We start from the raw sequence: 72089 nt of genomic DNA, 5'->3' as shown, positions 1-72089 counted from the left end.
CATACAACTAAGCTTCAAAAGGGGTCCTATGCAAGTGCTTTTAAATTATATCCCTTGGAAGCTTCAACATAGAACTCAGTATCATCATACAGAGGACCACCCAAAAATAAACCATCTGATCCTGTCAAAGTTTGAAGAACCAAGTCACCCATTTTTAGAAGACCATTGCTACGGTCATTCTATGAAATTATTTTAATGTCAACACCTGGGATTTCTGGCAGCACTAACCTTGAATGTACTTTCCTGGGCACCCCACAAAAGAAGGAATAGTATGTTGGTACCCATCAGTTTTAACAACAACGTGCCGATTTCTTGGATAAAACAAGACCTTTTCAAAACTATTTTTCTCACTAGCATTCCTTTTATCTCTCATAACAAAGACCATTTCATCTTCAAGATTTTCCCAGTGAGTGTATTGATATACAACAACGTTGCTTGGTCCATCAGCACTTGAAATAAGTTTGACATTATTGATCATATCTATAAATGCACCCTCGTTTTGCCATATGTCTACAATAATGCTTTGAGACAACTCATTTGCTTTGGGATAAGAACTTGAATCAACATGTATTTCACCACTCAGTAGATATTTTTCACCAATCGAATATATAGGCTTATGGTTCAATACATTGAATTATAATGAAGACATTCCAAAGAAAATGCATGAGTTCAAGAAATGAAGCATGTGCACATGAGAAACTTCTAAGCAAATTTGCTACCATCCTTTCTCAATCAACAAATTCATTGGTTCTTTGTTTGGTTGTACAATGTAAGAAGCCATAGGATGAGTAGACATAATACGCAGCCAATAGCATTTTTGGATACTACCTCTAAATGATTAGAAACACCAACATTGACATAAAAAACCTTTCCCTCCAAACACTAGTCACCATCCCAATCTAACAAATCAGATGAAGGTCGATGTTTTATCTCAAGACGCAATGCACCGGGTAGGACTTTCTCAAATATGAAGTCAATGCTCTCATTTGTTAAACTTGAAGAGTTAAGCTTCTCTAAACCCAGAGTTCAATAGCCAGAGGAGTAAGTGATATAGAAACCAAGGAGTCAAATCCTTCCTTGCATATCACCGATCCACGGATATCAACAAGGGCCTTTATAAATTCAATGTCAAACATTGATCTAGTTTTGTCACATCAATATGTGATGGTGAAAATTGAAGACCAGAATCACATTCTGTTGTTGTGGTCAGTGGGGATATTCGATATTAACATGGTTGAACCTCGAAGCAGAAGTTTCCCATATCATCAATCCTCTTTAGTTGAGGCTTAACATTGTTTGGCCCATGTGTCAAGCCAACTTGACGCTTGCCATAATATCCATTTATCACTAATTTTAGGGAACCACAAATATTATAATGTGTTGCTTCTATCTTTGGGATTGAAGCCATGTTTGGCACAACCATGAAATTCCCAAACTTCTATATTCGAAGTGATCCTTCTCAGCCTTAATTGTGTAAGGTGTTGATGTTGCATGATCAAGTTTGTAATATCCCTCAACATCTGTTGTAGCTCTTTCTCATCAATCAATGAACATCTTAACACCTTCAAAACGGAATCCTTCAGAAGTCACCATAAGTCCTCCAACTGAGAAACCTATGACCTGAAATGGCTGAGACATATTAACGTGACTGTGCTCAACAAGAACCTCTATAGATGGAAGTAAAACATCAAATATTGTATTCTCACCCTTGTAGAATGGGAACAACCTTTATTTTCCACTTGGAATAAAATTAAAAGCAAATTTCCCATATGCATCAGATATTGCATGACAAAGCGCTTGATTTTTCCAAGGACCTTCTTTCAGGGCACTTCACCTCATGGACATCATATGAATAAAGGTATACATGAACACCTAAAGATGTCATCTACTACCAGATTTCCAAAGCCCAACTCCATCTCTCAAGAGCCTCTTTGGACAATTGTTAAGAGAACATGAGAATCACGTATTTGAAAGAGAATATTATAGAAAATATACTCTATAAACCTCAATCATTGTACCTCATGCATAACGCCATCCTAGTTAGGATCGACATTAGGTATGACCTTGTATCGTCTTCCTCTGTTTAAGAAATGGCTCACAGAGCCCGCTCTTTCTACTTCTTCACATTTGATTTCATGGAGGGCTACTATGTCCTCTAGACACTCATCCTTAAGGAATCTCCAAACTTATTTTGCGTATCAAACAAAGGAAAAGAGAGAAAAATATCATGGCCTTTCCTTTTTGAAAACAAATGTAGTGGGATTTGATATGACTTGATATTTGTATATTGCTCGAGGATTGATGAAGTTTATGTATTCATGATGAGAGGAAACTAGCCTATATTTCATTGGAGTAATATTTGTAAATGTGTAACTGCCTCCCTATGACATAAACACAACATTAATGAGATCATTGATGGTGGAAATGAGTTCAATATTCACATTGGTACGACCTCGATTTATATCTAGAAAACTTTTTGCTCCAACAACCTCCATCACTCTCCCAGAAATAGCGAACCCAGTGAAGTGAAAATTGATGTCTTCATGGCCATTGCTACCATTGTGATCCATTGATACATATTCACCCATTTAATATATATTCACCAAGTCAGGGAATATGAATATTTCCAATGTAATTTTTCCACTCAACAATCTTAACATCAAATTTGAAACTGTCTCTTTCATCTTCACATAAAATCTGAAACTGTCTCATTCATCTTGAGAGAGCTCTTGAAAAAATTCTTGAGAATTGTATCGAATTTGTACAAATATATTAAAAAATTTATTAATGTATGCTGCTTGATTATCAATCAAAATGTTTAAAACAATACAGCACCAACAAATTAGTATTTCATCTCCATTACACATAATTCACCTTCCTTAGTAGAATGCATATGGCTCGTAGATATTTTCCAAGTGCTTCAATTGTTGTAACATATATTTTGTAGATGATCTTGATAACCCCACTATTTGCAATATGACTATCAGTTTGCAATGATTCATTTTATGTAAAAAAAAAAATTATAATTATGGTGAATCGATATCTCTTTAGATTAAATAATGAATCTACTCCTTAAACAAAGATTATATGTAGAGATTATATGCAAAGTATAATTTACATGAGTAAAATTTTTCATCTTTTCCAATTCCATTTATAATTATCAAAATTTCAAGTAAGAAACACAAAGTATGGTTACAACTTACGTTGTTGTTTGGTGAACTAACTGTTGTGTCCAAAGCGTGCCCATAATTATCTATAGTATTAACCTAGGTCAATTTCTTCAACAATTTTACTAGGTTTCCGTTTTGCGATCAATGTAGGGATTACATTTAAAATGTTCAAATATTATTTTTTAAAATTCTTCAATTGTTTGGGATTTACCACTGAAGAAGCAACCTGATAAACCTTTACGGCATGCTTTCTTGCATGTTTGGCCATGGCTACTAAAGTTGCATTCGCAACCATGTCTGTTGATATCTGCAATTTGAATTCAACAAAAAAATAGCACATTTAAGAGAAAAATGATAATGGTTTTTTAGGCCAAAGTTTTGAGGACATATATAGAAGATCTGATCTCCCAAGAGAAATAAATAATGTAGAGAATCTCCATAAAAATCAAATAAACATGATTTAAATATTTAAAAAATGCCAAATCTAAGTTTGGAACCATCCACTGTCATGTTCTAGATATAGATGGAAAACGTAATCTAATAAAAAAAAGAATTAATATGTAAATACTTCAAAAATCTAAAATTAATTACAAAATGTTTTTTCACACTTTGTTAAGAGTTACTCACCAGATCTAGCATAGTATCTAGATCGGCCAAGAAGCAAGAAGCAAGATAGTTGACCTTTTCCATAGTGCGTAATGATTGGAGCAATCATTCTGCAAGTTGAATATTTGATTTAATCGAGCATCGGATCCGAAGTTTTCCTCAACTTTTTCAAAGACCGAATTTTGATGAAACCTTGACATCCATTGATCCATGGGCAACGGTTAGACAAGTAACCAACATCTGAAGCACCCACCATGTCTCCATTACAAGGAACTTCGAATCTAAAAGCCTACTAGTTTTTTTCCAGGTTTCAGCAGCTCAGTGCATCTCTCTTTCTCTAGTTCCCAACTAGTTGTTGCTAGTTCAATGCCCATAGAATTTGAAATCACTCTAATGGTTGAGATGCCAATTTCAGGGGAACCAAACACATGTATCCACTGAAAATCCAGTCGCACGATCTGGATCAATTTTATCCTCCCAAAGATTTAGATAGGTGTTACCTTGGTAGAAACTTTATATAGGTGTTACCCTGCTAAAAACAGTGCCAGATGTAAAGCAATGACTTTACATTGCCAACTATCAAGGAAAGATGATCTATAACCCCTACGGTTTAGGAAAAAATCACCCAAAACCCCAAATTTAAGGAAGTTTAAATTATTAAATTATTTGTAATTCAAAGTTTAAATAAAATATCCCGGATGCAGGTGATTAAAGGTGCTAGTACAGCACAGCACATGTGGGTTGGCAAGTGGCGCGACCACATGGACACCCACGCTTCCACCCAAAAGCTCTCCGCCGACATTAATGGCATTTTAATGCTTTGTGCGAGCCAAGGAAACCTCATTCTGGTTCATAAGATGGCAAATTCGGACCGACTTTCCCCTGTTCCGCCTCCTCTGAATTGCATTTGTCTCCCTGCTGTTGAAGAGCTGAGCTCACGCACGTCAATGGGGAGATGATGCCAAATCCTTTACTGTATTAAGATGGTAGTTGATGCCCACTTCTCGCAGAGTCTACTTTGCTGCTTTCAAACTGCCGCTTCAACCTTAAATCCAGGATCTGAACCACAAATTACCGGTCCTCCTGCTTCCACTAGCCATTAAATCCCTGGCACTGCTCCTTCTCGTCCTCGTCAGCCCAATTTCGACTAGGTGAACATGCCTCGACTGTGTCACAAGATGCGTTGCAAAAGAGGCAGTAGCAGAGGAAGAGAAATTCGCCCCCCCTCATTTTCCCTCTCTGACTCAACCCCTTCGGACTCTTCCTCCCCCTCGACAACTGCTCATTTCTCGGGTCATTATCCTGCCACTCGCAGTGGTAGGAAGTGTGCTCATCCAGTTGGTTTTTGGAGTAGTGAAGAGGCTCCCCAGCCTCCTGCTACTTTTATCCCGACTCTGCAATCTAGTCACTCTGCCTAATTCTAGTTTCGTTACACACTGGAGCGCCCGTGCATTATAGCAACCATTTTAGTAACTTTTAGAGAGGAGCCTCAAAGCTCTAAAGTCTCAACTCGTAACATTCAGGAGAGGACCAACACCAGCAGAAGAAAAGCCCCTGGCAACAGCTCAGGGATGTGCAAAAGCCATGAAGAAGCTCCAGACCACTTAGGCACAGCTCAGGGAGGCAATATTCCAGGCAGCTTCAAGAATGTGGATGCAACGATGAGAGATCAACAGGACGAGGAAGATGACATGGAAGCGTATAGGTTTCTGATTGTGGAAGAACCTCCTCCACCTAATGACACCTAGCTGGCCAAAGTTTTCTTCAGGTTTTGAGTTCCTGATTACCAACCTTAGGGGTCTCTTCTATTGTTTCTTTTATGAAAATGTTGTCAATTTTGATGTTTTGTTCAACAAACTCTTCCACTCTGGCGTTACAGGTTGTTACCCCTGCGTGGGAAGCAAACAATTCTAGTTTTGGACTGGTTTCCCCAGTGCGGACAGTCATTTACAGATATGGGTTGATAAACATGGCATAGTCTGAGACTTTATCTGCAGAGGCTGGTGCCTCCTTGTACCATTTTTTGTTACATTAATATAATTAATCATATTTAGAATAAATAAATAAATAAATAAAATAATTAAAAATCTCTTTACTCTCTTTGAAAATAGAAAGCAACTTTTCATTCAAATAGTATTATTTTAACTTTCAATTAATTGAAATTTATTTTATTTTAATTAATATAAAATTGTTTTTGGTTATTATATATGTATTTTTCAAAGTTATTTGTAATTTTAGATTAAAAATAAAATAATTATTGCGCTCATGAGGTAGATCTTGCATAAAAACGTAAACATGTAAACTTAAATGTAAATGTACACATAAACGTAAATGTAAACATTAATATTTAACATTTAACATTGTTAATCTAATGTATGTCAGCCCTATTTAAAAATCAGTCTAATTATTATTATGTATAAACACAACATAAATTTAAAATATAAAGAGGTTTTGAATAGTAAAAAAAAAGAGCTATGGTAAATAAATAGAAATATAAATAAATCAGAAGTATGGTAAATAAATAAGACTTTTTTTTATATTTACTCCAAAGGTATGGTAAATAAAAAAAAAAAATTAAATAAACTAGAGGTATGGTAAATAAATAAAACCTCTTTTTATATTTACTCCATTAACCTCTTTATATTTATGAAAACTAAAAATAAAATAAAAATTAATTAGGTGGATAACACATAAGTATTAATACCATGGGCCAATTACCATATTTATAAAAGAGGTATGATAAATAAATAAATAAATATAAAAGAGGTATAAAGATTTATGGTAAATAAATAAAAACATATCAAATAAGATTAGAAATCAACATTTAATTATATACCAAGCCTATCGGCCAAATACCATTGTAAATAAAAGAAATATAATACATAAAAATAAATAAAAATAAACAACAGGTATGGTAAAAAATAAAACCTCCTTTTATATTTTCTCCATAGACCTCTTTACACTTACTAACACTCAAAAAATAGGTTTTATTTAGGTGAAGCCTGTGGGAAAAATACCATGGGCCAAATTATTATTAATACCATGCAAAAAATACTATTAACCATAATATTAATATTAAAAGATTATTATTAATATTATTATTAAATCTAATATTCATATTAATATATCATAATATTGATATTATTAAATATAATAACTTTGTTTTAATCCAATATTAAATTTGTTATATTATAATATATATTAATATATCATGATATATATTAACTCTATATATATGGGAGGTAAGAACAAAGACATAAAGTTATAGAGGTGGAGAGATAGAGGGAGTGACAAGGGACAGATGGAGATAAACTGAAGGATACGGGAGAGGAGGAATAAAAAGAGAGAGAGTAGAGAAGGGTAAAAGAGGGAGAGGGAGACACAAATATGGAGGGGGAAGAGAGAGGAGAGTGGGAGGGAGATAGTGAGAGGATTGGAGGGCAGAGAGAGAGAGAGAGACGGGGGAAGAGAGATAAACATAGGAGAGAAAGGGCGAGAGAGGAAAGATGAGAGAGAGGAGGAGAGAGGGATGGATAGAGATATGGAGTTGGAGGGGGAGAGAGGGAGGGAAGAAGAAAGACATAGAGAGTGAGAAATCGAGAGAGAGAGGGACTGAAAAGGGAGAGATGGAGAGAAAGAGTGTATGTTTAGGGGAGAGATAAAAAGACAAATAAGGAGAGATACAGAGAAGGGGGGGGGAGAAGGAGACATAAGGAGAGAGGGAGGGATATAGTAACATAGTTAGAGAGAGAGAGAGAGAGAGAGAGAGAGAGAGAGAGAGAGAGAGAGAGGTAGAGAGAGATAGAGAGAGTGGGAGAGTGGGAGAGAGGAAGAATGAGAGATAATACTTGAGAGAGAGAAGGAGAGTGATTGGGTAAGAGAGAGGATTAGAGGGAAAAGAGAGAGAGAGAGAGAGAGAGAGAGAGAGAGAGAGAGAGAGTGATGGGGGAAGAAAGAGGGAGGTAGGAGAGAAAGAGAAAAAGAAGAAGTACGAGAGAGAATATTTGAGAAAGAGGATGAGAGAGGGAGGGAGAGAGGAGGAGAGAGGGATGGATAGGGAGATGTAGTTGGAAGGGGAGAGAGGGAGGGAATAATAAATACATAGAGAGTGAGAAGTGGAGAGAGAGAGGGAGTAACGATGGAGAGATGGAGAGAATGAGGGAGAGAAGGAGAGAGGGAGGGATATAGTAACAGAGTTGGAGGTTGAAGAGTTAGAGAGAGAGAGAGAGAGGAAGGAAGAGAGAGAGGATGTGAGAGAGTGGAGTGAGGGAGGGAAATAGAGATGGAGTTGGAGGGGGAGAGAGAGAGAGATAGGTAAGAAGAAAGAAATATAGGGAGAAAGGTGGAGAGAAAGAGAGAGAGGGAGTGATAAAGAGGATGGAGAAAGGGAGAGAGGAAAGAAGTAGGGAAGAGAGATAGAAGTGGGTGAGAGGGAGAGAAGGGGAAGAGAAAGAGAGAGATAGGAGGAGGGAGGGATAGGTAGATAGATTGAAGAAATAGAGTGTATTTTTTAGCGGTGATATAGATAGGAAAATGGAGATAGAGATATAGATGGAAGGTGAAGAGAGGAAATAAGAGAGGGAGGGAGGGACAAACAAATTGATAGATATGAAGTGAAATAGCATATGTGTTTGGTAGGTTGAGATAGAGTGGAAAATAAGGAGAAATGGAAGGAGATATAGATATATATGGGGGTGGGGGGGAGAGGGAAGAATATTTCTTGCACTAGATACATTGATTTCAGTGTAAATGGTGATTTTTAATCCAATTTGATTTCTTGCACTAGATGCATTGATTTTAGTGTAGATGTTGATTTCTAATGATATTTGATTGCTTTCACTAGATGCATTAATTTCAATATAGATGATTTCTAATCCTATTTGATTGCTTGCACTAAATGCATTGGTTTTAATGCAGATGGTGATTTCTATTCCTATTTGATTGCTTGCATTAGATGAATTGATTTCAATGTAGATGTCGATTTCTAATAATGTTTGATTGCTTGCACTAGATGCATTGATTTTACTGTAGATGATGATTTATAATCTTATTTGATTGCTTGCACTAAATTAATTGATTTCAATGTATATGGTTATTTCTAATCCTATTTGATTGCTTGCATTAGATGCATTGATTTCAATGTAGATGTTGCTTTATAATCCTATTTGCTTACTTGCACTAGGTGCATTAATTTTAGTGTAGATGTTGGTTTATAATCCAATTTTCTTACATGCACTAAATGAATTGATTTGAGTGTAAATGTTGATTTCTAATCTTATTTGATTTCTTTCATTAGATGCAGTAATTTTAGTGTAAATTTTGTTTTCTAATCTTATTTAATTGCTTGCATTAGATTCATTAATTTCAGTGTAAATGTTGATTTCTGTTTTGATGTGATTGGATGTACGACGGTACAATAATTTCAAAGTGATTGGATTAACATTGTGCATTGATTTCAATGTAAGCACAAAAAATTATTGACAATGTACATTGATTTTTATGTTATTGTAATTCAACCTATTAATATTGGAGAGAAAGAGAGACAAGGAATGATGTTTACTACAATAGATTGAGCTAAAGATTTAAATGGTTTACCGTTTAACATGTCATTTTCATATAATTGATAAGAAAATATGACAATCAATATGAAAAGATGACAAAAGTAAAAACAGTGACAATAAGAATTATAGAAGAAAATAGTTTTAGATTAACCACAATGAAGACTATTTGTAATTGTATGTATTCTTATTATTCACATTTTCTATCATTCAACACTATTACATTGTCCCTTTACATTCAAAATTTATATTTCATCATTTTTCATCATTAAAGTTACTATCATAACAACAAACTGAGGCATCTAAGCAAATTTAAAATTAAAATATACAGATTGATCTAAGACATATTATCATATTTAAAATGATTATATTAATATTAGATGAATTTATGTATTATTGATAAAATTAATCATATGTTCATTAGATTTTCTTTAGCCACACATGACTGAAACCAACCTAGATCCATCTTAACTTTGGATCTATCAAGCACCGAGAGGGAACAAATATCTCGAGGTACAAACCTTTCCTCAAGTTTTTCTCTCAAAAAAGAGGTTTTTACCTCAAGATATGTAATCCCTCTCGTCGCTTGATAGATCCAGAGTTAAGATGGAACTAGGTTGTCTTTATTTTAAAATTGAGGAAATTACAAATATTTTTGAAAGTAACTTTTCATCAAAATAATAATTCTTTACTTTCAATTACATAAATTGATATAAAATTAGCTTGAATCTATCTTAATCTTAGATCTTAATTTTGGATTTACCAAGATCAAATCTCTTTTCACTTTAAAAAAGGTTTGTATATGAAGAGATTTTATGCCTCTGAAACTTCGTAAATTAGGAGTAATATGATTGAATTATTAATTATTTTGATAATTATTAATTTTATATTTCACTTTACTTATTTTTGTTTTTAAAATTTGCCCCAACTTTATTTTTCTTAACATTTTTCACATTAAATTTTATTTTATGGAGTTTCCTCAAATTAGATGTTAAAATTGATTTTCAAATAAAATAAACTGGCTATATTTTTAATATTAAAAGTTATTTTTAATTTTCCTAATGGTGTAGATTAGTTGATGATAGAATGGGTTGTTAAGGCATTTCTTATGATGTTATTGGTTTAAACTTCGATTAGCTCAGTGTGCCATGTGCGAGGCAGTGTAGTTACACTTGGAGGCGATTGTGGTAGTGGATAGAATTGATCCTTAAGTACAAACATTTTATAGTTGTCTATTCTCTCATATAAACAAAGATAACAATAATAATAATAATAATCTCATTTCTTTAATTTTATTGAATTAATTATTTATAAAAATTAGATTTTATTAAAAGCACATGATTTTATTTGAAGTAGTTTAGGTGATGGAAATAAAGGAAACTAATTTTCTTGTAAGGATTTTCTAAATTGTATCTCCACTCAAACACTCTCATAGCAAAAAAAAAAGTCTTGACCCCACCCATCAAACAAGCCACCCAATGTCGCCTTGGTGGCCTTCTCTCACTCTTTAGACTACAAGAAGGATATTCTTATGTAGGGAGGGATCCTTAAATATCGAGCTAAGCTAGGTCATTGAGTAATGAAAGGAAGTTCCTTAACGAAGACTAGTGATTTGACACTACTCACTCTCAAAGTAAAAGGCCAAGGATAAGTGTGTGAATAGTCAAACAAACCATGAATTATTAACAAATTTTGAATGATTTTAATTACACAACTATGATTATTCATGCAACCAAATTATACTTGAAAAATAGAAGATAAAGCTTGCTCAATTAACCATATAGCATGAGATGCTAGTGAATCATTTATATAATGGCACATAAAAATAGAAAATGAATCATAAATTGTCTATACAAGTAATGCATTAGATCTGTTATCACCAGAAACTATAGTCCATGTATATGATAATTGTCCATAAATTTTGAAGAGTCTTGTGGTCTTGTAAATAGCTTTGTTAACTTGTGTCAATTTCAAATTTTGAAAATGCAAGAGTTATGAATGAAATTCGTGTAAAGGCAAGGGCATTGGTCATCTTTCATCATAGTTAGTTATGTCATGTCTTGTCAAAAGTACTTGCGCAGTTTCGCAGCGCGGGTGTCATGTCTTAGGTACTTGCGCAGTTTCGCAGCGCGGGTATGATTGGTCAAGTCTGTTGCTCAAATCTGTTTGCGCGTTTTCGTAGCGGCTTGTTTGTCAGCGATTTCGTAGCGCATTCCCTTAAATTTGAACTGCCCGCGCTACGAAATCGGGGTTTCGGGTTTTTATGCAGCGTTTTTCCTTAACTGTCTAATCCGAGAGGTGATGAGTCACGTGTCCGGTCATGATTGTTTCCTCACACCATTTGTCTGTCATGATTAGCCATTACTTTGCCATCAGGTTTGATCTCATTGAGTTAGGTGTCAGTTTGGGGGACGTTATAGAAAGTGGTCGTGTCATAATATGTTTTTCATAACAAATGAATGTCCTCTGCTTGATGAAAGCTTGAGCTTTATCCTAAATAGACTTCTGCAAGCGAGCCTGATTTATACAGCGTAAAATCTGTTATTGTGCTGCAAACCATTGTCATTCCCTCGTGAAGAATTGTGCTAAGAAATATGGAGAAAAAAGAGCATCGTTCAGGGAGATGTGTGAGAACAGAACCGGAGGGATTAGATGTAACCCTCAGGGATGAGGAAATAGCAAAGGCATTCAGAGCTACTGGTTGTTGGCGGTTTTGTGAAAAGCTCAAAGGTGGACATGCAGAAGTTACCAAGGCATTTGCAGTGAATTTTACGAGATTAAATTCAAAAGTGGCCATGCTGGAGTTCCCGGTTTCACCTGAAGTTATTTCTAAAGTCACAGAAATCCCAAGAGGTGGTCAAGAGTGGTTCAAGAATTTCAAGTTTGATATGGGTCCGTGTAAGGAGTTCTTAAAGGCACCATATGTGAATGAAGATCTCTCCAGAGCTGTCCCAAGGAGTTATCTTAAGGAGAATTATGCTACATTATTGTCATGCATTCAGAAGTATTTGACGTGTGAAGGCCGATACAACAAAGTTTACTCATATCATTTCAAGCTGTTGCTACACTTTACTGGTAAGAGCTCCATAGACATACCCTTTTACTTATTCAGGAGTATTTCTAAGATGTGTGATAAAATTCAGTTGAAGAAGGAAGCCTATGAAACTTCTCTTTTCCATCATGGTCTGGTTAAATTACTGGTGTTGGATAGCCTACATAAAATTGGTAAGGACTGGGACTCGTTTGTATTCATGGCCGGTTTCCCTAGTAAAACGGGCCTAACTCCTTTACCTGTAAGAGAAAAAGAAGATAGGAGTGAGGGTACTACTTTGGCTGAGTTAAGAAAAGAAATAACAGACCATAGCAAGTCCAAAGCTAAAACAAAGAAGCCAGAGAGGTCTGCAACAGTCAAAGACACACCTGAAGCTAAAACAAAGAAGACTCCTAAGTTAGCAGTTGAAAAAGCTCCTGAAGCATCAATAATCAAACTTCAAAGTCATCCAAAGTATCTGAAAAGGAAGCTTCTAAGTTATCTCTTAAAGAAACACCAGAATCATCTAAACAGAAGACTCACAAAGGAAAAGATGAATTTGAGTCTAGTAAAGTGGAAAGGGTTTCAAGAGTAAGAACTAGAGGACAGCTAAATAAAGAAAAGGGAAAGTTAGCTCCTGTGGAAGAAAGTCCTGTGTCTAGGGGTAGTTTAAATGATTTGTTGGAAGCTATTGAATTAGAACAAGAGCACCCAATTCAAGTTGAACCCCTTGAAATTGAACAAGATCAATTGGTATCGCCAATGCATATTGATTTAACACTGTCTTCTCCTGAAAGTTCAAAGAAGTCAAAGGCTTCTAAAAAATTAAAGTTTGAAGAACCAGGGGTAGAGTATGCTTTTAAACCCCGTAGACCAATGACTAGGAGGCAAATGAAGGAAGCAGAAAAGGTTCAAAAAGAGAAAGTCTCTTCAGACTTGCCTAGGACAGAGGCACTTGAAATTTTCTCTGAAATGGTCCAAGTAGCTAAAAACAAGAGTAAGGACAAAAAGGTGGTTATAAGTCAAAGTGGCAATGTGATTGCCATCAAAAAACAAGCTGGAGTAAGTAAGGAGATACCTCAGGTCTCAAATGTTTTTAAAGAGAAGGCAGTAAGGTATACCAATTATAGGAAAGTTGTGATGAAAGGTAAAGCAAGAATGATCAGTCAAGCTAGTTCGGTGTCTGATGCCTATGTATGGACAGTACCAGCTTTAAAACAAGCAAAAACTATGAAACAAGTGAATATAAGTCTGAAAGCAGAGAATAAGAAGTTGAAGAAGGAGGTCATCAGTCTGAGAGAAAAGCTAGACAGGCTAGCTAAATGATTCAAGAAGGATTGTGTATTCTCAAATTTTGATATATTTTGGGTCATTATCTTGTCAAAAGTTTTTGAGACTTTTTGTGTCTTTTTGCTTGTATGGAATGACTGAAGAATTATAAATTTGAAGTGATACTGTTTTGAGGTTCATAAAATTGATTTTAATGACCTACAGCAGTTTCGTAGCGCGCTACGAAACTGCTGTAGATGACTGGTTATGATTAAAGCTTGAAATGGAATGCTGAGGTCAGCATATATTTTAACAAATGGTCAAATACTAAGCCTGGGGAGTATAGAAGATCAGTCAGATATTTTGTTAAAGAGGCCAAGGGTAAATATTAAAAAAAAAGGGCGAAGTTTTGTTTTTTGCTAAAAAGTCACTTTATCTCCGAGAATTTAGGGTTTGGATAGAGCTGCTGAGGTGTAAGATAATACACTTGTCTAGCTCTGGGATGGCTGGTTCATGAATTCTTTTCAATCAGACGAGGTTATCCAAGGTGTAAGAGGCTCAAATATGGATCATTAATATGTGGACACCGAGGGGGGCAACAACCAAGAATATAGGCTTCATTTTCTTTTCGGTTGTTTGAATCATCTCTGCATCAAGAATCCGAAGCTGTATATACATTGAACATGCTTCTAGTTTGGATATGGTTGTTATGGCAATGATACAGGTGGTGAGCTTTGAAGAACATAGCAGGGTATACAAGGAAGGAGACTTAAAGGGCCAGTATGATGGAATCCCCTGTTTTCGTACCATCATAACTTTTGTAATTAATCAGTTGGTTTATGTCATAGTTAAGGTCATTTATGTAAAAAACACGAGCTCCCTTCATGCTGGTTGAGGAGCCTCGTACAGTAGTTTTTGATAGGCTATATATAGGAAGAATTGATATGTAAAAAAGGTTGGATACTTAATAGAAAAAGTGTGTTGTTTTGGGCCACTGTAAGACCTTTTTGACAGTAATAGTAAAAACAGAGTTATACTTTTCTCAAGATTCTCGAAGTGTTATCATGGTCAAATGAAGTAATGATGGTTTATGTTTTATGTTATTTTATGGTTTTGTTGTATGCAATCACTCAGAACTCATGATTATATGCTCTGATTTCCTGTGTATACAGCCGACTATATGTGGTGGAATTTGTTTGACTTGTGATGTTTAGAGCCTTGATTTCTATGAGATCACTGTGTTTTTTCTTGTTCACTGGATATTATAGACTCCATAGCCCAATGGGATTCATTTTGGTGTGTTTCCAACCATTTATGTTTTCATAAAAAGACAAAGAGTTAACCCTCTAGTGTGTGAAGAATTTCATTAAGAGTTTTGAGAGAGCCCTCTCTGATCAAAGAGGCTGATCTTTGGTCTAAAGATAGGTTGAAATAGTTACATGAGATCATGCTTAGTTGCAACCCTCTGTGATGGTTTTGTGATAACAAGATCATTCATTCATTGTATTCATGAGCATTGGAGATTGAGAGTTCATTATAATCATCAAAAGACCATTCCACAATTAAGAGATCATACACCAACAATATTAACTATGTTTGGGACAACAAAGAGTTACGTGTTTGCGATGATAAATAAAGGAAATATTCAAACTTGTTGTTGTTACTAAGGACAATGAAGACAACAAAGTTGAATGTGGACTACTTACACATTTGTAACATTCAAATGTCATCCATTTATCATCATGCAAGTTGCATGAAGGAAATTTGGTAGTGATACTAAGTGAACATTCTTTGATCAAAGTTCATACCCTCTCCTTAGCATTACCACTTTGCAAGACGAAGAAGAAATGTGAAATATATGTGCAACCAACTAAATAAGTTGGAAAGGTTGTTGCAACATATATAGGTGGTCATGTCATGTTTCAAAATGAGGTGTTGGCCCAATCCCCTTTTCGATAATTTGTCAACCTTTGAATTTCATTCCCTGTGAATGTGATCAAATTATATGACCCTAAAGATTCTAATAAGCTCCATAATTTTAATCATCCTTTGATCCAATAAAGAAGTGTACAATGAAGTATAACCTTTCACCCAATCTAAAACAACCTTTGAATCCCCTATGACTTGTATGTTTAGATTGTTGAAGTGACGCAATTAAAATGACTAACATAAACAACTAATTCAATTATTGTAGTTTTTGTTAGGTAGTCATATTTTTTTTCCTAGACTAAATTAGTCATTTATGTTAGTCATTTTTAATAGTATTACTTATTAGCTAGTCGTATATTTTAACTAGTGACTAAAATAGTCATTTATGATAGTCATTTTTAGTTGGGTCTCTTAATATTACTAATTTTTGGTAGTATTTCACTTAGAAAAGTTGTGGTGACTAACTTTTTTAGTCACCTAGTCACTAATTTCACCATTGTCTACTAGTGATTAGTCTCAATCTTGTACTATGGGTTATAGGCCCACTGCACCCTTTTACTACACCTCTAATCCATCCATGCATGGTCAATAAATAATTTCTTTTGTGCATTTTTGTGCTTTTACTTGTGTGCTAGCGAAAAAGAATTTCAAGTTTCCGTTGATTTCCCATCAAGAAAATCTTAGAAAAGCATTAAATGACTGGGGATGACAAATTGGAACATATAAATTCACCACCACTTCTCACACAATTCAACTCCAATGTTCACAGAAAAGTGAAGTATGGACCAAAGAGTCTTGCAAATTATTGTGAAGCATGTTCTAGAAGTAGAGATCATAGAATTAGGAGATGGCGCCTACAAAATCCGTCTGTCGTATTGCTTCAAAGAAATGGTTGTGTATTGAGAGCTAAGAAGAGATCTGAAAGAGTCCCCAACCAAGCCCATCTATTCAACCTGTCATTCAGAGAATACAAAGTTCAAATATTTTGAAAACAACTCCTCCAAGGTATAAATGCCTAGCCTGCAACAATCTCTTCACTTTTGGAGGAAAACAATACTACAAAAACCATAATGCAACTAATGTTCAAGACCATCAGAAGGAGAAAAAAATCAACTCCAAATATCATGATTAGCACAGTCTGGTTTCAAGAAAAAAAATCAAATGGAAGGAGGTCGATTGCAACAGCAGCAACAACAGAGCTGGTGACAAAGACTACTCAGTGCAAAATGTGGAAACACTGAACCTAGTTGATTTCATAGATTATTTCAAGCAAGATGCACATGATTTTGTTCAAACACAATTGGAACTATCCCAGAAACCTTACTGGGCGAAAAACATTACAATGGTGATGATGAGGGAGAGATGATATCTTGTGGATTGAGTAAAGTTGTGCCTCAACAATGTATGAAAGAAAAAGAAGGTGATCTTCAAGATGAGAAGAATTATTTTGAACTACAATTATGGTTTTAGCCAAATTATTGATCTGGGTTTTGAAGGATCTCAATTCTCACTCGGACGGATATATTCTAGTGTCACAGAAATTATAGTTTCATTAACTTGGTGCAAAGTTCCCATATAAATAATACACTGCCCTATTGATATTCTTATCATTTTTCCTTTGATTATTCTATCATAGAAAGTGTCGGCTAGGATTGAATGTTGATTTTGGTTTTTGTTTGCTTCAGAATCAATAGAATTCATAAATTTTAATGACTCTTATCCTTGCATATTAATTCCTTATGGTTTATGTTCACCCATTTTTATGTTGTTATATATTTGAGGAATATTTTGATATTTGGGAAATAGAGGGAGGTGAAACAATTGGGTTTGCTATTGTTTGTTCCTGTGATTATATTCATCGGATTCCGAAAATATTCATGAAACTTGTGTAAAATTAACTCCAAATCTTATATTTTATTTATGAATTAATTTAAAAGATATCCACCCATTAAAATGTAAAACTGCCTTTTTGGACATAGACGTGGAGAAGAGAACTTCCTTTACAGTACATCAACCAGTTGCTCACACAAACAACTTTAAAATAAAATATAGTATATGATATGCATTTCAAAACAAATGGTTAATTAATTAGATAATATGAAACATGCATCCACCCAACCTTATTTATTCCCCATAATCCTTTTCTTTGAATGTGCATTGCCCGAAGACTTCTACTTCCCCTTGAAGATGCCACATTTTCACAATTTTTCCAGTGGTGATTAAGCATAATCTCTAGGTCTCAAACATTCTCTCTATCCTTCTAGCTAGAAATCTGGACATAATCTAGAAATGAAAAAGAAAATCCTCACTTTCTTTTACTAGATATCAACATAGATCCATTTTAAATATAGATCTAATCAACAAAATCCAATTTTTTTACTTGCAATTTTTTTTTATAAGTGGACATTATTTAAATGTTTTTTATAGTTATTTTTTATTTTTTTTAGATTAAAAAAAAATCGCCAAAATGAACAAAATTTATTTCAACTTTGATGAGTTGTATTGGATTGTAGAATGAGTGTCTAGGCTCAATAATTTACCCTTAATGTTATAAATATTAGTGAAATAATACTCATAATGGATGATTGTTTGCACCATGTTTACCATATTACTAGGTTGGCCAATAATTTCATATTGAACAATATCCTTCCTTTTGTTCCTCCACTAGACGTGTTTCTCACCTACATCATCAGGGTTTTCCATTTCCATGTGATTCATTAAAGGAATCTCACGAGTCTCGTGTGAAATTCTATCTATGCCTTTTAGTTTATGCCTTAAAATATTGTATTTTATTGAAAAATGCAGAGGGAAATGGTCACTTTGTTGCGTTAAGGGGATTTCTTGGCGACATCGTGCATCATTTTCTTACGTTCCATGAACATTAAATACATCACATACAAGGTTCCAAAGCTTGCATTTGCAACTGCATTTTCATTACCAACTTCACAATTTAGTTTTGTCTCAATATACTCATGCAACAACATGTCTCGTCCTTATGTAAGCTGGATTTGAGTTCTCTCTTTGTGGGTTGTACTAGCTTATAATTTTTAGCAACTCCGGGTTCATTATTTTCCAAGTGATACTTAGAAAAGATAAGATAAAGTAAGATATCTCTGTTGTGTCACCACTACAGTGTAAAGCCTCTTACAGTGATGCTAACAATGGCTTTGGAAATTGTTAGAAGATAATTCTTCCATGTATACTTTAGAATTAGTTACAGATTTATAAGTGGATGTTGAGATAATATCTCAACCTCCCTATTTATATTTGGAATTGGTTGGATCTCACAAGCACCATAAATATGTGTTGTATCCATGTGATTTATGAAATATAATAGAATTGTTCCTTTGTGTGTGCATCTCTTAGTTTTTAACATGGTATCAGAGCCTGTTTGGGCTTGAATCCCTTGAGGGAGAGCCTAGAAAGATGTGAGAGCAGTGATAGTTGATTCCTGTAAATATGTAGGTGTGTGAAATCAGATTAATTTATCAATGAGTTTGTTTTCCTGTAAATTTTGTTGTAATACCCGCCCGAGATCCATACCTTGAATAAATTATATAATGAATTTTCTTATTAATAGAATAAGTTGTCCTCGGACACAAAATTTTTTTATTAAAAAGGAAAATAAAATTACATGAAATCTGCAAGAGTTTACACACAATCACTTAACACTCTTGCAAGAGAAGAGAAACAAGATTTAAATAAGCTAGTGTCCTAAACTAATTTTGTTATGGATCACTTATTTCATTTACAGGTGGCCATTTACATTTAATTTTCTGATAACAACACTCCTAACTATTTACCTAAATTAGTTCCTAAGAAACAACACCTTTCTAGATGTCATCTTTTACAACAATTAGCTATTCTAAAATGTCTCCAATATTTAATTAAATATTCTAGATAATGGAATATTAGACTCTAAATAATTAAACTATAGTTTATGTATTTTGTAGCATCTAGCATTCCCCCCTCTGATCCAAAAGTATATTACAACAAATACCAAGTTCATCCATGAACTTGGTAATTTTGATCTTTCCAAGTGGTTTTGTGAAAATATCTGAGATCTCATCTTCTGAAGGACAATATATCGGATTGATGACATCCTTTGCAATGAGAGTTCTGATGTAATGATACTTTGTGTCCACGTGCTTTGTTTTGGAATGGAAAATTGTACTTTTGGCAAGATTTATGGCTGACTGGCTATCGATGAATAAAGATGTGGCTTCTGCTTAAGGAATGCCCAAATCCTACACAACTCTGCGCAACCAAACAATTTCACATGTTTCTTCTCGTGTTGATATATTCTTCTTCTGCTGAAGAAGTGGGCATTGTAGCTTGCTTCTTGTAACTCCAAGAAACTGCAGTTGACACCATGTTCATCAAATAACTTGAGGTTGATGCCCGATCATTAATACTTCCAACAAAATCTACATCGGAATATCCACCAAGTACAAAGTTCTTAGTCTTTCTATAAATAATACCAAAATATTTCATCCCTTGGATATATCTAAGGACCTTTTTGTTGCATTCCAGTGGTTGTCCCTTGGTTCATGCTTAAAGCGTGATAGAATATTGATTGCATAATATAGGTTTGGACGAGTTGTTGTCAAATAGATCAAGCTGCCAATCAACTTTCTATAAGTAGTATTGTTCACCAATTCCCCCCACTCAAATTTTGAAAGCTTTAAGTTTTGTTTGATGGGGTGAGAACGGGCTTGCCATCTTGCATTCCAAATCTTTGAATAAGTTTAGATGCATACTTTCTTTGACAAATGAAAATATTGTTTCCATGTTAGAATACTTCAACTCCAAGATAGTAGTGAAGTAATCCCAAATCATACATTTTCAAACCAACCTACAACTCCTTCTTTACCTTCAAACTACGATCATTATTGTTCCTAGTAATGATTAAGTCATCCACATACATAACTAGAATCACCATATTTTTACCCTATTGGAATACATATAAAGTATCATCAAATTCACTTTTCTTAAATCCAACTTTTCGAAGGTACTCATCCATCTTTTCATACCAAGCTCGTGGAGCTTGTTTCAATCTGTAGAAGGCGTTGATCAATTTGCATACTTTGTGTTCCTTCCCTTCAATCTCAAAACCTAGAGGTTGAGCCATATATACTTCTTCCTGCAAGTCCCCATTGAGGAAGACACTTTTAACATCCCTCTGATGTACTTTCCATTCTTTTTTAGTTGTTAATGCAAGTGCTAATCTGATGGTGTTCTATTTTTTTGTATGTGCAAATGTTTCTCATAGTCGATTCTTTCTTGATGTCAAAAGCCTTTGGCAACAAGCCTTTCCTTCTACTTGTTAATGTCTCCATCTGGCTTATACTTAATTATATAAACCCATTTTCATCTGATGGGTTTCACATTTTTAGGACAATCAAATTGTTCCCAAGTGTTTCTTTCCATCACTACCTTATATTCTTCAACCATTTCCTTTTGTCATTCTATATGTTTTACTACCTCTTTGTATATGGAAGGTTCAGTAAAATCATTTGTTATTAAGGAAAAAATTCCTTCATTTCTTTGTGAACTTCTTGTTCCTGTTTTATTTTTTTCATCTAGACTAAGATCCTTCAAAAGTTGAATGGAAAAGTTTTGCAGTTGATGTTCACTTGTTTTTGGATCTAAATAATCACCATCATTACAAAGGGGATTGATATAAATAGATGTTCTTCGATCATCAAAAGGTTCATGAGGTGGAGAGTCACTATCATATGAGCTACTGATAGGAGATTCAAATGTACTTCTAGAAGATCCAGATGGTCTAGATGAAGTAGGTGAGATGGATGAACCATTTTCCGATGAAGACAATTCAATTTCATACCAATGTTTTGTACTTTGTTGATTTTTCGTTTTGATTTTCCTTTTGTATCCCTTAGTTTCCAACTTCCATAAAATATTTTCTATCTCTATGGTACTCTTGCTTTATGTTTCATCAAATATAACTTCCCTTCTGACAATAAACTTTCCATTGGATAGAAGATGATATATGTTCCTTTCATAGGAATACCCAATCAATGCGCACTTCAAAATTTGTGAATCAAGCTTAGTTCACTTTTCTTTTAGAACTAATGCATAACACACTGAACCAAAAACTCTAAGATGTTTGACTTTAGGTTTGAAACCAAACCATGCTTCATATGGTGTAATTCAATCCAAGGAAGGAGTAGGATACTTGTTCCTTAAGTAGATTGTTGTATGTATTGCTTCCGCCCAATATAAAGGACTTAAATTTTTGAAAGTTAGGATGGATAGTGTCATCCCTAACAAGGTGTGATTCATTCTATCTGCTACTCCATTTTGTTGTGGACTATAGACATTTGTAATTTTTATTTTAATACCATTGTCCCTGTAATAACTTTGGAATTCATTCGAAGTTAATTCCCCTCCATTATCTGTCCCGAGAGTGCCAATTTTCTCTTTAACTTCACTCTCAACAAGTTAACGAAGAGTCAAGTTCTGAATACTTCTCACTTTTGTTTCAAAAAATAAACCCAAGTCATTCTACTAAAATCATCAATGAAGAGTAAAAAGTATCTACATCCTCCTAGAGAAGTCTGTAGAGGTCTACAAATGTCATTGTGAACCAATTGCAAATTTTTGTTTTCACACCATGGACTTGTTTGAAAAGTATCTCGACTCTGTTTCCTGTAAATGCAAGCTTCAAATTTTGCATTTTCTTTCTTAAAAGTTGGAAGTCCTTTAACCATTCCCCACTTTTGAAGTTGAGAGATACTTTCAAAGTTTAAATGCCCATATCTAACATGCCACATCCTTATTGGTGGAATATATATACTTGTTGCTCCTGCAAAATCATAATTTCTTGGAATGATTGTTTCTGTCATCCTTAAAAGTTTTCCATCTTCATATCCTATTATGATTGTCTTCATATTTTGTTCGATGGAGTTAATTTTACTAAGCCATCCTCCATAATAACTTGATGTCCTGCTCGTCGAATCGTGACTAATGACAACCAATTCTTCTTGAAAGTTGGTACATACCAAACATTTGAAATTACTTTTTGTGCCAATATCGGGAACATAAACATTTAGTACACCTTTTCCACAAGGATTATGTCTTCTATCATCTGCAAGAAATATTGAATTAAGACAACATTATTGAAAAGTCCAAAATAAGTCACATCGAAAAGTCATATGTTGTGTTGCCCTTGTATCTAAGATCCAAGCATCTTCATAATCACTTTTAAGATATGTGGATACCTATAATAATTTTGATTTCAAACTTTGAAGTGTAGTGAAGACATATTCTAAGCCATCATCTTGTTGATCATTAGCAAACTGTGCCAAGTGTTGTTGAAACTTTGGAATTTTTTTCAATAGAAGTTCGACAATCTTCAGCATAATGACAAACTCTGTTACATCTTCTACAAACAACTTGATTGAAATATTTTCCTCTACCTTGAATTTCTCCTCTACCTTGATTTTTTCCTCTACCTTGACTTTGTCCTCTTCCTTGATTGTTGCCTCTACCTTGATCATTGCCTCTCTCAGAACTGTTGCCTCTCTCAAAACTGTTGCCTCTATTGAATTTATTCCCTCTACCTTCACTTCTACCAAAACCTTGTCCTCTATGTGCTCCTTGATTTTGATTGATGTTCCCTCTTCCCCTACCTCCAAAACTTTCAGTTGAAGATTTACTAGTGCCAGCTTCTGTAAAAAAACATCTTCTTCAACATGTTTCTTCGTTCCAAAGTTTTGTCATGTTGAGATAGCATTTCACTTAATTCATCAAATTTTAACTTCTCTAACTTTCCTGTTACTTGTAAACTTTCCAAGAAATGTGTATATGAAGAAGGAAAACTATCAATCAAAATAGAAGTCGTGAAACTATCATCCACTACTTGAAATCCAACCTTTACTATATCCTTCTTAATGTTCTTAAGTCTAGAAATGTATTCAATTACATATCCCCCTTTTGTCAATTTCTGTTGAAGCAACTTTAATTGAAGATCAACTCTCTTAGATTATGGTCGTGTATCAAATAAATCTTTAAATGTTGTCTAGGAAAACCATACATCAAAAGCATTTTCAATGTGAACTCACATTTAACTGAAGACTTAATTAATGTTAATCTTTGGCATTTCTTATTTCCCATTTAGCTAGTGAGTCTACACCTGTAGGTTTGTTTGTTTTGACATCACCATCACATACATCTTGCCAAATTTCATTGTAATTCAAAGTTCTTTCTATGTGTCTTTTCCATGTCTTGTAATTCTTTGAGCCTTCAAGTTTTTCAGATTCAGAAAATTTACCAACTTAGACATTGTAAAAGTAAGTGTATGCACCAACATGGATCATGCACCACAAAAATGATCTATTATACAAACTTGAAGGTGATAGGAAAATTTGCAATTAAAATTTTATGTCTTTATGTAATGGATCACTTTGAAAAAGCACATAAAATAATGGTTTTAAAACTCTGTGAACAGCATAAAAACAAAAAAAAAAAAATATATACCATATATAGAAACACAAGACAAAAAAATGATAAAGGAGTTCACCCCTCTTGGGATACATCTCCTGGTCTAGCTTCCAATGTTGGGTCTCTTTCATTAAGTGCTTCAAATTTGTGTTTACATGGATTTACAGTGCTCTGAATGTAAAAATAATGTCTCTAATGGCTCCAAATAGTAAAAAAACCCAAGTTGGGCTCTTGTTAGGCTAAATTTGGTCAAAAACTGAAGAAGTTATGCTCGATAGAAGTTTTTATGTTAACTGCTTTACAAACTGGACCGATCTGCTAATGGTTCTACGAATTATGCCATTCGAGGGACCTCCAAATGACATTTGTGCCCTACATCGGTGAGATTTGCACCGTTTAGGGTGAAATTTGTCAATTACTTTAATTGCCCAATGACCCCCATGAGCGGAAAAAATTGGGTCATATAGTCCATATGCTCGTGGGTTGGGGCTAACCATCCTCCCCCGTCACCATAGGCCCCTCGACCTCCACATTGTCAGTCCTATCAGCTCCATGGAACCCGGGGCTAGTCCCCAAATCCATGCATCTGTCGCTTTTGATCCCTCTCCTCGTTCCCATGGTCCTTTGTGACACCACATGTTTTGGGGTTGGGCCTAACCTTAGCACCAACCCTTAGCACCTTCCACTACAGTCTCAATCCTACGATGATTCATGGGACTTGGATCTAGCGCTCCGACCCTCCTCCCAACCTATAAGCTCTCTACTCTAATCATCTTTGGTCACGTCATATGGTTATACCTTGGGCTAGGGCTAGGCCCAAAGCCCTTGGTCGCTTCACTCATGGTCTCATGGGTTTTGTAGTGACCAGGGACTTAGTCCTGATCCCTTCCCCCAACACCTATGCACCAAAACTTTAAATACATATTCACTGTCATAAGGGTTAGGATTCACGTGGTGGTCTAGCGGTAAGTTGTTGTGTTGTAATGCTTGAGGTCCTGCATTCAATCCCCCCTGATGGTAATGCGGAAGCCTGTGATTGGGCCACATGGCACCCAACCATTACGCCAACAAAATCCACCATAACCAATTATAACTTTTCAAATTAAACCAATAAAATGAGGCCACTTGGAAGCCTACCATTGGCCCGAGGTATAGTCAGCTTGTCCAGTCAACCTTATGAGTCATCGTATGGACTTCCCAGTCAGCAGTCCTGCACCCAACTTGCAAAAATTTTACCTATCTAGGAAAACAATCAGAATGCAATATCGGGAGCATATGACATTGGTATTGAGTGATTCAAGTTGTGTTCGATTTAGATTAGTGAGCTCTACGCTTTGGCACTGGTTTAAAGCACTTTTGAACACTTTGAATTTTGAGCACTTTATTGATCCCTTGGATCACTCCTTCTCATTGGAATATTTTAGACCTCCTTTTTCAGTCAAAAAACAGATGAGGGTACAATTCCCTCACCCTTCCAATCTCAATTTATTTGGCTTTTCTTTGATTTGTACCTTTGATCCCCATACAAGGGTGCTTCCTATTCCTTCTTCTTGAAGTTCTTGTTTTAGGAGGAAAAACTTCTATTGAAAGAATCTAAACATTCTCTCCATGATCTTCAATCAAAGGAGGTTGACCCAATTTCAAGTTATTTTGACCTTGAATATTTTCTTTGATGATGCAAAGCCTTACTTCATCTCCAACCTGAAAATTGTTGTCAACACGATACTTATCATGTCTAGCCTTGTAGTTGGATTGACTCTTCACCAAATGTGATGGCCATCGCCATGCACTGTCCTTCTTCAAAGCCAAAACATTAGGAGACCCACAAGAAGATATAATAGAACTAATGTCCCCTTTTCAGGGAGCTCTTGCATCTGCTTATTGATCCATGCATTCTCTAACACTAGCATCTTGTTCATACCAATTATGTTCAAAAGTGATGCATCCTGTTGCAATTGAACTTCATTTCATTTTCCTCTTTTAAGAGGAAACACGTTAGACTCTTGAAACATCTTATCATGTGTGTTAACAACCTTAGCTAAATCATGTTTGATTTTTACATCACATCCTTGGAAAGCTTTAGATTTCTTGAAATATTTGTGTTTAATCATTAAAAATGAAAAATTCTGACTAGCATTTACAAACCTCTTCATTTGTCCAACATTCACAAGAGACAAATTCAACTTCTTGCTATGTGCTCTAACAATATACTCAATCCCATTTTTAAACAAATTATACTTGTTCTCATGGCGATAAAAGATGTCTTTCCTATCATATAAATATGGGATTCCTAAAACAATCTTGCATATGTCAAGTGGTACTACATGAAGTTCTACCTCATCATAAAATTTACAGTCATGGCGAATTTAAGTATGCATTTTCTTGTCACTTGCAATTTGGCGTTGTCACATTCCCAACCCAAAGGATACGGAATGGTTTCCAAATTTAGTTTCTTGACAATGTCTTCTGAAATAAGGTTTGTTTGTGATCCACTATAAAACAATGTATCTTCTTTGTTATGTTTTTTGATGACTATAATATGGAAGAGCTCTATTATTTCTCTTTCGTTTTGAGTTTCAATCAACTTTCTAGAAGAACTAGTACTTGCAATAGAATCCTTAATTTTCAATCCCATGGCTGTGATTTTTGTTTCATCTCCGGAATCAGATCCTAGATCTTGTTGAGTTGTTGCAACAATATTTTCTTTCTCCTTTTTGTTAAATTTTTTGGGTCTCATCTCAGGATGAATTTTCCAACAATGGTCTTCATCATGGCCTTCTTTGGAACAATGTTTACATGTGAGTTTTTCTCCCTCTTTATTGACTGAAACGTTCTTTTTATCCTTAACTTTGAACTTCCCCTTTCGTTTGTCTCTAGATTTAAATGACTTCTCACTAGTTTCTTCAGAAACACTCTTCTCTCTTGCTTCTAAATAAATTTTTTATACACAAACTTCATCTAGCTTTGTAGGGTTAAACATGAGAATTTTGTGTCTCAAAAAACTATGTAAACCTCCAATGTATTTCAGTAGAGTGTCATAAGAGGATAAATCTATACCCAAAATCAAAGCTTTTTTCCTAAATTCTTGAGTATAGTTTTGCACACTTTGACCCTTAGCTTGCCTAAATTTTTTCCATTCCATTATATATTTTTGCATGTATGCTAATGGATAAAATTGTCTTCTTATTGCAACAACAAAATAATTCCAAGAGGATAAAGCCTTACCACTTTTCTTCATGTCCTCTTGAGTTTTGGACTCCCACCAAATGAGTGTTTCATTTTCCAACCTAAGAGAAGCAAGTTGAATTTTGGTTGCATCATCCTTCATTATTTGTATCCTACAACACACTTCAATTTAACGAACCTAATGATCTAATTTCTCAGCATTTATCTCTCCTTCATACATAGGCAATTCAAAATTTATGTCAAGATTTAATAAAGGAGTTTTACCATGTCCCTTTGGAGAATTTGGAGGTGTTTATGAAGGGGTAGAAGTAGAAGAAGATGAGGATGAGGATGGAGGTGAAGGTGGTGGCTTGTCACCATCCCCTCCATTCTCTTTTGGAGGCTTGTATCCATTTCCTCCATTTCCTTTTGGAGGTTTTGAGCTCTCCCCTTGCAACCTTGAGTTCCTCTCCTCATAAAGAACTTTCACCATTTCAAACATTTCAAAGAAATCCTTTCTAAAAGTTCTCTCATCTTCATACATCCCTTCATGAACTTCTTCATGTGCCATGAATGGTGAATCTTGAGGTATGTGTGTTCTCCTTGAAACAATTTAAGACCTTGGCTCCACAAGCTCTCCTTCTCCACTTTTGAGCTTCAACCTTGTAAGCATCAGAAAACACTTGCAAACAAAATCAAACCTTCAAAATAACCTTGAGCTCTGATACCAAACTGATATGTTATACAAACTTGAAAGTGGTAGTAAAATTTGCAAGTAAAATTTTATGTCTTTTAGGCAATGGATCACTTGGAAAAAGCACATAAAATAATGGTTTTAAAACTCAGTAACAACATAAAAATAGAGATATACCATATACAAAAATAGAAGACAACAAAATAATAAAGGACTTCACCCCTCTTGGGCTACATCTCCTGGTTCAGCTTCCAAAGCTGGGTCTCTTTGATTAAGTGCTTGTGTTTACATGGATATACAGTGCTCATAATTTAAAAATAATGTCTCCAATGGCTCTAGAACAATCAAAAACCCCAAGATGGCCTCTTGTTGGGCTCAATTTTTTAGCCAAAAGTTAAAGAATTTATGCTGTAGAGAAGTTTTTCTGCTAACTGCTCTACAAACTAGACTGATTTTCTAATTGTTCTACAAATTCCACCATTCCAGAGACCACCAAGCGACATTTTCTCCTAGCGCCAGTGAGATTCCCATTGTTTTGGGTGCAATTTCTCAATTACTTTAATTACCCAATGAACCCCATGAGCAGAAAAACTAGGTCATATGGACCATATGCCCAGGGGCTCGAGCTAACCACCCTGCCCTTCCCCATCAGCATAGGCCCCTCAACCTCCACACATCAGTCATATGATTTCCACATAACCCAGGGTTGGTCCCCAAATCCACGCACCTGTCACTTTGGATCCCTCTGCTCATGCCCATGGTCTTGCATGACCCCACATGCCATGGGGATAGGATTAACCTTAGCGCCAACCCTTAGCACCTTCCACTGCGGTCTCGGTCCTATGGTGATTCATGGGACTTAGAGTTAGGGATCTGACCCAACTCCCAACTTGTCAACTCTCCACTCTGATCCGCCTTTAGTCACGTCATATGGTTAGACCTTGGGTTGGGGCTAAGCCCCAAGCCCTTAGTAGCTCCACCCACGGTCTCGTGGGCTGTGTAGTGACCAGGGTCCATGGGCTTAGCCCCAACCCCTTCCCCCAACACCTATGTGCCAAAAATTTAAATATATATTTGTTGTTATATGGGTTAAGATTCACCCGGCAATGTAGCGGTAAGGCGTTGTGCTACAATTCTTAAGGTCTTGCATTCGATCCTCCCCGGTGACATTTCATCCTTAAAAAAAAAAATTGCAACCCTAGGGTGCCATGTGGTAGCCTATGATTGGGCCATGTGGCACCCAACCATTAGGCTAACAAAATCCACCATAACCAATTGGAACTTTCCAAATTGAACCAATCAAATGAGGCCACTTGGTAGCCTGCCATGGCCCAAGGTATAGTCAATCTTCCCAGTCAACATGCTGAATCATCGTACGGACAACTTAGTTAGCAGTCCTGCACCCAACCTGCAAAAATTTTCCCTGTTTGGGAAAAGGATCAAAACACAATATCGGGAGCATACAATATCAGTTTTGAGCGATTGAAGTTGTGTTGGATTCAGGTTGACGAGCTCTATGCTTTCGCACCAATTTTGAGAACTTTTGAACACTTCGAATTTTGATCACTTTACTAATCTCTTGGATCAAAACTAAAGATGGACAACACACCACACACTAAAAAAATGATCTATCGGGGCTTGGCCTTGACCCTCATATAGTCATTTGAGAAGAAAAGTCACTGAGCTTTGCACTTGGCTCTAGTCAACTTCTCTAAAATTTTACAATAAGATTTTAAAATTTGAAATTAAAATTCTCTTGCAATTTGAGTTCTATGACTGTAGGCCCCCGTCAAAGTAAAACTTACTTTAAATTACAATTATGTTTCCCTCAAAAAAAAAAAAAAATTACCTTCTTGTTACCAAATTACAAATTACAAAATTATACCTTATCACTCCAAAATTAAAAAATCACACTTTATCACTCCAACAAAATATTTAAAAGACATATTTATCTCTCCATTAAAATTAAAAATTGAAAATACACCTTCTCGCTCCATTAATAAACTTTAATTTCTTTTAACCTCACTTAAAAAAAGAAATTTATGAAGTCCCTCTAAAAACATGAATTAACTTTTATGAAATCACTTTTGGGTGTATATCTCACATGGTCAAAACGGAAAATTTTCCGCCTCCCCACCCGTGTTCGAACCCTCGTCGCATGATTACGCTGCCCGACAGCTATTGTGAACATTGCGCTTCTGTACATATATGTAAATATTGTGAAAAAATTTGTGAAAATTGGACTAATATATAGCTTCTAATTGAGGGACTCGCCCCCCCTCTCCTTTAAAAAAAAAATTATGAAATCACTTTTAAAAAGTGAATTAGCTTTTCAAGCTTCAAGCTTTAAACTTATGCATGTAAAGTATTAAGCCATTAGATTTATGCAAATGTTTTGTTTGAGAAGTACACACCATTAAAATGTTATTCGAGAGAGATAACATAATTTTTCTATTCTCAAGGCATCCACTCAAAAATGGAGTCGATGTTGTCCACCCCAAAATGGATTCCAGTCGAAAAATCTTCGTCCTGTAGTTGATCGAGAGGGAAGGAAATTCAAGAATTTGGCGTGGGAAAACCTCCGAAACAATAGAGGAAGTAATGAATGGGGTCTGATGGGAAGAAAATGTGTCTCTCAAGTAACTGATTCATTCCAGAGTTTGCATATGAGTGGCCATTGAAGATAAATGTCTGATGACTGACTATGGCGGAGACCAGAGACACGTCCTACATCACCTTCTCCATGCTTCTATCCTCCAACACTGCAATTATTTCCCTCTGCAAGTGCTTGGCTCATCCACAGTGATCTCCACATTGATTTGTTATCTCTGCTAGTCTCTACATTGTTTCTTCTCTACCGAGAATTGAAATGAGATCTACTCTCCCTTGTCTTTCACGTTGCAGGTGTTTTTCATGCACACAGTTCTAGTTCTCCAGCATTCACACGGTTTTAGATTCACAAGTTTCTTAAAAATTTAAATACTTTCGAGGGCGATTCCAAAGATAATAAAATATTTTAGGATGGAAATTTAATTTCCAAATCTCAAATCTCAAATCAACAATAAAATATATAATAGTCGAATTTATTTTCTTTAATAACAATATAAAATTACTGGCATACCAATTAACAACTTGGTGAAGTTTTCCAAAAGCTTGTAAAGTTGGAATCTTCTCTTCACATACCTTTTGTATCACTGATGGCTCTGATACCGCAACAATAGTAGAAGTGTACTCAGACACAAAAAAAAATAAATAAAAAATAAAAAAAATGAAATTAATAAGGAAAAGAAAATTACATAAAATCTGCAAGAGTTTACACACAATCACTCAACACTCTTGTAAGAGAAGAGAAATGAGCTTTAAATAAGCTAGTATCCTAAACTAATTTTGTTATGGATCACTTATTTTATTTATAAGTGTCCATTTACATTTAATGCTCTCATAACAACACGCCTAACTATTTTCCTAAATTAGCTCCTAAGAAACGACACATTTCTAGATGTCATATCTTTTACAACAATAGGTTATTCTAAAATGTTTCCAATATTTAATTAAATATTCTAGATAATGGAATATTAGATTCTAAACAATTGGCTATAGTTTATGTATTTTGGATCATCTAACACTTAGTGGTGCAAGATAATTTTTAAAATTAGATTTAAAGAGTAGGTATCATCAAAGCAGAATGAGATAAGGAGATGAGTGGAAAACTACATTCAAAACCAATGATGGTTTGTATGAATGGATGGTTATTCCATTTTGATTAAACAATGCACCTAGTACTTTTATGATGCTTGTGAATGAAGTCCTCAAAGACTTTATTGGTAGATTTTTTATTGTTTATTTATATGATATGCTTGTGTACAACAAAACTAAGGAAGAACACCTTAGATTTTTAAAACTCGCATTGAGGAAGCTACAACAAAAAAACCTTCTAATAAATCTGAAAAGTGTTATTTTCTTAAGACAAAACTAATTTATTTGGGGTTTGTAATTTCCTATGAAGAGCTAAAAATGGACCCAAAGAAGGTAAAATCCATTAAAAATTGGCCTTCTCCAACAAATATCCATGAGGTGAGGATCTTTCATCAATTGGCCAAATTTTACTGAAAGTTTATTCGAAATTTTAGTCACGTTTGTGCACTGATAGTGCAAACCTTTAAATGGGAACATCAACCTTTTAAGTGAATAGCAACAATTGAAGAGGCATTTCAAGTGTTGAAGGAGAAAATAATATAGTAGAAAATTTTAATATTTCCTAATTTTCAAATCCTTTACAAGTAAACAGTAATTCCATTGCAATGTCCATTGGTGTTGTTCTTAGTAGAGGATAAGCCCATTGCATTTTTTGTGAGAAATTGAATGAGACCAAGAAGAAGTATTCCACCTCATGAAAACAAATTTTGTGTCGTGATTCAATCTCTAAAGAATTGCAGGCATTATCTTCTCCCCGGATATTTTATTCCATAGACAGACAATCATATATTATAGTTCATAACCAAACAAGAAAATATGAATCAGAGACATGTCAAATGGGTAGAATACATGAAAAAAAATCTTTTGTTTTGAAACCTATTAGTGGGAATGCGAATAAAGTTGTTAATGCTTTGAGCAGGATATGTTTGGTCTTGTAGGAATTTCAAGTTAACACTTTGGGGTATGAATACCTCCAAGAAATGTACAAGGATGATTCAAACTTCAAATAACTTTACGAGGCTTCTGAAAGCCCCATAATCAGAGATCAAGTTCCATAGCTTGAATACATGATTCAAGAGTGACTATTGTTTAATGGTAGTAAATTACGTATTCCAAAAGTATCAATGACAAATAATATGGTGAAGAAGAAGCACAATGGAGGACTACCTATTCATTTTGGCCATGATAAGACTATGGAGAATTGACTCATTTTTATTATTGGCTAGGTATGAGGACTGATTGAGCTGAGATGTTGATTGTATAATCCAGTATGAGTTGGATATATAATTTCATTTTTGCTCAACTTGGATTTGACACGTGTCCCCTAAAAGAAGTTTAAATGAAAAGACATTGATGGCTACTATAAAAAATAAATGATTATACATATTTGGCTAGTTTTAATTAAAAGCATTATAAAACATAAATAATTGCATTCTCATTGTGCTCACATGGTTCATTGATATTTCACTTTCATTATTCGAGTAGTAAATAAATTATTTAAATGTCTATGTTAAATAATATAACTTTATATTTTTTCCCGAGTAATATAACTTTATATTATTTACAAAAATAAAATAAAAAAACTTTTATTTCTCTTATAAATATTTCAGCATAGAACTTAAAAAAATTGTTTTAATATCCATATTAACTAATATATTTCTATTTATAGTCAAAAAGTGTATATATACGATGTGTGTTAATGTTTACCTTAGTATTTATTTCAATGCTCAAAAGTAAAAAAACAATTAAAGGTAAATGAATTTAGTTACTTTTTAGTAAGAGGAAAATCTATAACTCATTCAATTTTTAATATAAAGCATTATTAATAATAAGTTACTCAAAAATAAAATCTAAACAATGAAAAAATACACATGGTCTATGTAAAGGGTGACACAAAAAACCAAATTATCAAGCACTAAAAGAGACTAAATCTCTTGACCTGTAAATCTCTTTTCAAGTTTTACATTCTAAAAAAAGGTTTACATATAATGGGATGTGATCCCTCTCGGCTCTTGGTTACAGATCTATGGTTAAGATGGATCTATATTTGTGCTGAAACATTTGTGGAAAAGTACAATATTTTCTAGTATGCTAAAGGAGGACAATGGATTTCTAGGTTGTATCATCCATTGTGCATACCCGGTAGAATATGGGAGGCCATTAGTATGGACTTTTCCTTGGATCTGCCAAAAACCTAGATGAACCGTGACTTATCTTTTGTAGTGGTGGACCTATTTTCCAAGATGTGCATTTCATATATTGCTCCAAAACAAATGATGCCACTCACATTACTAATCTATTTTTCAAAGAAGTTGTGAGACTATAATGATTGCCTAGGAGTATAGGCTTAGATTGAGATACAAAATTTGTTGGACACTTTTGGAGAACTTTGTGGAGGAATCTTGGAACGAACCTCACATATAGGTTAGCCTACCACCCCCAATCAAATAGTAAAATTTAAGTGGTCAATAAAATTTTGGGATACTTATTGAGATGTTTAGTTAATGACCAAAATAAACAATGGGATCAAGTTCCCCCACAAATTGAGTTTGCTTGTAATGATTATCCTAATGGAAGTACATAAAAAAGTCCTTTTCAAATTGCATATGGCATTCCCTAGGAATTTGGGAAAGGTAGAAATCTGTAGTGCTCATGCAAAATAATTTTTTGTAGCCATGCAAATGATACATGAACATGTCGAGGGACAACTAGAAGAAAGTAAACTTAAATACAAGCTAAGCGCTGACTTCAAGAGAAGGGAAGTAAATTTTGATGTAGGGAACTTGGTTTTAGCATAATTGAGGAAGGAAAGGTTCTCAATACATGAGTATAATAAACTAAAATGAAAGAGGATTGGTCCTTGGAAAGTATCGTGAAATTTCTCAACAAATGCCTATGAGATTAAGTTACCCCAAAATATAGGGGTTTCTCCAAAATTTAAAGTTGCAGATTTGTATCCTTATAAGCAGTCTGAAGAAGAGAATAAGGATAAATAAGAGAAAATTAAGTGAGAATCTCAACTTTCTATAGCCTATAAGCTACAAAGGGAGATTTTTCTTAACCGAAATCTTGTCAAAAGGGCCAAGAACAAAAATTATTGTGATCATTTGGTCAAGTGGAATGGACTTCTAGTTAAAGATGTAATATAGTGAGTGATGCAAAGATGTCGAAACACAATAATATTGTTGCAGACCTCTTGGATAGGAGTCCATGAAATGTTTTTGTTCTGAGGGAGCTTGATGCAGGAGCGTCTCAACACATTTTTTTTCCATGAGTAATAATTCCTTGTAAATATATCCTAGAATAATTGTTCTATTTCCTTATGCATCCCTTGTGAGACAATTGCACCTATATGTTGTTTTATGTTTTGTTTATGTGTTCCTCTGATTAGGATAACTATTCTAATGGTTAGTAGAGGGATTCTAAAATTCCAAGATGTCATAGAAGAGATGCTACTAGTTAGAAACCTCTCCATTTTGTTCAAGAATTTTTTTGTTTGATATGTGTATGTGTGTTGTTGGAGACCTTGCAGGCATGTGATAGCCAGAGAAAATAGAATGCACTTTTATTGTAACATTTGGAGTCTTGTTCTTGGGTGATATGCTTTTGTTTTAACCTCAACACAAAGGTGTGTGTGCCATTTTTTCTTCGATTATAAAACTTTGTACCTTGAAGCAAGTATTGATTTATATGAGTCAAGTCTAGGGTGGAACATTAGCTTCCTAACCAGTTGAAAAATAGGTCAAGGCTATCTACAATCCTTCTTGCAAATTATGGATCATCTGAAGTGTGGCAAGTTTTAATTTAGGTAATGGAACTTTTTTTTTCTCAGACTAGTCCAATAACCTTTGTTAAAAAATACTTCATTGCAAAGACCATTGAATAAAGGAAATTTTCGCTTAGAGAAAATTAACACAAAAAACTAGAGAAAATCAATAATTAAGTGGGACCTAGTATTTGAGACTTCAGTCCATTTAGGCCTCCAGAGAAAACACATCAAAAAGAATTTAGAGGCAAGCACCCAACCCAGGTGGTACCTAAAGTTGTTTAAGAATTCAATACCCTAAAGGACTTACTAATCAAAACTTGAAAAATCCCCCTGAATACCCCAAGCCCCGAATAAGCAAGGTCAACCCTAAACGAGTTTGGGGCTAAGTTATTTGAGCACCTGAGGAAGAATACATGTTATGGTGTTTTCAATCCCCGAAGAAAGGTTAAACCCTCAAACAATGTGATGGATGAGAAAAATCCTAAATTAGTTAAGATGTTTATATAAAAGAGAAAGAGAAAGAAAGGGAGTGAGAGATTGATAAATAGAAAAAACTCATTCCATTGCGTCAATCATCCCTAGGGATTATGTATAGGGATGAAATTAAATATGTCAAGGAAGCCAATTGCATTGAGAAGAAGATGAAAAATCAACCAGAGAAGACAAAATTATGACCACCAATGAACTATAAAAAAAAATGGAAATGAAAGAATATAACCGGGGCCAAAAATTCCAATTGTCAAAGCTAAGGAGAGGAGATCGCCCCAATTCTAGAAGAATAATGTCACTAGTGAATTCTCTCAGAAGTGAAAGAAGAATAAATGAAAGAGACAACATACACGAAAATGGAAGGCAAGGAGGAGAGAGAACTAGGCCAGGAGGACCTAGTCCTTCTAATTCTTGAGTACCAACCAGGAGGTCTACAAAGTTTCCCAACTATTCACTGGAGTTACCTATTTCCTTAGCATAAAGTAGCCATAAGAATAGGTAGTTTCCTTTCTGCACCATAAAACATCCACTACATGTGTTGGTAGTAACAATGACATCAATGACAACCTTCATTTCATTATACTCCTTCATTACACAATAATTTGAACAATACTAATGACTTAGTAGGTGATATTTCGCATGACCATAAACAAGACCCGTAGTAGTGAGCACTTTCCACCTAGTTTAAATAACTAGATTAAAGTAAAAAACTATGAAGATTTGGAAAAATGGAAGCCTACATAAGTGCATGCAAAAACCAGAAAACCAAAACTAGAAGAAAAAGAGGTAAAAATTGAAAACAAGAGATTAGAAAAAAAAGGGGCTATAATTAATTATCGAGATTCGATTTCTACAATGATTTCTTATAGTTTTTAAATATTAGAAATAAATATTTAGGAATATTACACTAGAGTGCCATCTGTTTCCAGTCTCTTCTGGACCTTGTGCTCCCTTTGAATTTTGTTGCATCATCCTCCCCTCTTTTCTTGGTTCTTCACCTCTAGAAGAAAAATGTGTTACAATCTGCACACTTACTATAAATATTATCACATAGGTTATTGTCCTTTGTTCCTAACCTCCTATGTACATGAAAAAAAGAATTAACAGTACTGGTAGAGAGGTTAATTGACATCAAATATATATATATAAGAATTGGATCTAAGAATTATATTTTAGGGGGTCCAAATAGTAGAAATTATTTGCGTTGAAGATATCAAATATTATGTCTGAACTATACAAGGGTACAATAAATTAGGAATTTTTGGCTAAGATCTAATTCCCAAAAAATAAAATAATAAATCTTGTAAGTTATTTTGAAATTATAATATATAATATACTAACAAGTGAACTCAAAATGTTTATATCTTAGATCAGCCTCTTCAAATTATTATCAGAAGATTTTCAAAAATATTATCTATATTACAGTTTGGTTACATTTGATAGAATATGATTTAATATGAAAAGCATGGTACAATTCAAAAGAAAAGAAATTATATTATTTTTATTGAGCAATAGTAATATGTTAACGTCATTCAAGTCCATGAATGAAATATTCTTATAATAGCCCCTAATTATAATTCTCTTGGTAAGGAAAATTAAAATATCCTTGTTAATCCTAATTAGTAGATAAGGAAAGCTTCTATTAGTAAATTTAGCTAGAAGGAAATTAGAATAAAATGCATTATTATATGTTTGTATACATGTAAATATATTCTCCATAGTTTACATTGTGTGAATCAGGACTCTGATAGTCTCTTAGTGTTAATAAATAAAAGAAAATACATGTGGGAAGGAATTATGTAGGAGTAAGAAAGCATGTTATTATTAAGCGATTTAGAGGAAAGTGGACTATTATAAGAAGGAACAAAAACTCCATTAACAAAATAAACCAATCTTTGAAATACTAACCCTATAGGAAAATAATGTAATGAGAGAATGTTCATAAATAGAATAATAATACATTATAAGCCAATCAACATTCTCCACACACACACACACATATATATGAAAGAGTAGTTAGCTTGTATGTGTTTGGAAAATAATGCAATATATAACTTTTATCTTTTATCATAATGACATAAGGTTAATTGAATTAAATCGGTCTAAGGTGGTAGCATAATTATCACGAAAGGAATCCAAAATGAATGGTATAGATTGGTTATTAAAAGAGCTACACAATAACTTACTATTATGAAAAGGGTCAACTCATAATAGAAAAACATAAGAATCTGATAATATAAATTGCTTGTATTCATAGCACAATTGTGTATGCCAACATTATAATCTATATAACTCATGTGATTCCCAAAGATAATAAAAAGCGTATGTATAAAGTAGAACCACAAAATATGAGGCCAGTCATAGAAGGTAAATCCAAAAATGGCATAGTAACGAGTGTTTAATTTAACAAAGAAATTTATACATGAATCGAACCATACATTACACCAACTACTTTTATATGCTCAAAAAGAACTTAGGTGTAAAAATGGAATTCTTATATTATGTATCAATCCAAAAGAGTAATATAATCTATTACATTCAAGGCCAAGGTTGAAATGTTGTTATGTGTAACAACCCTGGTCAAAAATCCATGTAATAAAGTGAATAAAGGAAAAAATAATAACCATGGTCATGGGACACGTATTCCAAGCTAAATGTTGGGGAAAAACATAGTGATGGAGATTACTTGTGATTACTTAATGGATCTGGAAATTTGCAAAGGCAATGGAAAATTTTTTGGAAAGACGTGAGATATTTATTGGCATTTTATTTACAAAAATAATAGAAATTAGGAGAAAAGGAAGGTGAAAGGTCGCAGACTGCATGTGAGGAGGAAAATGAAGGAAAATAATGGAAAATTTAATAAATTAGAGTCATAATTAATAAAAAGGCTTCCAAGGATCAGTCTGTGGCTTTTGTTAGTTGAGACTTTTGTTACTTCAGTTTTGGAGCTCTCATTTTCTACTCTCTCTCTCTCTCATAGTCTTGGAGACTTAGAGTTTCCTTGGAGCACTCTTGGAGGAGTGTGGCATTGGGATTTGGAGCAATAAGGGAAAGGAAAAGCAAGAAAGTGAAAGAGGACATCAGGATAAACATCTAGAATGGGTTTTTCTTGCAGGTACTAAGTTTCATGTATGATTTCCTTGCTAGTTTTGGCATGCATGGTATATGCATGTGGTTTATTGGTCATGATATGTCATTGGCACGGAGGATTACCTGGATTGACAATGGATTTTCCTAGCCTTTCCATTTTTCTGGGTAGCCATGGTGTTCTGGGTGTCTTTCCTTTTTGTTTTCTGGTTGTTTCTCATGTTCCTTATGGTTGTGGGTTGAGTCACTAGTTCCTGAAAGCCTTGGTTCGACAAACACTCTAGAAGCCTTGTAACAACTTGGATTGAGTTACTAGTACTAGAAGCCTTGGTTGGACAAATGTTCTGGAAGCCCTTGGTGGGTTGAGTTACTAGTCCTAAAATCCCTGGTTGGACAAACACTGTAGAAGGACGACAATAGCTATGGGTTTAATTACTAGTCCTAGAAGCCTTGGTTGGAACAAACACTTTTGAACCCTGGATAGCTTGGGTGGAGACCAATCTAGAGATGGTTAGTGATGTCCGGTCATGAGGTGGAATAACTAGTTGAGGGTTGAGGTGGCTTGGCCTCTAGAAACCTTGGTTTGGTTTTGTTTGATTTGTTCCATGATATCCCACATTCATGCTTGGAATATGGCACGGGGGTGATTGGATGAAAGAGAGATTTGGTTCAACCCAATCTATGGTTAGGTGGTACATGGAAGTCCCAAACATGGTTTCATTTTGCATATGTTAATGAGAGTTCCTTTCCTCTTGTATTGATGGGTAAACATACTAGTTCATATGTGGTTTTTACAAATGTTATATCTTTGTTAATTCTATTGAATATGTGTTGGTTATGAGGATGTTTTATGATAGACTTGATGTATGGATCTCTTCGTGTTTTGATTAGAAAATGAATAAACAACTAATATAAGACTACTAGTTTATATTGCAACTATTGTGATAAGGCATCAATGCTTCTTAATGATTCTTAGATAAGTATGAGACACATATGCTCATATTTGTCGTTATGACTTGTAGATTTCATATTTGTGATATGTTTGAAAAAATGTCTATCACGGCTAGTAGGGGTCCATTCAAGTTATAGATCATTTTTTTGCAAAAGTAATATTGTTTCTATGTTATTTATTATTTCTAAAGTTTTCATGAAGTTATGGATAGTGGTCTGAGTCCCGACCCTAAAAACGTGGCACAGAATCTGGGGTCATTGGCTCAAAACTGATGAAAAGTTCCATAGTCACTATCATGCCTTGTTTTGGGAGAAACCGAAAGGCCTCATTCACATGCATAGCTTATCATGGGAGTGATTGGGGGTCCAGATTAGTGAAACCTCAAGTTGTCTTAGGGGTTGGTCACCTGGAAGGGTTGGTTGGCTCCTGAAGGTTTTGTAGCATGTATGGAAGGTCATAATGATTTTGTTTTGTTGATTCCACTTCCTTAATTATACATCGGGATTTGAATCATATCACAGTATCCTCTCGTCACATGTTTACCCCAACTGATCAATTAACTTGGGTAAATGTGCGAGGAGGGTGTCACATTACGAAAACCCAAACCCATGACCATATTTTTGTATCAAATAAGATGAAATTAACAAACTCAATATTGGGTTGGAAACCCTCTTTAAACATGTATGTCGTGTCCCTTGACAGCCACACAAAAAATAGGAATTTTGGGAGAAGGCCAACCTGTAGGCCAAAGAAAAAACTGAGTCAACCTTCACGACTAGTGGAAACCTCTAGAATGTTGGTGAACACTTTTTGTAATTCACACTTGTAAATCCAGCTAGCATGTAAAATTTATTAATAGATTGTATAGCTACGTATATCGAAATATAAAAGTAAAGTGAGTCTTGAAAAAAAGAAAAATGATGCCACCCATTACCTCATAAGGGAAGAGTTATTGTGTTGTTCTGCTTCTGCCAACAAGAAGAAGTTGTTAATGTTAGTAGGAATGAATTTGATGAAATCAACTCTACATAGAGAATACCTTCCCTCTCTTTGATCATATGAGGGTTTTTGTTAAAACAAAACCTGAAGGAAAAATAAATAAATAAAGACTACGAGATGGCCACAATAACAACCATTGCAAGTATAGTGATTGATGTTAATGACAAAGAGAGAATTTCTCTATTTTACAATGGGAATGTTTTGAGTAGGTCCACCACATAAAAGGTAATAGGATTAATTAAAATCCTATATTAAACCCTAACAGCTAAACAATGTTGGAATTAAAAAGTAGATAGTGGATAAATTTATTCATCAGTGAATTCGCAGAGAGCATACATGATAGGAACCTCAGTGGTATCCACCTGGAGGTATAAATGACCAAGGGTTTATGAATAACCTAAATAAGCTTCTAAAAGTTATAAAGTGAAGAAAAAAGGGAAAGCGAGTTACCTCTGTACAAATGAAAAATCCTAAGTTCAACCTTGAATTTCCTTGCCCAAGAAAAGCCTTGCACCTTATAGTAAGTCTGCAATTTGAAAACCTATTGCCATGAAACCTACAAACATTAACAATTTTATGAGCATCATTGCAGATAGGAAACGAGTAGGAAAAACTAAATACCTCGAATAAACTTTAAAAGAAATACTTGAGCAACACCAAGCTAGCTTTGGAAGTTTAGGAGTTCGTTGGTAGCAATTTACAAGTGCAATAGAAGCCAAATGGCCACAAACTCCTAACCGACCACCCTTTCCTTGCTAAAATCTCAGATCAACTCTCTGGTGAAACCCAAAATGCAAATGAAAGGCAAAGGAGGTTTGAGGACTAGGGGAAATCTGTTAGGTTTAGAGAAATTCAATCTTAGCCCTTCATTTCCAAAAATTAAATCTCTATCGTTGAGTGTACCAAGTATAGAGGCACATGGAGTTCACATGGACAATGGTCATGACGCCTATGCATGTAGCGATAGGTGTATGTTGTGGGCTAGCATTTCAAATTACCATTTCAGATATACAAAGAAATTTTGAATGCACATGACACCTCAATTTATAAATAAATATACAATGGAATCATTGTGACACCAGAAAGACAGTAAGATGAGAATTGGCATGGTTGATTGTTAGCTTTGTCACCATCATAATACAAAAATTGAGAGGGCAATAAAAGGGTCCCTTCACACGGACAATTTTCTACTATCGCCATTTCCAACCTAGCAAAATCAATGGTGATGGCTCTATGTATGTGTTGCCTCTGCCATGTGTGTTTCTCTATTTCTAGTGGGTCGTATATCGTTGATGCTATGAAAACTGAATTTCTTTTATTGTTTTGTGTGGATTCCCCAGCAAGAGGTGTTTTAATTACACTGCAATCTAATCAAACATTAGTTCAAACTACTAGTTCTCTTTGCTTTGGTAACATTGCAATTGGAGCCTAGATTCGTGCATAATTTACAAAGATACACCTTTTCCTAGATATATTTGTTTTAATTACATTGCAATCGACACCTAGATCCATGCATAACCTATAGAGACGCACCTTAATTTTTCAAACCTCAAGGATATTCATGATTTCTAGTTGATTAACCAATTGTACGTAACAAAATTTAATAAGTATTTGAGTGTATAAGAGTGCAACCAATTATAATGAAAATAAATAGGTTTAAACATTATTAAAAAATAATAAATTGAATTTCTAATGTTAAAATTTGGAAAGGAATACAATTTTTTTTGTCAAAACAATCTAATAAGAAATCAAACCAAAAAAAAACATAATAATATATCCTTCGTGCTGTATGTTGTTGCCTCCATTGTCAATTACCCATGATGTCTGTCCATTCTAACCTAAACATGTTCTCTCTCTTTATCCTTAGCTAAAAAATCTCTTGTTACAACCAAAACACCATGTCAAAAATATCTTTTAAATCTTTATACACTATTAAAAATTAAAAATATTTTTTTTTTCTTTTTTACACTATTTTAACAACAACAAATAATATTTTGAATCCAACCATCTTTATGGGGAACAATAAAAATATAATAATAATAATAACAAGCCATTGAAATCCATCTAAATAATTATCTTAAATAATATTTATCTTTTACTTTTGTATTCAAAAATATTTTTTTTGTGTTTTCGAAAAGGAAAAACTATAATTTTCTATACATACAAATAAAAATACTTATATCAAAGATTTGAACTAAAAAGATTTGAATTATGATACTTATACCAATGGAAATAAAAATACTTGTATCAAAGATCTGAATTATAATACTTATGCCAAACATTATAAAATAATTATATATTTATTTTATTTATAAATCACTAATTTAAAATAAGATTTTTTTATAAAATATTTTAACATTCATAATGAATTATTTATATATATATATATATCAATGAAATATTGATTACTTTAAATTATTTTAATAATATAAAATAATAAAAACATTTTTTTATAAATTAACATAATATACTGGAAAAATAATTTAATTTATAAAAATAAATTAAAAATATTTAAAAAATAATATATATATATATATATATATATCCTTTACAACTCCAACTACCCAATCCTAATGATAATAGGAATGATTTAAACTTTAAAGAAAAAACACTCTATATTATAAGATATAAAACTAAATTCATTCAGGAGCTTATTTTAAATAATATTTATCTAGTTTGCATTGATAATCTTGGTTTTCAGAAATTCTCTATTTACATAGCTTCAACATATATTTAGTTAATTTTCTCTATAGTTTTCTTTTTATTTATCAAGTTGTCTTTGATCATCAAGTATGACATGTGGGCATCTAAGTTGTCAAAGTCACCCAAGGGGTTCGCACCTTCTCTATAGTTTTATTTTTGTTTGTCAAGTTGTCTTTGATCCTCCAAGCTTGACATGTGGCTTGAGGAGCTACGACCAAGTGACATCTAAGTCATAAAAGTCGTCTGGGATCGCACCCAACCTGGGCCACACCAGCGCCTAGTTGATTGAATTTTTTTAGCATATCTCCTCCTATAACATAAGGCACAACCACCTCAGTGAAATTTGATTGTGAATAGCCTTATTGACTAGCATTTGCATCACATGTTGCAAAGGTAATGCCATAAGGCAATGGCATAAGAAATAACAGTATAGAAAAAAGAAGTCAAAATTTTATACAATACATAAGAAATAACATCATAGAAGAGAAGTTGTGGGATCTCAAAATGGGTTTCTCTCCATCATAAAAAGAACTAAACACATATAAGACTACCCTAGTGCACCTTAAGTGGTAGAGGAAAACATTGAGAAACAACACTATACAGTCAGTAATGGGACCTAGATTCTAGCACCAACATTTTGATCCCTCTTTGTGCAACCACAGAGATGTTTCATGTTTGTCCAACTAAACAAATGAAAATATTTCATGTCTTCTTTTGAGTTCTTAAGTAAAAAATATTTAAAATTAAGATAAAATTGAACTTATATTTATAATTTTATATTTATTTTTCATTTATTAAAATTTATTTATATTTTGTTTTTAGGGTGCAATTTAAATAAACGTGAAGTATTGTGTAAATTATGAGATTTAATGTGCAGTTTTATTCAAGGGAAGTGAGCTCTGCTCTGGCTCTTGCTTGTTATTCCAGATAAAGCAGCCTTCAACAGGATGAATCATCTGCTTTAGAATCCAACAATAATTGTTTATAGGTATTGACTGGACAATTGTCCTTCCTTCATAATATAATTCTGTGAAGGGAAATATTTGTGAGCCAACTTCATGCATCAATAGCCACAAAGGACTAAAGCACTGACTTCACTCTATTTTAGATTTTGTTTATTTCAAAACTACTAACCTATAAAATCAATAAGATGGAATGAGATTCATGCTAATCTTCTATCATTCATTCCTGCATAATTCTTTGAACCATCATTGGTCTTAGGAATGTATTTGAGAGTCCAATATTTGATGCATTGTTTTATTTGAGAGAAGGGAGCTCTTCTTTAGCTCTTGCTTGTTATTCCAGATAAAGCAGCCTTCAATAGGATGAATCATCTGCTTTAGCATTCAACATGAATTGTTTATAGGTATTGACTGGCCAGCTTTCTTTCCTTCACAATATCATTCTATGAAGGAATCTTCTCCCTTCAAGTATCTGTCTAGAATATCCTACGTTCCAGCTGCATACATTATCTAAAGTAGAGATTTTCTAAACAATTAGTCAGAAAACTCTTAGGAATATCTTTGTACTTTTTATGATTCCTATTTTCTGCTTCCAAATATGACAAAAATGATAAATTAATGACAGTATTAAAGCTTTGTGCAATGGACCATGATGCAATATAATTGACTTTTTGAATTATTTATGAGGTACGTTTTTCAATCAAAGAAATTGCTAGAAACAAAGGGGTGAAATTGGATGAAATCAGACACCTGGCCATCTATTGTAGTCCCAGAGATATGGGGATTCATAGCATGGTTTGGCATGGAGCACCATGGATGATCTTTTGGAGCAGGTTGAGCAAACCAAGAGTTAGCAATGTACCACTGCAATTGGCAGTTAGCAATGTGGTTGTTTCCATCACTACAATTGGCAAGCTAACTTGTTATAACAAACAGGAACATAGTTTAGAAATTTAAAACACATAAGAATGATTCATTCTATTTTAATTGCCTCCAAGAATGACAAAAAGACTGCCAAAGCAGAAAAATATAGTTACATTGTTTTATTAGCAACGTATCATCATGCTCTTTCTGAATCTGAGATAAATGTTTGATGATGGGACTTGTATGTCCATTATTGACATTGGGAAGTAAGAATTACATGGTGTTCTACCTCCTTTCACATGGTCTAATATAGAACCTAGAAGTCCACAAATGAAGTGGAAGCCCATTTACCAGAGATTTACCCAAATACTATATCTTCGCCAAATCAGACAACATAAACACTAAAAATTAAATACTAAGAAAAAACAATGACTTGAGTATGGCTATAATCAAGAGAAACTTCAACATATAATTATCCGAAAACCACACCAAGACAAGGCAGAAACCTTCCCTTCCATATAGAAACAAAGGTTCATTTCTCTGCTAGTAGAAGAGATGCATAGCATTACCTGAAAACCATGTTAGCGTGTTGTATTCAACTTCCAATCAAAGTCAGAAAGGAACAGAACCATAAGAAACACCCTGGAGTAATATTGTTTGACAAATTGCCAAATTCACTCAAACATCAAAACTGTGTTAGCGTACCCTCTGCAACTTCTAATCAAAATCAAGAAGGAATAGAACTATACGAGATACCCTGGAGTAATATTGTCTAACACATTGCCAAATTCACTAAAAGTTATCCAATACACCAAAAATCCCATAAAGTCAAAAATAGATATACATATATATATAATTGCAATACTTAAGCCACTAAATGAAACATCCAGCTCCCCCATAAACTTCATGTAATGAATGAGCTCGTATACTCCCTGTCATTAAACGACAAGTAATGATTATTGTTATGGATGCCCCTCCCCCCTATATAATTTAAAGGTTCTCCCATTGAGATTTCTGCAAATGGATGGGCTCTCAAACACTCTGCCATTAAAAGACAAGCAAACCATTTATATTAAAAATAAGATTATATGAGTCAAAAAATACTTATTAGGATAACAATGATGTGGTACTTATTAGGATAAAAGCCAGGCAAACCATTTATATTAAAAATAATGTCGTATTGAAGAGACCATATGATTCAAACAAATACATATTAGGATGACAATGATGTGGTACTTATTAGGATAACAATGATGTGGGAGCTTAAAATCTTGTAGAATCCGCTCTTCAGGTTTCCTCCAAAATAAACCAACAAACGTGGATATTCCTCTGCAAAACAAGAAGCACAAATGGGTCATTGTCCTATTACCCAGACTAAAGGGTGAAGTTGTTGCATAAAGCGGTAAGTAAAACTCTACCCAGTGAAATTTGATATTGAGTAACCTTATTGACTAGACTCATCCTCAACTAATTGTATCACTAAAACTTAACAATTTTCTCTATATTTTATATTGTTTATTGATTTTAACTTTTTCAATAAAGATACTAATAAAATGTTTGGACAAATTTATCCTCGGAAACACAGTTTCAACCTAATTTCAAAACAGTGGAAAAGAATTTATTAACGTATAACGATGTCCTTTTGTGCTTTTTCTTTTGAAAGCAATGCAAATACGGTTATATTAAATAACAAAATAAGTGCTTTTATACGCTTTTGTGCTTTTTCCGCTGAGAGCGATAGATACGGACAAGTTTAACGGGGCTGACCAGTAAATCTTGAATTCTTAAAATTTAAGAATTATAATTTGAATTTATAAAAATTCTTAACTAAATTTATCAAAATATTGTTAGAATTTTCATGATGTTCAAAGAAAAAAATCGGTCTGTTTTAGACTAAGGCGCTACGGACACCATCATATTAAATAACCGCTTTTGTCCGTTTTTGTGTTTTTACTTTTGTGCAAGCGAAAAAGAATTTCAACTTTCCGTTGATTGCCCATCAAGAAAATCACAGAAAAGCCTTGAAAGACGGGGGATGACAAACTGGGCCGTATAAATTCACCACCACCGCTCACGCCATTCAACCCCAGTCTCCAACGGTCACCGAAAAGCGAAGTATGGATCAGAGAGTTGCAAATTAGTGTGAAGCATGTTCGAGAAGCAGCATCAGGAGAAGGCGCCTACAAAATTCGTCATCCGTTTTGCTTCAACGAAATGGCTGCGTATCGAGAGCTGAGAAGAGCTGTGAAAGAGTCCCCAGCCAAGCCCATCTGCTCAACCTGCCGTTCAGAGAATACAAAGCTCAGATATTTTGATAACAGCTCCTCCAAGGCCTTGCAGGCCAGGTATAAATGCCTAGCCTGCAATTGCCTCTTTTAATTGCCTCCAAGAATGACAAAAAGACTACCAAAGCAGAAAAATACAGTTACATTGTTTTATTAGCAATGTATCATCATGCTCTTTCTTAATTTGAGAGAAATGTTTGATGATGGGACTTGTATGTCTATTATTGACATTGGGAAGTAAGAATTACATGGTGTTCTACCTCCTTTCACATGGTCTAATATAGAACCTAGAAGTCCACAAATGAAGTGGAAGCCCATTTACCAACGATTTACCCAAATACTATATATTCACCAAATTAGACAACATAAACACTAAAAATTAAATACCAAGAAACAACAATGACTTGAGTATGGCTATAATCAAGAGAAACTTCAACATATAATTATCCGAAAACCACACCAAGACAGGCAGAAACCTGCCCTTCCATACAAAAACAAAGGTTCATTTCTCTGCTAGTAGAAGAGATGCATAGCATTACCTAAAAACCATGTTAGCATATTGTCTTCAACTTCCAATCAATGTCAAGAAGGAACAAAACCATAAGAAACACCCTGGAGTAATATTGTTTGAAAATTTGCCAAATTCACTAAAACATCAAAACTGTGTTAGCGCACCCTATGCAACTTCCAATCAAAATCAAGAAGGAATAGAACCATGATACCCTGGAGTAATATTGTCTAACACACTGCCAAATTCACTAAAAGTTATCCAATACACCAAAAATCCCATAAAGTCAAAAATAGATATACATATATATAATTGCAATACTTAAGCCACTAAATGAAACGTCCAGCTCCCCCATAAACTTTATGTAATGAATGAGCTCCCCCATAAACTTTATGTAATGAATGAGCTCGTATACTCCTTGTTATTAAACGACAAGTAATGATTTCTGTCATGGATGCCCCTCCCCCCATATAATTTAAAGGTTCTCCCATTGAGATTTCCGCAAATGGATGGGCTCTCAAACACTTTTCCATTAAAAGACAAGCAAACCATTTATATTAAAAATAAGATTATATGAGTCAAAAAATACTTATTAGGATAACAGTGATGTGGTACTTATTAGGATAAAAGCCATTGAAACCATTTATATTAAAAATAATGTCGTATTGAAGAGACTATATGATTCAAACAAATACGTATTAGGATGACCATGATGCGGTACTTATTAGGATAACAATGATGTGGGAGCTTAAAATCTTGTAGAATCCGCTCTTCAGGTTTTTTCCAAATAAACCGATAAACGTGGATATTCCTCTGTAAGACAAGAAGCACAAATGAGTCACTAAAGGTGAAGTTGTTGCATAAAGCGGTAAGTAAAACTCTACCCAAGTAAAATTTGATATTGAGTAACCTTATTGACTAGGCCCATCCTCAACTAATTGTATCACTAAAACTTAACAATTTTCTCTATATTTTATATTGTTTATTGATTTTAACTTTTTCAATAAAGATACTAATAAAATGACAAATTTATCCTCCGAAACACAGATTCAACATAATTTCAAAACAGTGGAAAAGAATTTATTAACGTATAACGATGTCCTTTTGCGCTTTTTCTTTTGAAAGCAATGCAAATACGGTCATATTAAATAACAAAATAACTGCTTTTATACGCTTTTGTACTTTTTACGCTGAGAGCGATAGATACGGACAAGTTTAACGGGGCTGACCAGTAAATCTTGAATTCTTAAAATTTAACCATTATAATTTGAATTTACAAAAATTCTTAACTAAATTTATCAAAATATTGTGAGAATTTTCATGATTTTCAAACAAAAATATCAGTCTGATTTAGACTAAGGCGATACGGACACCATCATATTAAATAACTGCTTTTGTGCGTTTTTTGTGCTTTTACTTTTGTGCAAGCGAAAAAGAATTTCAACTTTCCGTTGCTGGCCAATCAAGAAAATCACAGAAAAGCCTTGAAAGACGGGGGATGACAAACTGGGCCGTATAAATTCACCACCACCGCTCACGCCATTCAACTCCAGTCTCCAACGGTCACCGAAAAGCGAAATATGGATCAGAGAGTCTTGCAAATTATTGTGAAGCATGTTCCAGAAGCAGAGATCATAGAATCAGGAGACGGCGCCTACAAAATTCGTCTGCCGTATTGCTTCAACGAAATGGGTGCGTATCGAGAGCTGAGAAGAGCTCTGAAAGAGTCCCCAGCCAAGCCCATCTGCTCAACCTGCCGTTCAGAGAATACAAAGTTCAGATATTTTGACAACAGCTCCTCCAAGGCCTTGCAGGCCAGGTATAAATGCCTAGCCTGCAACAATCTCTTCACTCTTGGAGGAAAACAGTACTGCAAAGTCCATAATGCAGCTAACGGTCAAGACCATCAGAAGGAGAAAAAATTCAACTCCAAAGATCATGATCAGCACAGTCTGGTTTCAAGAAAAAAGATCAAATGGAAGGAGGCCGATTGCAGCAGCAGCAACAGCAGAGCTGATGACAACGACTACTCGGTGCAAAATGTGGAATCACTGAACCTAGTTGCTGGTGACAACGACTACTCGGTGCAAAATGTTGAAACACTGAACCTAGTTGATTTCATAGATTATTTCAAGCAGGATGCACAGGATTTTGTTCAAACGCAATTGGAATTATCCCAGAAGCCATAATAAGGGGGAGATGATAACTTGTGGATTGAGTAAAGTTGGGCTTCTACAATGTATGAAAGAAAAGGAAGGCGATCTTCAAGATGAGCAAAATTCTTTTGAATTACAGTTATGGTTTTAGCCAAATTATTGATTTGGGTTTTGAAGGATCTCAATTCTCACTGGGACGGATATATTTGGTGTCATGGAAATTATAGTTTCATTAATTTGGTGCAAAGCGCCCATATCAATAATAAACCGTCCTATTGATATTCTTCTCATTGTTCCTTTGATTCTTCTATCATAGAAAGTGCTGTCCAGGATTGAATGTTGATTTTGGTTCTTGTTTGCTTCAGAGTCAATAGCATTCATAAATGTTAATGATTCTTATTCTTGCATTTTAATTCCTTGTGGTCTATTTTCGGCCAATTTTATGTTATTATAGATCTGAGGAATATTTTGATATTTGAGAAACAGAGGAAGGTAAAACCATTGGGTTTGCTAGTGTTTGTTCATTAGATTCCGAAAATATTCATAAAACCTGTATAGAATTAATTTAACTCTTATACTTTATTAATAAATTATTTAAAAAAATCACCCATTAAAATGTAAAACTGCCTTTCTGGACGTGGAGGTGGAAAAGAAAACTACCTTTACAGTACATCAACCAATTGCTCACACAGACAGCTTTAAAATAAAATACAGTATACGATATGCATTCGGTTAATTAATTAGATAATATGAAACATGCATCCACCCAACCTTCTTTGTTCCCCATAATCCCTTAAAGATGTCACACTTCCACAATTTTTCGAGTGGTGATGGAGCATAATCTCTAGGTCTCAAGCATACTCTCTATCCTTCTGGCGGGATATAATCTAGAAATGCAAAAGGAAAATCCCCACTTCTTTTTTACTGGATATGATTTACCCTTAATGTTGTAATGATTAAGGGAATCAATACACATAATGATGATTGTTACTTTGTTTACTATAAACATATAATTAGGTTGGCTAATATTTTTTAGTCTATAAATTTATGCTAAAATCCAGTATGTTGGGATGTGTAAGTTTATCTTTTTTTTAAATAAAATTAAAAATTATGTTTTAAATAGAAAAATAAAGGTCATTACAATTTAAAAAAATGTACAAATCATAATTTAAATCTTATACTTTTCAAAAATATTTTGACAAGAGATATCTATTTTTATTAATTTATGTGGATATCAAATTTATATTTATTTAAAATTTTATGGTTAAACTTTTTATTTAACAATAAAAAAACACAATTTAAATAATGAAAACTAATACATTTTATTTTACCCTCTAAAAAAATTTAGAAATAAAAAAATTTAATCCCTCTACATTCATATTAGATCTATACTCAAAATAAATTAAACAATATCCTTCTTCTTCATTTTCCTCGACGGCAAGTATTTCCACCCACATCATCAGGGTCTTCCATTTTTCACGTGATTCATTCAATGACTCTCACGAGTCTCGTGTGAAACTCTATCTACGCCTATTGGGATGGTCACATCAAAAGTCCAGCTTCTTTCTCGGTTATGCCTTAAAATGTTGTCTTCTATTGCAAAATGCAGGGGACTTGGCGACATCGTCCGTCATTTTCTTAACGCTTCTTTCGCTTATCCTCCCAACGTTCCATGAACAGTAAATACATCACGTACTAGGTTCCAAACAATGCATCTGCAACTGCGTTTTCATTACCAACTTCACTATTTATTTTTGTCTCAATGTACTCATGAAACAACATGTCTCATCCTTATGTAAGCTGGATCTGAGTTCTCTCTTTGTGGGTTGTATCAGCTTGTAATTTGTAACAACTCCGGTTTCATTGTTTTCCGAGTGATACCTAGAAAAGATAGGATAAAGTAAGATATCTATGCTCTGTCACCACTAAAGCGTAAAGCCTCTTACAGTGATGCTAACAATGGCTTTGGAAATATCACACAAGTTTTCAACGAATCTTTTATATTAATCGGAGAAGCCAAGAAATATTACTACCCTGGGATATTCATCAAGGTTCCCTATTCCTTAATTACCTCCACCTTCTTGGGATCTATAGTGATGATGGAGTTAGATGTGATTTGCAAGCTCTTGTATAAGGGTGTAACATTTATCTTATCCCAATTTCGCCATAGTTTCATAACTACATTCCATTTCTTCATGGGTTTGAATTATGAGAAAAAGTTCAAGCCATACATATGCGTTAGCCATTTGATGATATTAGAAAAGGATAAAACTCAAATGTGCTTCATGAGGGCCTTGCGACCTTGAAAGATTGGTTGGAATTGAGAGCATATATCACGATGGTAGCTTCATTTGTGAGTTTGTCATCATATCTCGGTATTGAGAACTTGGATGAGAAGAATAGGGATGGGAAGCATTGTGTAGTATCAATATAGAGGCCATGAGTCGAGAGCATCTATTCCTTGAAACTCTGCTATGGCTTTGCACCCGACCCCAACCAAGTTTTTGCAACCACAAGTGCACACACGAGCACAGGGGAAAGCACGATCATGCCATTAGAGTGACTTTAGCGCTAAAGGGGGAAATGAAAATGGCTTGCATTCATCGACCCAAGAAGCCACCTCTAACAATAGAAAGTTAGTCTGAAACCAACTATATTTGCAAGTTCACCTATGAATGTGGTTAAAAATTAAATTGGTTCGATTTGGCCTATATTCATAACTGCATAAAATTTCTCTATGGAGTTGAGTTGTGGTGAAATTTTGGCCATTTACAAGCCTTGCTAGTAAAAACATGCCAAAATAAGAGGGGGGGGTGCAAAATTATATGGACAAATGTTGAGTCCTAGATTCCTTAATTATGTTGGAAGTGAAAATTCCTTTTAACTATGTTGCTATGGCGAAAGTTTATTATAATGGCACAAGAAGCATGCTAAATGTAGCTATCAGAATGGTTGATCTACTGGTGATTTGATTGGGTTCAATTTGCTAGACCAGGCAAGAGTGTGTATAGAAGGATGGTAGATGTGTTGTATTTGATGGGAGATTGGGTGAGGTGGGATGCCCCTTTATGGCCTACTATGTTCTTTGTACATGTTACAATGGCAGTTGTTGTGATGAAGGATTTCTTCTTTTCCCATCGATCCACGTTAGTTAAATGCATCTTTCCTTCGATAGGTTAATTTATATCTAGTGGTTTACTACATGTGTTTTCCATTCAAATATATTTGCATTTATTTTCTAATCATTGGTTCAAAGATGAGGAGATTTTTTCTTAGGAGAGCATGGGGTTGAAGAATTTAATGGTTCGTATAATGTGTAAATGTTTACATGTTGGTCATAATTCCTACGTAGGTGTGCATGACCCATGAAGAGGAGATTTTGTTGTCTAGTTTTGAGGGAATGCACCATATATATAGTTGGATACGCCTTCAATAACTCATAATATGCTTTTACTAACGCTGCAGGTGCACACTCATGGGCGTTGTTTGTTTGTCCCAAGTTTGCAGCTAGATACACGTGTTTCTTCAATGTTTGTCCTTTTGTTGTAGTTAGTCTTGCATTTCCATTTTTCCAAGTTCCTAAATTGAAGAAAGATACATCTTAGGGTGGATTTGAGGTGAAAAAACATGAATACTCAAGGATTATGTTTTTAATTTAATCTATGGCAAAGGAGTTTTGGATAGAGCATTACCTTTAGCTCCATTACAGTGTGGAAAGTTTTTTATCATGACATTGCAAGAATTTTTACCATGCAACAGAATGGATGACCTATTTGTGTGGGTTATTACATGGGCTTGACCAATTTAGTTAGGTTAGAGGGTGTACAAAGGACATGTGGGTGCATTGTATTTTATGGGATGGCCCTTTACAGGTCGCTCCATTGTTTTTACCAATTTAGGATAAATGGTGCAGCAAAATGTCTCATTTTTGGTCCCCAACCGTGTTCTTTGAGTTCTCATTTTATTTTTTTAGTCAATTTTTGTTGGGTAGTTTTTTACATGTGTATTCCATTGGCACATCCATGCTCAAATTTTATAACAAATAAAGTCATCAATTTTGACACCATCTACGAAAGGAAATAGGTTGATTTGAGATGATATCATTGTCATTCCTTACAGTGGGCATTTAGAAGAATAATTTTGGCATAGGATAGTTCACTAAGTATAAACTTATCAGAGAAGAGAAACTTTAAATTCATTGGCACTTTGAGAGAAATATTTCTCAATGCACTTTCATCCATACATGTGTGAAAGTTAGATTGGTTCATTTTGGCTTAGTTTCATGGTAACATTTCCATTTTGTTTGATGTTGATAGTTGTGATATGACATGAAATGCTGGTCACTCATTGTTTAGAGGGAAAAAGGCATTGAAAATTGTCACATTATTTGGGCAAAATATGAAGCCTTATTTGTTTGAAAATGACAATATGCATTGGTAGTAGTGTCTTTATTTAAAATGACTCATTGTATCCTTGTAACAAACCTATTTTATCAATTTTCGAGATATCATTGTGGTCATTAGGGGACCTGCTCTAGAGGAAGATATAACTCTATTTGGACTAAATTTTTTGGATAAATGTTACTTATGGTTTTTCCCATGATAACACTCAAGTCAAATTGGTGCATTTTGGTATAGTCTCATAGTTGTGTGCCCTTTCTATATGTAGTTTACATATGACATGTTAAGGAGATTGCTTAGTGACATTACATGCCAATTCTATGTGATTATTTCACTTATACTCTCAATGTTCCACAATGATAGAGTCTAGATACATTACATATTAGGTTCCAAAGAGTGCATATAAAATTTCATTTTCATAGCCAACATTATAAGCTATTTTTGTCTCAAGTACTTATCAACTGACAATGCCCATATTTACATAATCTAGATTCGAAACTCTTTGCTTTGTGGAGAGAAATACATTATTAGTCTACAATCCCTATCAACTTCAAATTCAGTATTATATTAGTGACACTTGGAAAACAGGAGACAAGATACCTTTGCTCCATCACCATTTCTCCTTCTTGTGATAAAATTTTGACAATAGATACGCCACTTGTATTGATATGAATAAAAAATGTATTTCAAGGATTAAGGAGATAAATTAATAGTGCTTTTGTGAAGTTATACTTGAATAACTTAATCTTATTTTATTGTTAGTGGGCTCAGGCATACATCTTCTTACCTCAAAGGGCTTCTTGGAATTGAGAACATACATGACGAAAGTAGTTTTGTTTGAAAGCATGTCACCACATCTTATTATATAGGATCTAAATGTGAATACTAAGTGGAGAACTAATTAAGAAGCCTTTCTCAAAAGTCCTACAACAATTTTCACACATACCCTCCCACTTTTTTCGCAACCACGAATGTACACATGAGCACAAGAGCAAGTATGAGGATGTCATCAAGTAGTCATGAGCCCGGAAAGGGAGAAATAAAAACACCTCACTTTCATCAACTTAACAAGGCACTACTTATAACCAAAGACTAAATTGAAAACTAACTTTGTTTGCAAGTTCACCCATGAATGTTGTTAAAGTTAAATTGGCTCAATTTGGCCTAGCTTTGTAATTGTGTGAAATTTCTATATGGAGTAAATCTGTTGCAAAACATTGGCCATTTATAGCCCTTGCTAATAAAATGATGATATAATCACAATAGGTCTTGAATTATAGGAAGAAGTCTCAAGCCCTGATTTCCTCAATAATTTTGGAAGTGAAAATACCTTTAAATCTTCTGTGTGTGGAATGTTTATATTAATAAAATGAGAAGCTTGTTAATTGTAATTATTAGAATGGATGATATGTTAGTGATTTCATTAGGTTCAAATTTTTGAAAGAGGTTATCATATGTATAAAAGAAAGGAAAACATGTTAAATTTGATGGGCCCGACTTGGGTGAGGTGGGATGTGCCTTTATGACTTGCTCTATTCCTTTTATGTATTGCATGGAAAGTTGTTATATTGAAGCATCTTTTTTTTCGTTATTCCCATGGATCTATGTTGCTTGAATCCACATTTATTTCTACTAGTTACTCTATGTCTAGTGGTTTACTAGAAGCCTTTTACATTAGTATATCCCTGTGTTCTTTTTCTAATAGTTGGTATCATAGATGAGAAGATTTTATCATGAGATATCATTGAGTTAAATATTATTCTAATTCACAAAAAAGTTAGATGTATACATGTTGGTCATAATTTATACATAGGAATTCAAGGCGGGAAACTCAATTTGTGATCGAAGTAATGTGAAATATGTGAAAACTAATAGATCCAAGGTTCAAATCTCCCTGTTCGTGACCCATTTTATAGACAGGAGGATAGAACAAACCTCAAGAGGTTTACTGGTAGTTACATGTCACACAGGTTGTTGGGTTCCTCTAGGATATAAATAATAATAATATCAATAGAGGCATGCATGACCCATGAAGAGATTTTACTATTTTTGTAGTTGTGAGAGAAGGTGGCGTGTGTGTAGATGGATATCCCTTTAATAAACTTGTAATATGTTTTTATCAACATTGCACACTTGTGTTGTATGTTTGTCCAAATTTTTAATTGTATTCACATGTGTGCTAAGATTTGATTTCAACAACTTGAAGACTCAAAAATTTATGTTGTAGATTTAATCCATTGATGAGGAGTGATGAAAGTAGAAATACCTTTAACTTTGTTGGAGTGTGAAATTTTTCCTGTATAATTAAACCATACAAATTTTCGTAATGTAAGATAATGGGTCACTTATTTGTGCATGGGTTATTACATGGGTTTGACTTGTTACATGGGGTTAGAGGGCACATAAAAGGAAGGTCGATATGTAGTATTTAATGCGATAAAATCATAAAAGAGACCTTGAATGATGTTTTAATAGCCCCTAGTTTGTTTTCCATGTAAATAAAACAGAACAAAGGTCATGGGACATGTATTCCAAGCTGAATAGTTGGAATCCATTATAGTGGGCATCACTTATGGTTTATTAGTGGCTATGGAAAGTGGAAAAGGAATTGGCAATGACAAAGAGGCAATAAATGGAAATTTAATTAAGGAAATAAGGGAAAATAGGGGAAAAGGAAGGTGAAGAGACACATATATGCATGCAAGGAAAATTAGATAGAAAATGATGAAAATGAAAGGAAAAGGAGACATGAGTGATAAAAAGGCATGAAAGAAATAGTTCACAAATTTTGTCTGTTCATTTTAGGTTCTCTCCATCCACACTCTTACACTCTCATACACTCTTACACACTTAGAGAATTTTTGGAGCATCTTAGCATTCACTTGAACTTGAGGAAATCAAGAAAATAATAAGCAAGGGATTGATGGGCAGTAGAAAAGAAGATTGGACCAACAACTACAATAAGAATACATTGCAGGTAGCAGGTTTCATGTGTCATTTCCTTGTTGAGATTTAGATCCATAGTATATGCATGTGGTTCTTTGGTTATTTGTTGTCATTGGCATGGAAGTTTGTCAGAATTGACAATGGTTTCAACCTTGTATTTCCATTTCCTAGATAATGATGATGCAATGGGTTCCCCTTTTGGATTTATTATTAGTTCTCAGATTCCCTATGGTTGTGAGTTGGGATAGAATCTATGGAGCACTAGATCAACTTGGGTTCCCTGAAGGCTATGGGATGAGATGGGAGATCTCTGGAAACCTGTAACAACTTGGGCTCCCTAGAGGCTATGGGTTGATGTAGAATCCCTAGATCCCTAGAAACTTTAGGAAGAGATAAATTTGGTTGGTATTAGTGATTTGTAGACCAATTAGGTGAAATACCTGTGGTTGAAGGTTGAGGTGGTTTGGCCTCTAAAAGCCCTGGTTTGTTCTATTTTGAGTTAACCCATATGATCCCACATTTATGCTTGGAATATGTCATGGGGGTGATTCGTTAAAGAGATATTTTGTTTCAACTAATCTAAGATTGGGTGGTATTTGGAAGTCCCTAACTTGGTTGGAATTTGCATATGTTAATATGAGATATTTTCTTATTGTGATTAATGATCATATGTGTTGGTTGTTATGTTGATATTATAACTGATTTGTCATGGTTTCTATTCTCTCTATATTCTAGTTATATCCTTGGTTAGATGATGTGTTGTTTTTATGGATTTCATTCTTGATTTGACAAGTTATTGAATGATAGATGAATGCATGGGATAACAAGTTGTTACAACTAACTCGTGAGGGCATTGAACCTTAATGATGATTATTTGAAGAAGTTAAGACAATCATGATCAAATATGCATTCATGGCCTATAGCTTCTATGTTTACTACATGTTTGAATTTTTTTTGTCATCAGAATGGCATGTTTTAAGTGAGTTCTAGCCTTAGCATTCATTGTTTAGACTTGTTAGCATCTTAGAACTGATTTGGAGAGCCCTAGGCACTTCTAGGTAATATCCTACAGGCCATCCCTGAAATGTGGCATAGATCTCATGAGCATATGCTTATAACTGGAATATTTATGTCATAACCGCATGCATGAAGGCTTATGGGTGCGGTTGGAGCCTCATAGCTGCATGCACAGTGTGTTATGGGTGCGCTTGGGGTGTCAACCATGTGAAAATGAGTTCCAACTCAGGGATTGATCACCAAGGGTGGTTTTCAAGCTGTGTGATCTAGTGTCCTTGAGGGGTGGTAATATGTGTTCCAGTTTGTAGGCCCCAATTCCATAACTGGAACTTGAAGGTCGGGTCATGTCATATGAGCACTCAACTCATGTTTACCTTGGAGAGCTTTTAAAAATGGGTAAATGTGGGAGGAGGTTGTTACAGATTGGTATCAGAGTGGGTTTCGTTCTCTCTGGTGATATTTGTGACCATAAATTGGTATCATAGCAGTTTCATTCCCTACAACCTTACCTATGATATCAGTGTTACAGGGTGGTATCAAAGCGAGGTTGCAGCATTGAACCTTAGGGTAAATGTGATTTCTATGCATGCATGTCAGTTATCTATGTGTTTGTTATGCATGCATTGTTATGGCTATGGTTATCATGTAGGCAGATAGTATTACAATTTTGTGTTATCATGCCTTATATATATATATATATATATATATATATATATATATATATATATATATATATATATATATAGATACATATATGTATATATATATATATACATATATATATATATACATATATATATATATACATATATATATATATATATATATATATATATATATATATATATATATATATATATATATATATATATATATATATATATATATATATAGATATATATATATATATATGTATATATATATATATATATATATATATATATATATATATATACATATATATATATATATATATGAATTGAATTGTGCAGATGTGATAGCCTCCCCTAAGATACACTAAGGTATGATTTTTATTATGTCTTCTATTTGGTTTATCTAACATGGTATGTTTATAGGAAACAAAAGATCAAAGATGAAGAGAAGAATGGTGGATTATATTTCACATAACTCCCCTTATAGGCTTGATGTGCATTCTATGCAATGGTAAAGGTCAGTTGGGAAGCGAGGAGAAGAGTATTCTCTTGATCTAGAAAATACACTGAGGAGTGTGAGGGTAGAGATTCGAAGTTGAAAGGGAGATAGTAACAGGTTGATTAAGGCACAAGAAAGACTTGCAAGGGCTTAGGAAAAGCAGGCAGAGATCAATGCAATGATTCTTCAAAGCCTTTCATATTTGTAGAAGTAGGGACAAATGGGTATCATTCATGGAGATAGATAGGAAGAGAAGAAAAATGGGGCATATGGTAACAAGTCTAAGAGAAGTCATGTGATGGACAAAGATGATACAATCATAGGTGGCATATCTTTGTATGCACCTGACAGGAGGGCTAGTACTCATGGATTCTATTCAAGCCCCAGTTCCAGTAGACAACGTCACCATTACCACCAGCATCCATATAAGAGTGAGAAGGGATTTTTTCCAGAGAAGTTCAATAAAGCCAAGCCTCCTACATTTGATGGAGATATGAAGAATTCAGGATATGAAGAATTCAGAATATGCAGAAGCATGGTTACTTGGGATGAATAAGTTCCTTAGATTTCACGAGTATTCAGAGAACATGAAAGCCAATATAGCTACCTTCAGTCTCAAAGGAAAATAAGATACCTGGTGGTAAGATGTGAAACATGTCAAAGGAATTAGAGAAGATGAGTTGATTTGGGATGAGTTTGAGATACTGTGATGAAAGGGACAAGGAATTCTATGAGCCGAAGATGGGTTCTATGAAAAATAATGAGAGTACTAGTAGTTTCTTGGAGTTATTGAGGTATGTGCCTTATATTAAAGATGATAAATCGAAGATTCAAAGGTCCATTAGTAGGTTACTAGTAGCATTCAAAGACTGGATTGAGTTTGATGAGCCTCAGTCATTGGAGGAAGCCATAAGAATGTTGAAGCATTGTTATGAGTAGTCAAATCACAAGCCTGAGCTCAAGCATGATTAGAAAGGGAATGGAAAGACTAAAGGAAAGTGGCCTTATAAGCGAAGCAGACCTCAGGATGAAAGTGACAAGAAAAATGTAGCACATTATAATAAGTTCAATGCAGTTGAGAGAGGACATGGGTATCCTTTGAGGTGTTGGACTCATGGTGGAGAGCATCATAGGAGTGAGTTCCCATCACACCAAGGTGGAAAGCCTCATATTTACAGTTCTCAAGAGGCACAAATGGTTGGAGATGTCGATTAGAGTATTCCTTGGATTTATGCAACAATGGATAATAGGTAGGAAGATCATTAGGCATCCATTATCGAGATGGAAGATAAGCTTTGTGATCAATTTTTTTATATTTTTATTGATATTGGATCAAATTATAGTTATATCATTCCTGAACTAGTGGATAAGTGTTAGTTGAATAAAGAAGTGCATGCAGAACCTTGGTTGGTGTAATTGGCTACAGGGACCAAGAGAGATCTTGTGCATTTGAGTTAAATGGTATGCCTAACTCAACACATCATATGATTCCTTTGGGTTCATATTGTATGCTTTTGGGCATGGATTGATTGTTCAATAATAGGACCAAAGTGGATTGTTATTACAAGGCCAATCAGTGTCTAGATGATGATGCGTAAAAGAGAGTCTTGTAGGGAAAGAGTAAGCCTACATCAGTGAGAATAGATACAACTATGTAAGAAAAGCACAACCATAGGAAAGGATGTTTTTTGTTTGAAGTGCATATTTTCAGTGACAAAAGGAAGGATGTTGACGATGAGGAAATCTTGAAGATGTATCCTATCTTGCAATAGTTTTAGGATGTGTTTCCTGCAAAGGTTCCAGAGTTGCATAGAGAGGTGGACTTTTTCATAGATTTGATGCCAAGAGAAGCATCAATTTCTAAGGTACCATACACGATGAGTACTCTGCAGTTGGTCGAACTGAATTTGTAGCTTAAATAAATGCTTAATTAAGGATACATAAGGTCAATTGTGTCACCTTGGGGTGCACAAGTATTGTTCATAAGGAAGAAGGATGGTAGTGTCATATTGTGCATTGATTACAAGTAGTTGAACAAATTGAGCATCAAGAACATGTATCCATTGCATCGGATTGATGATTTATTTGATCGGCTGAAGGGAGCGACAATGTTTGGAAGATTGATTTGAGATCAGGATATCATCTGGTGCACATCAAAGAAGAATACATCTACAAGACTACATTTCGTATGAAGTATGAGGATTATGATTTTATGATGGTTCCTTTTGGTCTCTCTAATTCTTTAGCCACCTTCATGTGTTTGATGAATAATGTGTTGCATCCTTATCTGGAAAAGTTTGTGATAGTCTTTGTTGATGATATATTGGTATATTCCAAGAATGAGGAAGAGCATGTAGAGAACCTGGAAGAAATGTTGAGATTGTTCAGAGAGCATCAGTTGTATGCCAAGCTAAGAAATTGCAGTATATTTTAGTCCCAGATTCATTATTTGGGACAAGTTGTTTCTAAGGAAGGGATAATAGTGGATCAGACGAAGATTAAATCTATTATGGAGTGGCCAACACCTAGGAATGTGGATGAGGTTAGATCATTCATGGGACTAGTGGGTTATTACAGGAGGTTCACGAGGAACATATCCAATATTGGCTATCCCGTTACATCTTTGCATAGGAAAGGAAAAAAGTTTGAATGGAATGAGGAGTGCACAACTAGTTTTAATCAGTTGAAGCATTTTCTTAAAAATGATCCATTTTTTAAGATTGCAGATCCTAAGAAGGAATTTCTGGTTTATACAAATCCATGTAAGGAAGGACTTGTTTGAGTCCTGATGCTAGAAGTACATGTGGTATGCTATGAATCAAGGAAGCTAAATGAGCATGAGCATAAATATGTGACTCATGATATTTAGTTGGCAGTGATCACTCATTCATTAAAGATGTGGAGACATTATCTCCTTGGTAGGAGGTTTGGCTTGATGAGTGATCATAGTGGAATGAGGTACTTGTTTGACCAACCCAATCAAAATGTCAGGAAAGTGAGATGGTTGGCTATCCTTAGTGAGTTTTATTTTGAGATCAATTACATTAAGGTAAAGGAGAATAAGGTTGCATATTCTTTTAGTAGGAGAGTGCAGGTGAATCATATTTCAGTTGTGACCTCTTATGGGACAAATTTGCAAGAGTATGTATTTGCAAGCAGGGAAGCATGATGCAAAGCACCAGAGATTGTAGCAGGGTGAAGGTGACAGGGATGAGGAGTATCATCTCATGACAGATGGCTTGATGAGATTCGAGAACAAGATTTATGTGCTAGACAATAGTGAAATGAAGAAGCTTATCTTAAGAGAGTTTCATGTCAACCCATATTCAGGCCACCCAAGATACTAGAATACTTTGATAGTTGTTAGGAAGTTCTATTATTGGTCGAACTTGAAGAAAGAAGTGGCCTAGTTTGTTACAAGATGCTCGGATTTCCAGCATGTGAAAGTAGATTGTAAGCATCCAATTTGTTTATTACAACCTATTTTGATTCCATAATGGAAATGATGGGTCATTTCCATGGACTTCATTACAAGATTTCTGAGGACATCGAAGCAGTATGATTCCATCATGGTTATGGTTGATAGGTTGAGAAAGGTAGATCACTTCATTGCAATGAAGTCTACTAATTCAACTAGCGAGGTATCTCATATTTTCATCATGGAGATAGTGATGTTGCGTGGTGTTCCCGAGAAGAGTACATCAGACAAAGATGCCAAGTTCACTTCTAGGTTTTGGAAGGAGTTTCTTGCAAGGTTGGGGACAAAGTTAGGTTTCATCTACAATTTTTCATCCATAGATAGATGGATAGATATATAGGGTTAACAATATTCTTGAGTATATGTTGAGGATGTATGCCATTCATCAAGAGAGGAAATGGGAGGAGTATCTTCCACTAGTAGAGTTTGCATATAATAATGATATTAAGAGTCCTTAAAGATGAGTCCATTTGAGGCTTTTTATGGGCAGAGTTGTGATAATCCTATCAATTGGAGTGATCTAGTTAACATGGTACTGATTGGTCTAGATATGTTAACTGAGATGGAGTAAGAGATGTATGTTATTAAAAGGAGTTCAAAGACAACACAAGATAGACATAAGAGTTATGCAAGCATGATGGATTCTCTCAATAAACCTCTGACATATCACATTCGTTCATGGCATACTAAACAATAACCTTAATTTGACTACATATTGGAAAATGACTCTAAAAGTCACATTATTTAACCCCCTACCAATATGAACCCAATATAAGTTCCCAATTTAAGAAACCCCTAATTGCACTAGATAGTGTAGGTATCCATTTTTTCATTAACGATTTTTATACCCCTTTATATTTTTTCATTAACTTTGAGCTCCAATTTTTATACCCGCCAAAGTAAAAACACTCTACCCCTATTATATGCTCAATATATTGTCATTTTTTCCACAATATTTATCCCCCAATATGAATGTATGTGGTATGGTATTGCTTCCCTAATGAAGGCCCTGTGTATCAAAATCCGTATAGGTCATTTAAGGAGTTTCAGGTTAGAGGGCATGTGTACTTGCATATCAATCCCAAGAGGATATCCTTGAGTGTTGGGTCATGTGCCAAGTTGGCACCTCGGTATTGTGGGCCTTTTGATATCCTTGAGAGGATTGGACCAATGGCATACAAACTTGCATTTCCCCCAATAGTAAAAGTCCATGTTGTTTTCCATGTTTCATTGCTTAAGAGATATGTACATATGTTGATAGTGTGATTGATTGGTCTGTATTACATGTGGAACCATAGGGAATAAAAGTAAAATATCATAAAAGGGAGATGAAGAGACAGAAATATGCATGCAAGGGAAATTAGAGAGAACATGAGGAAAATGAAAGAAAAAGTAGACATCAATGATAAAAGGTCATCAAAAAATTATTTCACAAGTTTTTTCAGTTAATTTTGGTTCTCTCATTTCACACTCTTACACTCTCATACACTCTTACAGACTTAGACCATTTATGGAGCATCCTAGCTTTCACTTGGACTTGGAGAAAGAAAGAAAAGGACAAGCAAGGAATTCGTGGGTAGTGGAAAAGAATATTGGATCATCAACTAGAGTAGGGATAAATTGTAGGTAACATGTTGCATGTGTTATTTCCTTGCTAATATTTGGATGCATGATATATGCATGTGGTTCTCTTGGTATTTTCTGCCAAGATTGACATTGATTTCATCCGTTCCTTTGCATTTCATGGATATCCATGATGTAGTGGGTCCCCCCTTTGGATTTCTGATTAGTTCTCAAGTTCAATACCATTGTGGATTGGGATAGAACCTTTGGAGCCCTATAATGGCTCAGGTTCCCTATAAGCAATGGGTTGAGATGGGAGATATCTGGAGCCATATACGAGCTTGGGTTACATGGAGGATGTGGGTTGAGGTAGAATCCTTGGAGCCCTATGTAGCTTTGGAAGAGACTAATTTGGTTAGTATTATTGATTTATGGATCGGTTAAGTGAAATCACTATGGTTAAGGGTTGAGGTCGTTTGTCCTATGGAAGCCCTGGTTGGTTTTATTTTGGTTTAAACCATATAATCCCACATTCATTCTTTGAATATGGCATGGGGGCGATTGGTTGAAAGAGATGTTTTGGTTCAGCTAATTTATGGTCAGGTGGTATGTGGAAGTCCCTAACATGGTTAGCATTTGCATATGATAATATGAGTTATTATCTTATTATGGTTAATGAGCACATGTAATATTTATTATGTTGAACTTACAGTTGATTTGTCATGGTTTCTATTCTAGTTATATGTTGGTTATATGCTTGGTTAGATGATGTCCTATTACTAAGGATTTAATTAATGATTTCATAAGTTATTGATGATTGATGAATGCATTGTTTAATAAGTGTTGTTGCAAGTATATTGAGAGGGAATTGGGCCCTCTTGATGATTCTTTGATGAAGTTAAGACAATCATGATCAAATATGCATTGATGGCTTGTAACTTCTATGTTTACTACATTTTTGACAAAATTTTAATCATGAGAGTGGTGTGTTTTTAGTGAGTTATAGCCTTAACATTAATTTTTTAGACTTGTTAGCATCTTATACCTAATTCTGGAGAGTTTTGAGCACTTCTGAGCGGTGCCCCACATGCCATCCCTGAAACATGGCATAGATCTCATGATCAAATGCTCAAAACTAGGATATTTTGGTAATAAATGCATATAGGAAGCCTTGAGGGTATTCTTAGAGCCTCATAACCATATGTATAGTGTGTCATGGGTGCTATTAGGGTGTCAAGAATGTGAAAGTGAGTTTCAACTGAGGTTGAAAATGAGTTTGTGGTGGAGGTGAATGGTATGGATAACATTGAGATTGGTATTGAGGATACTGGGGAAAATATTGAGAATATGGTGCATTTCTTCCATAAGGTCCTTGTCAACCTTGTTGCCAAGACTGATTTTGAGGTTGGGATTGAGATGGCCAAGATTGCCAAGGAAAGGAGGTGCTCCAATTACATCTAGATTTTTTTGCATAAGCTTGAAATTGTGAACTAGAATCTTGCATCATACCGATTTGACAAGGTTGCTAAGGCCTTTTTGGAGCTACATAGTAGAGCTTCTCTAGTGCTTGATTTGCTCCATTATCATTTTGGTAAACTGTCTTCAATCATGGTAATGATGGGAATTCCTTAGTAGCATGTGATTCTGCACATATGACACAAATTTCAATCTTATCAATTAGACATTCAAGCAAAGTATGTTTCTTTCTACATTTATGGAAAAATTATAGAAAAAGAAACATTCTCAGTTTTTTGCTTATTTTTCATTTTTAGCATATCAATTTGTTCACTTAAATTAATGAGAATTTATGTTTTAAAATTATCAAGAAAAATTCCAAATTCAGCTAGACTTACGGACTCTAATGCTGACATAATTACTGAATCTTGAGGGGATATACCATATTTTGTTTTTCCTCTTGATATGTGCTTACATAGTTCACAAATATCTTCAATTGATAATACAGAAACAACTCCTTTTCCCATGAGATTAAGAATATCAATCCATTCGTCCTTAATTTCTCAAAGTAAGAGGTGTTTTAATGTACCAAATCTTGAATTATGCAATTTTTCTCTCTTAAAATTATACATAAATCTCTCTACCAGATCCTCAAGGCTCTCATCTTCTTTTTTATTCATTTTAAATATTTCCTCTTTAAGATCATGATGCATACAACAGTCTTTATATTTTTCTAGAAGTATCATTTTCATATCATCCCATGATCTTATTGAATTAGTCCCTAAACACATAAACCATTTAAGAGCTCTATCCTTCAATGTAGACAGAAACAATTTCAAAATTTGAGCATCTAATAAGTAATTATAAGATCTACAAAGTATTTAAAATTTGAAAACAAATATTTTTGGGTCTTCTGATCTCATACCATGAAGTTGGGAAGTACAGATGGAGAGATGTTTTTCATTTTAGCATTTATATTAGTATCATGAATGGGAAATCCAAAAGGATATCCTTCATTGTCATCATTTCCATCCATTTTTTCTACCTCTTCTACCACATTTTCCACCTCTAGGAGGCAGTGTTCTTCCAACTACAAAAGTATGAATTTATGATGTGGATGAAGATATAGTTCCTACTACACCACGTGGTCTAGTGGGGATGGTAGGTGATTGTGGAATTGATTTTTTTTAAGTTTTTCTTACAATGAATCTACCACTAGAATGCACTCTAAAATTAATGAAATTAAACATATGCATAAAAAATTAATGCAACTCAGAGTGAAATGCAATTCATCAACTAATGTTAAGAGAGACCTCACAATGGTGATGTGCAAGTTCTTACCTCTCGTATTACCATCTATCTTTTCCAAAGTTGTATAAATTAAAAAATAATCTAAATTGAAAACTAAATCCTATGTTTACTTCCTCGATGACAACACCAAAATGTTGGGTAATTTAATTGTTCTTTAAATTACTTTAGATTAAATTGTCAATCTGAGATCGTAAACTTGTGAAGTATACGACACAGTATATGCTAGGACTTTAGCTTTCATTTCTAAAATAAATATATTGCAATGAAAGAAATTTATACTATATAAAAACAAATTACATGACATGAAATGCAATATTAATCTAGAAAAGCATTGAAGAATTAATCTAGGAAAGCATTGAAAAAATAATCTAGGAAAGCATGCAAACTTAATATATGAAAGCATGGAAATATCTAATGTACAAAAGCGAGTAAATTTAATCTATGAAATCTTGTAAATTTAATTTAGAAAACATTTTAAATCCATTTCTATGAAAAAGAACAACTCTAATCACAAATGAGAATGTTTTACAATTTATTTATTATTTTATTTTTTTCTATTTTTATATTTCTCAAGCGCTTGGTTGCAATATGGAAAAGAATGAAGTGAAAATTAGAAACTTGAAAACAAAACATCTAAAACAAATAAATAAATCAAATCCTAAGTGACCATTGAAATGTAAATTATTTCTTAATTAAAAATATTAGAGAATTGTTAGAGAATTATGATGACTTAAAAAACTAGATTGATTTAGGTTCAAAATGAGTGATCTCTTTCTTAATTTGATGGACAATTCAAATTCCTTTTTCAATTGATATATTTGTTGGCCATGACATGAAATATGAAAAATTGGATTTTAAAGTTCCTCGAATATCTCCAAAATCGTGCACCATTTTGACGAAATTTCTTGGATTCAACTAAATTGGCTCACGTTGCACAAAACCCATGTTTTAGTTTTTCAAGATCTATCTTGGTTTGGCCGAAAACTTCATCAGAAGTTGGCTACTCGAAAACTGTTGTTAATCTAAATCACCATCTTTGATCAAGTGTTGAAAGCACATAATTTCAACATTAAACAAAGTGATATTGTTGATATGAAAAAGAAACTAAGTTTTTTTTTTTTTTTTTCCGAAGAAAAAGCGATCTTTTTATTAAGAGAATAAAAAGATACATTGCATATGCTGAGCATTCCATTTTTGCCAATTGCTGTATAAAGCAATCAAAAAGACAAAAAATCTCTTTCTGTCTTAAGAACCACAGAAAGCAGAACTGTTTTGCTGTAAAAAGCAGCTGCAAAAAGACAGCCAAACCAAAAAGCAACGTCGACCGAGGAGACAGTCAACAAAAACATAATGTAACCGGGAGCTAACAGATCTTTGGGTCTCCTCAACCGAGAGGAAAACAACCCACAAAAAATATAGGAAAAATAAAAGAGTTTAGAATGAACAGAAGTCTGAGAGAGAATGTCTATGCATGAAATTAAAAGATACTGTAAAGCAAAAAACAGCAACTGAAAGATTATACATAAGGCGGCACATCTGTTGCATGGATCTGTCCATGGCATTCTTCCACTATTTTCCAGCCTCCCAGAGCTTGCTGCAAACCTTCCTTAGAAAGTTTGTCCGCGTCATCATTCCTGTCCCTGTAGATATGACATATGGAGAAAGAGATAAAAGATGACTGTAATACCTGAATTTCTTCCAGAATGGGTTTCAAAAATTGGTTTTTGCATGAGCTCTTTCCGTTAACCCAGTTTATGACATTGAGGGAGTCTCCAAAGATCTGAATAGTGAAGGTATTCCTTTGAATAAGCTAGCATAGAAGCAGTCTCAGGGCTGACAGCTCGGCAAAATTATTTTTTCCAGACCCCAAACCCACTGAAGCTTTGAGAGATTGATTTGAATTGATGTGAATAACTATTCCTGCCCCTGCTATGTTGTTTTGGGAAGCTCCGTCAAAGAAAGCCCAAGGGATACCATCTTTGATTTGCACCATCTGAATTTGGACTTGAGGTCTTTTTACTTCTGGCTCTGGGATGGAAGAGTATATGGAGATAGCTTGGATGGCTGTGACGGAAGGATGGGTTCCCTGATCACAGAATAAAGCTCTGTTCCTTGCAAGCCAGACTCCCCAGCAAATGATGGGCGGGAGATTTCTCAGGTTCCCATTCGGATAATGCTGCCACCAGTTGGACCAAGCCTCGTCCAGATTCCCATTACCCCACTGAAAAGATTTGTTCAAAAGCTTTTCAACCTCCCTCCAAATTTTTGCAGTTTCCAAACATTGAAGAAACAGATGATCAATTGATTCCTCTTCAATTTTACAGAGGGGGCACCTCCCAGGACCATACATAAACTTTGACTGGAGGATATCCCAGGAGGGAATTTTCTTTTTGAGGAGGCACCAGAGAAAGAGTCTGGCCTTAGCTGGGCATTTAAGTTCCCAAATCTGTTTTGCCCACCATTCAGGTTCACCCCACCCTTTCCTGGATTGTATGAACTTGTAACCATCTTTGGGTGAATATTCGCCAGTTTCTCCATGAGCCCAGATCAGACTATCCGGACTGTCTTTTAATCTTACATTGGAGCGAGCCAGTTCTTGAGTGAAAGAAGACCATTCATTCCACCACCTCTGGTCCAGGTGTAAATCCTCTCCATCTTTCCATGCCTGACCCCAGATATTTGAGTGACCCACCTTTTCCACCTGATCTAGGGTAAGAATGTTTTTATCTTCTAGATGACTAATTAGGCCAGGAGAAAGGGCAAAACTGCCATTGCAGCCAATCCACGGATCTTTCCCAATCTTCAGATTCCTGCCATTCCCAATCTTCCAAGCCAAGCCCTGTTCTATTACCTTGAAAGAGTCCACCGTGGCCTTCCAAATCACAGATGCCTGCTGCTTGCTCTTAATCGGATTCCTTATCCAATCCTCCAGAGGGACCGGGTCGATATATTTTCTTTTTAACACTCTGGTCCAAAGGTTATCCATCTTTATCAGCCTCCATCCCGACTTTGCTGCCAGAGACAAACTGAAATCTGGAAGATTTTTAATCCCCCAGCCACCCCACTCCTTGGACCTAGCCACTTTGTCCCAGCCCACCCATGGAAGCACTGAGTTCTCCTTGGAGCCATCCCAGAGAAATCTGCTGCAGAGTCTTCTGATCTTGTCCATGGTACCTTTGGGGACCCATGTTAAAGCAGCCCAATAAACTGGGATGGCCAAAAGCACAGATTTTATAAGAGTCAGGCGTCCCGCTCTCGAGAGCCATTTAAAACTCCAGTGGGAGATCCTGGATTCAATTTTTGCAATCAGCCAGTTCCAGTCCTCCTTCTTGTAGTCATTAGGCTTTAACCAGAAACCCAAGTATTTGAAGGGGAGATCCAGAGTACTAGGCTGGAAAGGAAGAACAGAATGGAGCCTGCCCCTCTCCTGAGCAGCAAGACCTGTCATAATCAACTGAGATTTTCTATGATTTATCTGCATGCCAGTTGCTTTCAGAAACAAATCTAAAATAGATTTTAGTTCCTTTATTTCAGAGTGCTCAGAATTTGTGAAAATCAGAATGTCATCAACAAAAAGGAGATGAGAGATAAATAAATTTGTGGCTACCTCGATACCTTTTACCTTCCCCTCTCTTCTAGCCTTATGGATCAGCTGACTGAGACCTTCTGCTACTAGGAGGAAGAGCAGAGGGGACAGAGGGCACCCCTGCCTCAGGCCCCTTTGACCTTTGAAGAAGGGAGTGGCAGCACCATTGATGAGGATGGCATAGCTTACATTCGTAATACATCCCATTATCCAACTGATGAAAGCTGGTTTGAAACCGAGGTGGGTAAGAAGCAGCCTGAGATATAACCAATTTATCCTGTCATAAGCCTTAGATAAGTCGATTTTGATGACTGCACCCTTCTTGTTCTTCTGCCTCACACTATGCATGACCTCCTGTGCAACTCCTATGGCTTCATGAATTTGTCTCCCCGATAAGAACCCGAATTGTTCCATTGAAATATGGCGGGACAAAATTGGTTTGATTCTGTTATCTATCACTTTAGCTATGATTTTGTAGATGCTATTACATAGTGCAATAGGTCTAAAGTCTTCAAAACTCTCCGGGACTTCTTTCTTTGGGATAAGAGCTATAAACGTAGCATTAAAAGGGCTATAGACTTCCCCTTTTTTCCTGGCCTCCTCCACCACTTCTGTAATTTCTGCTCCTATAAGTTCAAAGAAGTGGAGAAAAAGCTCTATGGACCATCCATCTGGTCCAGGGCTTTTCTCTTTTTCCATCGATTTTATTGTAGCTTCCACTTCCTCCTTTGAAACCTCACTGTTTAAATCCTCTGCTTCATCCTCCTCCAGGAATCTCGGGAAGCATTGAGCTGTCCTTATTACCTCAGCAATTGTGGTC

Source organism: Pinus tabuliformis, chromosome 8 (genome assembly GCF_031772625.1).
Source record: "Pinus tabuliformis cultivar Carrire ecotype Pingquan chromosome 8, CPIR1, whole genome shotgun sequence".
Lineage (NCBI taxonomy): Eukaryota > Viridiplantae > Streptophyta > Pinopsida > Pinales > Pinaceae > Pinus > Pinus tabuliformis.
Note: the sequence above shows the minus strand (reverse complement) of the source record.